This window comes from Anolis sagrei, chromosome 1 (assembly GCF_037176765.1).
Source record: "Anolis sagrei isolate rAnoSag1 chromosome 1, rAnoSag1.mat, whole genome shotgun sequence".
Taxonomy (NCBI): Eukaryota; Metazoa; Chordata; class Lepidosauria; order Squamata; family Dactyloidae; genus Anolis; species Anolis sagrei.
Window position 1 is genome coordinate 105,679,817 of NC_090021.1, and position 72,089 is coordinate 105,751,905.

General features: G+C 40.9%; 1 protein-coding gene across 1 annotated transcript; it reads left to right on the forward strand.

Annotated features, from left to right (window-relative positions):
- Positions 1-13,546: 13,546 nt before the first annotated feature.
- CNR1 (cannabinoid receptor 1) lies at positions 13,547-51,059 on the forward strand. The gene is made up of 2 exons (XM_060753012.2): positions 13,547-14,115; positions 42,582-51,059. The coding sequence occupies exon 2, from the start codon at positions 42,633-42,635 to the stop codon at positions 44,052-44,054; it is 1,422 nt and encodes a 473-aa protein (XP_060608995.1). The 5' UTR covers positions 13,547-14,115; positions 42,582-42,632; the 3' UTR covers positions 44,055-51,059.
- Positions 51,060-72,089: the final 21,030 nt, after the last annotated feature.

The following is a 72,089-nucleotide window of genomic DNA, read 5'->3' on the forward strand; positions in this document are numbered from 1 at the left end:
TGAGCTCAGAACTTTATTGGTTCCTCAAAACTCCATGGTTTTGAGGAAACATTCTCGTCCTATATTGCAGTTGGGGATTTGTAACCTATTTACAGATCTATAACTGCTTCATATTCATGTAAGACAACAACCTTACTGTAAGACTACATAAATGACCCCCCAGTCCACTTGGGCAGTTGAATCATGCTAAGGAAGGCTGTTTAGCTGCTGATGGGGTGCAAAGAGAATGACCTCCAGGCCCCTTGTATCATGGAACAAGGCTATGACAATCAGAAGCAGGGTCTTGTTGCAATTGTTGATGCAGTTTCACTCACAAGTTGGCAGTATAATACCCCTTGCACCTTAATTTGCAGCTGAATAGACATCCTTCACCTGATGAGGCTGCTGGATATTAAGGTGGGCTAGGAAACATTACTTACTGCTCATCTACAAAGGCATAATAAGTCATACTTACAATGAGTTCAATCCAGTCCCCATGATAGTCTTTCACTAGCTGTAGCTATACTGAACTCCATGGTTTTGCATTGATGTGGTGGTGGTTAGACTGTGGAGGGGTGGGTGTGTTGTTATTGCGATGTGTGCTGGGGAAATTATTTAATTTTGCTGTACAATGTACATTGACAGTAAAGTTATTCTGTTATATTCTCTTCACTTCTAGTAGGTATTACGAGATAAATTGAACTAATCTGGTTTAGTTCAGTTTAAAGAAAAACTTGGGAATTCTCTGGAGTTTGCATGAAATTCCAGAGCAATCCCACAGCTTTGAGGCAGTGTGAATAGTAGGATGGGGTTTGAATTGGCATAGGGAAAAGGGAATGAATTATGGCCATGTCACCGCTATCGCCACTCCCAGATGGTGGCAGAGCTCCACAACAGCTTCCAGCCATCACAACCCCCCCCCCTTTCCCCCTGGTCATGAAGGCACCTCTGCTGGTGTCAACATGGGTTGCTTGCAATGGCCGGGAGCTCTCATGGAGGTCTGCAGTCATCTGGCAGTGGCAATAGTGACGTGGACGGTAAGATGGTAATCCAGGAGGGCCAAGATGATCTCAGTTGGACTGGACTGGCTGGACTCTGGCCTGCCACAAGCACCAGTTTGGGATGGTGGCTTCAGTTATGCTTATGTAACTAAATGCTCTAGATTCTATTGGTAATACACTGCAAACATTTTGAATAGAGATACAGGATGGTGTGGTGCAAAAAATGCTAAAGGCCACCAAGGATGACTATGCATCAGTGTAATCTATTTTTCAGCGCATAAGTACTGACCCCAGTGCAGCATGATCTGTCTGGCAAATGGTAGTGCCACAGCTCTGCCACCTGAATCATGTCAAAAGTGAATTACATTCAGACACATTGAATTACATAGTCCCCTTAAGTACAAGTAACCTTGCTGCCACTCCACCTCTACTCTTTCAACAAACCACACAGGACGGAAAAGACAGCACTAACCTCTCCCATACCACACAATTACAGGATATAGTCTTCTTTCATAAGCCTTCCTCCCATGTTGCATCCAGCTAATAGGTAGAAGATGTCCTCATCCTCTCAATATATTTGCAACCACATCCAGTAATATTTTACATCCCTTACACTGATCTCCTACAGCTGCACACTAAACAAAATCCCTCATTACAAGACAGAAAGAGTATTTCTGTAGTAAAGAGCCTTTTATTGTTAGGTTGCTGTTTAGATCTGGGGGAGGGGGAATAATTATCCTGCTGTTGAAATCTGTCCTGCGAGTTCAGGTTGCGGTGCTTTAACAAGCTGTGAACACGGAGGAGGGATGAGCCACTGAAAGGAAGCATGCCCTTGAGCTCTCTCTGTGGGCTGGTTCTGGTCTGTTGATATTCACCAAACATGTTTTACTTTAGGAAGGGAAAAGGTGGACCTTGGTGAGACAAGCAAAGCCTTACCCTTTTAAATTAAATTAAAAAGAACAACAAACCTTGCAGGCAATTTCCTCTTAGAACAAGAATCAAATAAAAACTACTAGTTCCTTTAGGAGACAAAGAAACATAAAGCCATGGAAATAGTTATAATGCAGTGTTATGTGAAATAAGGAACCGTGTTGGTACCACTAGCATTTAAAAACCTGTAGCCATGTAAACACTCTTCTTGGGCACAGATGAGGTGGCTTTTACCCCACGCACAAGTAGCAAAACCACTTCTAAAATAAACATGCTTCTCTCTTCATTGCACTTTAAATAATTAGATTACCACCAGCAAAAAGCTTTTGGAAAAGAAATGCACCGAGAATCTAGGATCTCATAGACTTTGTAAGTGCCTTGGAGCCAGTTCTAGGACGTTTTCAATTCAGCAGTGTTTTCCGATCCTGAATTGCTGCATCAGTCTCAAAGACGTTATTCCTGAAAGTGAAAAAAGCAATAGGGGTGCTTTCCTTCTAATAAACATAGTTTTTTCCAGATGGCAACCATTTAATACACAGTTCTGACTCTGCCTTGATAAGTGCCAAATTCCTCAACGTCAGTGCTACAAAGATAAGTAATAACTATAATGTTATCTGTATAATACCAAGAATCATTAATTGGTGTTAAAAGACCATTACTAGACATCTTTTAAACCAGAGGTAGGCAATTGTGAAGGATAAAGGCTATTCCTATTTCCCATATTCTCCCCCCCCCCCCAAAAAAAAACAAACAACCCAACAAATCCATAAGCCAGAGCATCACTTCTGGTGTGATTCAAATAAATGTTACTTTTTGTTTTGGTCTAAGGATGAAAAACACTCATTTTTACTGGGTTTTTGTGGCAATTTAGATTGACTGGAGATATTTGTTTGCAAAAAAGTATTCAAAAGTTTCAGTTGGAGAGTTGAGTGCTTTTGAGGTATTTGCAAATGTGGGTCATTGGCGAAAGATAATGTTGTATAGATTTGTACTTTATTGCGGAGAACAACTTTTAACTTTGCTGCAACCAACTTTTCTAGAAGTTATGGGAGTTCACTGGCAAGAAGCAAAACTACACAGATTTGGGTTGCTGTGAGTTTTCCGGGCTGTATGGCCAAGTTCCAGAAGCATTCTCTCCTGATGTTTCACCCATATCTATGGTAGGCAGTCTCAGAGGTTGTGAGGTTTGCTTTTCTAGCATCTAGCTTAGGAACTGCCTTGCAGATATCCCATTCTTCCCCTTCCATGAAAGAATGACACATATACACTGAGAAATCATCCACCAGAGGTAACCATAAACCAGCATTTCTCAACCTGGGGGGTGGGTCCCCTGGGGTGTTGTGAGGGGGTATCAGACAGGTTGCCAAAGATTATCCGAAAACACAGTATTTTCTGTTGGTCATGAGGGTTCTGTGAGTGGAAGTTTGGCCCAATTCTATCATTGGTGGGGTTCAGAATGCCCTTTGATTGTAGGTGTACTATAAATCGCAGCATCTACACCTCCCAAATGTCAAGATTTATTTTCCCTAAACTCCACCAGTATTCAGATTGGGCATATTGAGTATTTGTGCCAAGTTTGGTCCAGATCCATCATTGTTTGAATCCACAGTGCTCTCTGAAAGTAGGTGAACTACAACTCAAAAACTAACAGAGAGTGCCTACCAAACCCTTCCAGTATTTTCTGTTGATCATGGAAGTTCTGTGTGCCAAGTTTGGTTCAGTTCCATCATTGGGGGAGTTCAGAATGTTCTGAACTCCTGAAGTACTGTATACTGGAGGCTCCTTCTATGGAGGCTTTTAAACAGATGGATGGCCATCTGTTGGGGGTGTTTTGAACGCGATTGTCCTGCTTCTTGGCAGGGGGTTGGGCTGGATGTCCCATGAGGTCTCTTCCAACTCTATGATTCTTTGATTGCAGGTTAACTATAAATCGTAGCAACTACAACTCCCAAACAACAAAATCAATCCCCCCGCCAACCCCACCAGTATTCAAATGTGGGCATATCAGGTATTTGTGCCAAATTTGGTCCAGTGAATGAAAATACATCCTGCATATCAGATATTTACATTATTCATAAGAGTAGCAAAATTACAGTTATGAAATAGCACCGATTTTTTTTTATGGTTGCGGGTCACCACAACATGGGAGATTGTATTAAAGTGTTGTGGCATTAGGAAGGTTGAGAACTACTGCCATAAGCTGTAACACAACAAACCTAATGGACATCTCCATGAGCTACTTGTTCCAGTTTACACAACCAACAACTTGCCATCTCAGGAAGCATCTAGTTGACAATGTATTTAACATTAATTGGTTGTATCCAGTGGCATAATTTTGCAAGCGCAAACATTATATTGCTTGCAGAAACCTACTTCATCCTTCTATAAGTATCAAATTGAGTACTTTTATTTTCCTTGTACGCCATTGCACATCTGCTTAGATAACTTGTCTTTATTTAATTACATTGTTAAGAATGTGTTAATATTTATGAAGCCACTACCTAAAAACACCCAACTATTGTGTTTTTCCCCCACCAAACTGATGCAAACGGGCATTATTATGCATCAAATCACTGTGTAGTACGATCACACTTAGGGAATGAGAGATGTGAGAAAAAAGCAGCACTGCAGTCATCACATTCAATGCAGGTATTTCAATTCTCTTCTTTCCAAAACCACCAGGTGGCTCATATGGGGTTCCCAGTGATCTCATTCCCAGGAACGGCTGCTTCATTTCAACAGTGCCCTCAGCACCAAGAGAATGGCTTGTGGATCTGGAAGTCCTGTGTTCAAACCTTAGGCATAAGAACATGCATTCTTTCTTATGCATGAAAAGGAAAAGACCTCTACAGGATAAAACAGATTCAATGATAGTAACGCAAGCATATGATCAAAATAGATAGGCATGTGAAGAAAAAAAAGATGTAGAAAGCAAGGAAGGACATTAAAGAAAAAGACATTCCAAGGATGAACCAGAGCTGGCCTTGCATAGCTTTCAAGATCAGATTGGATCTGATACCTTCAGGTATTTAAGCCCCTGTGGAGACCAGGGTTTGAATACCTACTCAGCCATGGAAACCCACTGGGTGATCTCGGGAAAGTCACAGTCTCTCAGCCTCAGAAGAAGGCAGGGACAAACCCCTCACCTTGCCCAGAAAGCCACATTATAGGGTTAGCTAATTCAAAGGCAGGCAACAACACCAAAAGTTGTTGTAAGCGCTGCAGTGTAAAGAATTACTGAAACATTGTCTGTGAAGAACTTTGAGTAGAGAGCTGTAAACATGGCAGGTGTAAATAGGGCTTAGTCAAATGCCTGCAGACTGTTTTTTGCATGACAAATTGTGTCATCAGACACAAGACAGGAGAAGTTAAGGTGGGCAATCCGGTGGAAGAAGTGCCTACTGGAACCTGCATGTTCAGTCATGGAGGACCCCTCTGAAAGTGGAAAAAACACAAATAAAGAATGTGTTGTCAAAAGCTTTCATGACCAGAAAAACTGGGTTGCTGTATGGCCATGCTCCTGAAGCATTCTCTCCTGATGCCACATCTATGGCAGGCATCCTCAGAGGTTGAGAGGTCTGTTGGAAACTAGGCAAGAGATGTTTATATATCTGTGGAATATCCGGGGTGGGAGAAAGAACTCTTGTCTGTTGGAAGCAAGTGTAAATGTTGCAATTGGCCACCTTGATTAGCATTGAATGGCCTTGCAGCTTCAAAGCCTGGATGCTTCCTGCCTGGGGAAATACTTTGTTGGGAGGTATTAACTGGCCTTGATTGTTTCATGTCAGGAATTCCCTTGTTATTTGAGTGTTCCTCTTTATTTATTAATTGTAGAGTTTTTTAATATTCCCAGCATAGGATTCCCCCAGACAGGAAGCAGCCAGGCTTTGAAGCAGCAAGACTATTCAATCAAGGTGGCCAATAGCAACATTCACACTTGCCTCAAGCAGACAAGAGTTCTTTCTCTCACCCTGAGCATTCCACAGATATATAAACCTCACTTGCCTAGCTTCCAACTGACCTCACAACCTCTGAGGATGCCTGCCATAGATGTGGGCGAAACATCAGGAGAGAATGCTTCTGGAACAGCCCAAAAAACTCAAAGCAACCCAGCAAATAAATAAATTGTTGGGGTTTTTTTTTACCCTCAGAGAACCTCTGTCTGGGGATTTCTGTGTCTTCTTGAATGACCACAGAATTGCACCAGAAAAACTCTGAGGTGACTAGAGAGGTCTTCTCTCTAAAAATTTCAAAGTCCTCCAACATGACCAGAGGAAATTGACCTGGGGGTCAGAGAGATTTTAATCAAATCCATGACTGTGGCTTGAAGAGTGGGTCCTTGGCATCAGCTGGGCTTTGGCTCCAGGACCCTCATAGAAGGCAAAGTCTGTGGGTACGCAAGTTTCATGACATGCAGTGGTGTCCCTGATACTAGTACAGGTAAGGTTTCCCCTTGACATTAAATCTAGTCGTGTCTGACTCTGGGGGATAGTGCAAATTTCCATTTCTAAGTCAAAGAGCTGGTGTTGTCTGTAGATGCCTCCAAGGTCATGTGGCCAGCATGACTGCATGGAGCATCGTTACCTTCCCGTAGAAGTGTGATTTATTGATTTACTCACATTTGCATGTTTTTGAACTGCTAGGTTGGCAGAAGCTGGGCCTAACAGGTCACCCTGCTCCCTGGATTTGAACTGCCAACACTTTGGTCAGCAAGATCAGAGGCTTTTTGGAAACAGATGGCAAAAGCTGTGATTGGGTGGCCTCTCAGCCAAGGGGAGGGCTGCTTCTGAGACTGAAAATGGTAAGACTGCAGCCATCCAGGACTTGATCCTGGATGAGAGGGCGGATCTGGCATGCATTACCGAGACCTGGTTGGACGAGGTGGGAGGTGTAAACCTTTCCCAGCTGTGTCCTCCAGGTTTCGGAGTGCATCAACAGGCCAGACAAGGGGGGCGGGGAGGAGGGGTCGCAGTGTCATGGTCTGACCATCACCTTCCAGTGTCATGGTCTGACCATCATCTGATCACATTTAGACTTACTGCGACCCTAAACCTCCGCAGGGGTGGAGGACAAATTAAGATGGTCCGCCCTAGGAGACTGATGGATCCGGACGGTTTCCTGAGGAATCTTGGGGTTCTTCCTGCCTTGGAGCCTGGCGATTCTATCGACGCCTTAGTAACTCTCTACAACGGGGAGATGGCCAGGGCGTTAGATACGATCGCACCCGAACGCCCCATCTCGTTGCGTCGTGACAGGCCATCTCCTTGGTTCACCGAGGAGTTGGCTGTGATGAAGCATACGAGAAGGGGGCTAGAGCGCAAATGGAGGAAATCTCGGAACGTGTCTGACCGAACACGGGCTAGAGCCTCCCTTAAGGCATACTCCGTGGCTATACGGGCGGCCAGGAAGTCATTCACGACCACCCGTATAGCATCTGCAGCAAATAGATCATCGGAGCTGTTTCGGGTCGTGGGTGAACTCCTCCACCCACCAGCGGTGGAGGAGCTCCCCGACGACCCCGCAGCTCGGTGTCGCGATTTCGCACACCATTTTGCAGATAAAGTCGCCCAGATACGCTTCGAGCTCGACTCCAATTCCATCGCAGTGCCAGAAGAGGTGACGGAGGCACCTGCTTGTCCAATTTTATGGGATTCTTTCAGGCTTGTTCTTCCTGAAACCGTGGAGGAGATCCTTGGGGCTGTGAGAGCGACCACCTCATCCTTGGACCCATGCCCATCTTGGCTCATTAAATCAGCCAGAGGGGGGTTGCTTGACTGGTTTGTACCGATTATCAATACATCGCTGGAGCAAGGAATTTTTCCATCTAACCTGAAGCAGGCCGTGGTTCGCCCACTTATCAAAAAAGCTTCCCTTGACTCCTCGGTACTGAATAACTACAGGCCGATCTCCAACCTCCCCTTTTTGGGAAAGGTGCTGGAGAGGGTGGTCGCCTCTCAGCTTCAGGGTTTCCTAGACGATACCAACTACCTAGATCAGTCACAGTCTGGTTTCAGGCCTGGCCATGGCACCGAGACAGCCTTGGTCGCCTTGGTGGATGACCTCCGCAGAGAACTGGACAGGGGGAGTGTGACCCTGCTGGTTCTCTTGGACATCTCAGCGGCTTTCGATACCATCGATCATGGTATCCTTCTGGGTCGTCTCTCCGGGATGGGCCTTGGGGGCACGGTTCTGTCGTGGCTCCAGTCCTTCCTGGAGGGACGAACTCAGATGGTGAAGCTGGGAGATGCCTGCTCTGACCCCTGGCCTTTGACCTGTGGGGTCCCGCAAGGCTCTATTTTGTCTCCCATGCTTTTTAACATCTACATGAAACCGCTGGGAGAGGTCATCCGGGGTTTTGGAGTTGGGTGCCATCTCTACGCGGATGACACACAACTCTACTACTCTTTTCCACCTAATTCCAAGGAGGCTCCTCAGGTGCTAGGTGAGTGCCTGGCCGCTGTGTCGATCTGGATGAGGAAGAACAAGCTGAAGATCAATCCCGACAAGACAGAGGTCCTCCTGGTCGATCGTAAACCGAATCGGGGTATAGGGTGGTTACCTGTGTTGGACGGGGTTACACTCCCCCTGAAGCCACAGGTCCGCAGTTTGGGCGTCCTCTTGGATTCCTCGCTTACACTTGAAGCTCAGGTGTCGGCGGTATCCGGGAGGGCCTTTGCGCAACTGAGACTTGTGCGCCAACTGCGACCATACCTCGTGAAGGCTGATCTGGCCGGGGTGGTCCACGCCTTGGTCACCTCTAGAATGGATTACTGCAATGCGCTCTACGTGGGGCTGCCCTTGAAGACGGCTCGGAAACTTCAATTGGTCCAGCGGGCAGCAGCCAGGATGCTAACCGGGGCTCACTATCAAGAGAGGTCTACCCCTCTGTTTAAGGAGCTCCACTGGCTGCCTTTTATTTTCCGAGCCCAATTCAAGGTGCAGGTGCTTACCTACAAAGCCCTAAACGGTTCGGGACCACCCTACCTGCGTGACCGCATCTCCATCTACGAACCCACACGCTCGTTACGGTCATCCGGAGAGGCCCTGCTTGTGATCCCACCCACGTCGCAAGCGCGCTTGGTGGGGACGCGTGACAGGGCCTTTTCCGTGGCGGCCCCCAGACTTTGGAACGCCCTCCCAAAAGATCTCAGACAGGCCCCCACTCTAGCCGTTTTCAGAAGGAAGTTAAAAACTTGGCTGTTCCGTTGTGCCTTCCCAGACTAGGAATCCCCATCCCAAGTCCTAGAAGCACTTTAGCTCAATCAATGTTGCTGCACACCACACTTTTAATCCTACGTTCCCCTGCCAATTTCAGCACTTTTTAACCCTGTACCCCACTGCGCCGGCCGAACCAGTTTTTAATAGTGTCTTGATGTATTGTCATTGTGGTTTATTTTGCTTAATTGTTTTGATTTGCTTTGTTTATTGTTGTGCTATGTTTTCTTTTGTATTGTGTTTGAGGCTTCGGCCTGTGTAAGCCGCATCGAGTCCTTCGGGAGATGCTAGCGGGGTACAAATAAAGTTAATAATAATAATAATAATAATAACTGAAGGCAGGGAGGGGGAGAGAAGGCATGCCTGGCGCATGTGTGGGGTGAGGGAGAGTGTGCAAGGCTGGAGGGAGGCTCCTGTCAGCAAGTCCCTTCAAGGCATGGGGGTTCTGTGTGGGAAGTCTGGCCCAATTCTATCATTGATGGGGTTCAGAATGCTCTTTGATTGTAGGTGAACTATAAATCCCAGCAACTACAACTCCCAAATGACAAAATCAATCCCTCACCAACCCCACCAGTATTCAAATGTGGGCATTTTGGGTACTTGTGCCAAATTTAGTCCAGTGAATGAAAATACATCCTGCATATCAGATATTGACATTATGCTTCATAAGAGTAGCAAAATTACACGTATGAAGTAGCAACTAAAATAATCTTATGGTTGAGGGTCACCACAACATGAGGAACTGCACTAAGGGGTCGTGGCCTTAGGAAGGTTGAGCACCACTGACTTAGGTGCAGAATCCGTGGATAGTTTACGGAGGTCCGACTGTCCTCCTGAGAGAGGAATAGAGGTGATGTTGGCGCCAAAGACAACCCCTTGCAGCCGCCTACCCACGCCTAAGGGCGCATTCTCTGGACACAGGGGAGTGGCTTACTTTACGCGCCAGACGAAGCGGGAAAAGAAATACGGGGACTGAAGCGCTCTGAGCCCGCTTTTGTTGTTCGTGACCTAAAAAGAAAAGCGGGGGGGGGGGGGGAGAGAGCGAAGCGCCTGCAGAATCAGACTAGATTATCTCCCAATTCCGTCGAGGAAGCCGCCCAGACGAGGGAGGGAAGAAGGGAGGGAGGCGACGGTGGCGATGAGGGTGAATTATTGAAAGACCCCGGGCTGACTGAATGGGTGGCTATGGGGAGGAGGCGCCGTTTCGTCATGGAGTTGGAGGGAGGGGGTGTCCACCGAGGGTCTGCCCCCCCCCCCCCGGATGACAGCAGCCCTTTCGCGCGACCCGAGAGGAGAAAAGGTGAAAGAAAGCCGACGGAGCCAGACCTCCTTCAACTTGAACGCGCAAGGCTCCTCCTCACGCCGCCCCGTCATTTATATTGTTTTGTATTTTATTTTTTATCTTCATTATATTTTACTGTATGTATTTATGTTGTATATTTGCATTGCTGTACTGTTGGGCTTGGCCTCATGTAAACCGCCCCGAGTCCCCTTGGGGAGATGGTGGCGGGTTATAAATAAATTATTATTATTATTATTATATAATGAGAGTGTTCAGCACACAATCAGGAGCCCCTGGTGGCGCAATGACCCAAACTCTTGTGCTGGCAGAACTGAAGACTGCAAGGTTGGAGGTTCGAATCTGAGGAGAGCGCGGTTGAGCTCCCTCTGTCAGCTCCAGCTCCCCATGGGGGACGTGAGAGAAGCCTGGTAATAGTATGATTGCTGTGGGTTTCTGGAACATGGCCATACAGCCTGGAAAACTCACAACAAGCTACTCATATAATACAGTTCAAAGCAAATAATCCGGATTGTCTCCTTTGATAAACTGGATTATATGGCAGTGCAGTTCATAGAGTTGGAAGAGACCTTGTGGGCCATACAGTCCAACCCTCTGACAAGAAGCAGAAAAATCTCATTGAAAGCATCCCTGACAGATGGCCATCTAGCCTCTGTTTAAAAGCCTCCCAAGAAGGAGCCTCCACCACACTCCGGGGCAGGGAGTTCCACTGCTAAACAGCTCTCACAGTTAGGAAGTTCTTCCTCATGTTCAGGTGGGATTTCCTTTCCTGTAGTTTGAAGCTATTGTTCTGCGTCCTAGTTTCCAGGGCAGCAGAAAATAAGCCTGCTCCCTCCTCCCTCTGACTTCCCCTCACATATTTTATCCATGGTCCTCGTCATGTCTCCTCTCAGCCTTCTCTTCTGCAGGCTAAGCATGCCCAGCTCATAGGGCTTGTTCTCCAGACCCTTGATTATTTGAGTTGCCCTCCTCTGGACATATTCCAGCTTAGAGTCAACATCTCCCTTCAATTGCAGTACCCAGGATTGGACACAGTGTGATTCCAGGTGTGGTCTGGAATAGAGGGGGCACATGACTACCCTGGATCTAGACACTAGACTCCTGTTTAGGCAGGCCAAAACCCCATTGGCTTTTTTTTTTTTGCTGCTGCATGACATTGCTGGCTCATGTTTAATTTGTTGTCTATGAGGACTCCAATATCTCTTTCACACCTACTGCTGTAAAGCCAGACATTGTCCCCCTTTCTGTATCTTTGCATTTCATTTTATCCAGCCAGAGCACTATGACACCACTTTTTGCTATAGCCTCTATGGAGCTGTGCTTTGGTGAGGCACCTGCCCTCTTCCTTTGGCAGAGAAGGCAAAATACCTTGCCTAACTACAGCTTCCATAGCACTGAGCTAAGGCAGTGAAAAGTGGTGCCAAACACGGATTCTAACAGACATGGGCAAACTTGGGCCCTCCCTCCAGGTGTTTTGAACCTCAACTCCCACCATTCCCAACAGCCTCGGGCGCTTTCCTTTTCACCCTCAGTCACTTAAGCCTGAGGCTGTTAGGAATGGAAGGAGTTGAAGTCCAAAACACCTGGAGAGAGGGCCCAAGTTTGCCCATTTTTTGTGTTTCAGGAGTGACTTGAGAAACTGCAAGTTGCTCCTGGTGTGAGAGAATTGTCTGTCTGCAAGGACATTATCTATGGTGGGAGGCTTCTCTCATGTCTCCACACGAAGAGCTGGAGCTGACAGAGGGAACTCATCCACACTCTCCCCAGATTCAAACCTCCGACCTTCAGTCCAGCCGGCACAAGGATTTAACCCTCAAGCTGCAGCCCTCCAGCTGTTTGGGCCTCCAACTCCCAGAAGCTCTAACGGGCTTGTTCAATTGTCAGGAATTCTGGGGGTTGAAGGCCCAAACGGCTGAAGGGTTGCAGTTTGAGGATGCCTGGTTTAACCCATTGCGCCACTTGGGGCTGATGTAGATGCAGCCTTTCCCCATCAGATCCATTTTCATTGTTGTTGTTCATTCTTTCAGTAGTTTCTGACTCTTTGTGACTTCATGGACCAGCCTATGCCAGAGCTTCCTGTCGGCTTTCACCACCACCAGCCCCTTCAAAGTCAGTCTAGTCACTTCAAGGATACCATCCATCCATCTTGCCCTTGGTTGGCCTCTCTTTCTTTTTCCTTCCATTTTCCCCAGCATCATTGTCTTCTCTAGGCTTTCCTGTCTTCTCATGATGTGGCCAAAGTACTTCATCTTGGTCTCTACTATCCTTCCCTCCAGTGAGCAGTTGGGCTTTATTTCCTGAAGTATGGACTGGTTGGATCTTCTGACGGCCAAGGCACTCTCAGAACTTTCCTCCAACACCACAGTTCAAACACCATTTTCATAGAATCATAGAGTTGGAAGAGACATTATGGGCCATCCTGTCCAAGCCCTGCCAAAAAGCAGGAAAATTGCATTCAAAGCACCCCTGACATATGGCCATCCAGCCTCTGTTTAAAAGCTTCCAAAGAAGGAGCCTCCACCACACTCCGGGGCAGAGAGCTCCACTGTTGAATGGCTCTCACAGTCTGGAAGTTCTTCCTAATGATGGAATCTCCTTTCTTGTAGTCTGAAGCCATTGTTCTGGGTCCTAGTCTCCAGGGCAGCAGAAAAGAAGCTTGCTCCCTCCTCCCAATGACTTCCTCTTACGTATTTATACATGGCTATCATGCCTCCTCTCAGCCTTCACTTCTGCAGGCTAAACATGCCCAGCTCTTTAAGCCGCTCCTCATGGGGCTTATTCTCCAGACCCTTGATTATTTGAGTCGCCCTCCTCTGGACACATTTCAACTTGTCAATATCTCTCTTCAATTGTTTTCTCAGACATTTCCGTCCCCAAAAACAGGTACATAGACGGCACCCATCTAGAGATCCCAAGGGCCATCCAGTCCAACCCCCGCCCGCCTTGCAGGAATATGCAACCCAAGCCTTCTTGAGAGATACTATTCCGACCTGGGGGGTTACCGCACTCCGAGGAAGCCCATTCCGCTTCTAAGGCGCCCCCCTCCCTCCCCAAACCGGGAAGTTCACCCTGCACGCGCGCACACCTTCCTCTCTCTCTCTCTCTCCCTTTACCCACATAGACACACTTGCAATCTGGCCCAGGCGCGAAGTTTGGGCGCGAGGCAGGGACAATAAAGGCTCCTTTTGGGCACGTGACGATGGCGAGGACTGGGACCGCGAGGGAGGGGGGAAAGGCGAGGAGGAGGAGGAGGAGGAATACGACGAGGCGGCGGCGGCGGGCGCTTAAGAAGGGAGACGTCGGGCAAGGCGCCCCAGTCCTCGCCTGAGTGGCAGCGGAGGAGGAAAGAAGGGAAAGGAAAGGAAAGGAAAAGAGAGGAGGAGACTGGGTCTGCAAGGTGGGCGCTTGGCGGCGGAGAAGCCTGGATGGCGAGGGGCGGAGGAGGCTGCTCGGAGGGGGAAGAAGCGAGAGAGAGACCCTCTGCCTTCCTGGCGCCCCTCCTCTCCCCGCCCCGCCTCCTCCTCCTCCTCCTCCTCCTCCACCCTTGAAGGTGGTCAGGGAGGGAAGGAAGGAAGACCACGAGGCGCCCAGCAAAGGCAGGAGAGAGGCGCGCGCTTCCCTCTTTTTCCTCTTCCTCCTCTTCCTCCTCTTCGTGTTCCTCCTCAGCCTTGGCCATGTGAAGGGACAAAGGTAAGGAAAAGAGGCGCCTTACCGGGGGCGGGCTGGGTCACCACACCTGCCTCCCGCGGGTCAAAAAAAGGACGCGGGAAAGCACGCGCGCCTTCCCTCCTCCTCAAGAACCTCCTTGTGAACCGTTCAAGGTCCCCGCGACACCGATAATCCCGGCCTCCCGACGGTCCCTTTGCCGAGTTGGTCATCTCCTCGGAGTGGCCATCCACGCGGGTCTCTTCCCCGAGTGAATGATGTTGTTTTCAAACATTTCTATTTTCCTTGAAGGGAGCTCTAATCATGGCTTGTGTTGTATCTGCTCCCTCTGTGTGCTGTGCGCTTGTGTTCCTTGTCGGTGGCCGCCCCCTCAAAATGTTTACTGTGCACTGAATGCACATACACGGGTGCTTTGGGGGTCCTATTTGATACTATTCAGGTAGAGGAGCAAAGGTAGGAAGAGTCACGTCGGTCTGTGCTCTGAGATCCGTAGGGAATGAATGGACTTCTCGGTTTTTGATCATAAGCCGCTGTTAAGATTCAGGATCAAGCGGCACCCTTGAAGCACATCGAAGGTTGTTTGTTCCTGGAGTTGGGTGTATTGCCACGCTCTCCCAAGTTAAGAAGGGGAATAATGCTCCTTGAGTGATACAAGAGGTTGATCCCAATGAACAATTAATTGGTGGTTAAATGGGGATACTGACTGGATACATCAGTCTAGATTCGTTTTTTAATTATTGTTACTGGGTTTTTCCCCATGTCAGGAGCAAGTTGAGAAACTGCAAGTCGCTTCTGGTGTGAGAGAATTGCCATCTGCAAGGACATTGTCCAGGGGACGCCCGATTGTTTTGATGTTTTCCCATCCTTGTGGGAGGCTTTTCTCATGTCCCTGCATGGAGAGCTGGAGCTGACAGAGGGAGCTCAACCTGCTCTCTTCAGATTTAAAACACTGACCTCTTGGCCAGCAGTCCTGCCAGAAAAGGATTTAACCTATTGTGCCACCAGAAAGAGAATAATGCTCCTTGAGTGATGGAAGAGGTGATCCCAATGAACAGTAATTAATTGGTGATTAAATAGGGATACTGGATACTGACCTAAGACTTCAGTCTAGATTAGTTTTTAAGTCATTGTTATCTGGGGGGGGGGGTGTTCATGTCAGGAGCTACTTGAGAAACCACAAGTCGCTTCTGCTGTGAGAGAATTCACCGTCTGCAAGGACATTGCCCAGGGGACACTTGGATGTTTGATGTTTTACCATCCTTGTGGGAGGCTTCTCTCATGTCCCTGCAGCTGGACCTAACAGAAGGAGCTCACCCCACTCTCCCCGGATTCAAACCTCTGACCTGTCGGTCATCAGTCCTGCCAGTACAAGGGCTTAACCCATTGCACCACTGGGGTCTCTATTGTTATCGGTGATGTCTGCTTAGTGGAAGCTGCCTGCCAAAGCACCACACCCCAAAAGCAACCCCAAATTGGTGGGTGGCATGCACAGAAGTCATCGCTTTTCACCTGTATGATAAATTGTATACCATTCTTTCCTTTGCTTTATGAGTATGGATTGCGTGACCCAGAAGATAACAGGGCAATGTAACTACATAATAAAGCAAGCAAGACTGAGAGGCTGTGCAGTGTGCTTTCTCTCAATTTAATTACCCCTTATAATGCATATGATTTTAACAAAAGGGGACGTGGGGTTTCTCCAAGCGAAAGACTGGTAGTTGTATGGTTAATAGGCGTCCATTCTTCTCCACACAGAAGCTCTCAGAGCGGCCAACCTTCCAGGTTCCCAAAGGACTTTGTCTGACATAGAGGGTTTCATCTTTAATCCTAACCCTTTGGTGATTAATAATGGAAGACATTCTTATTGATTTTCCCTGTATTATCTCTTCTCCACCCCCACCCTGCCCACGCCCCAACAGCCAAGGTTTTGAAGAGTGAGAAAGAAGCAAACCTGGCTTCTTGTTTTCTTTTGTATTTTGCTTTATCTTGGCATGTCCTCGGTGCAGAGTTGTTCTGTCAAGCATCAGAGAAGCAAACCATAAAGCATTGCATGCCTTCTAAAACAGTTCAGGATCCAATCTCATCTCCATCCTTGGCACAGTATGGTGCCTTAAATACAGCCGCCGTGGAGCGATTAAATGATAGTGCTCAGTGTCAGGTATTTTGACAAGCAAACTCTTCTTTGGGAAGGTTTCTTGTCAAAAGATACAAGCTAGTCTACAATAGAAGCATTCCCAGGCGGGGAACGTAACAAGTTTCAGATGGAATAATCCTCTCCGACACCACTTTCCTCATCCTGATTGAATGTGAACTGTACAACAATGTTGCAGTATCAACATTAATACCTTTCTTGTATAATACAATGATTTTTTTTTTACTTTAAGAAAAACAGATGGTCTTATTTGCACGTTTATTTTCATGAATCCAGGGGCACTGATAGACAAAACTCTCTCTTTTAGGGTTATTAAACTTGCAAAGACATATTTGTAAACATTTTAAAAAGCAACAGTAAGCTTAAGTATAAGGGTGTTGTTGCTCTCTCACTCTTTCTGCACGTTCTTTCAGTGTTATTGTTCTTCTTTGCCTCAAAAAACCCCATTCATCTCCATGTGTTGTTTGTGTTATTCCAGTTTGTTGTTTGATCTGAAAAATGTGACCCGAATAGCATGTTTTATCTTTAATAACCTTTAAGTCATAAAGTGGTTAATGCTGTGACAATTAGCTGACTGTAATATATTATTTTTCACATTAAACGTAATAGAAACTGTAGATGGGGGAAAACTCATTAGTGTGGTGACAGCTCATGTTATGTAGCAACTGTAAATTAACCGTATATAGGATGAAAAGGAATAAGTGTCTAATTAGTTTGAAGCCAAATATATACATGTTCAATTGCACTGGCTTGAAATGAGTTAGTTGCAGTGGCACACATAGAGTCATCTTTCAGAATATATTAGAACGGCATGTAGAATGATTTCACTAAAATGATATTAAAGAGAATTCCTAAAACAAATAATTTCATTTCAGAACTCATGAAAAAGAGGGAATGTCCAAACATTGAAGAGCATCAGTTTCTAGTAACAGTTCAGATAAATAGTGAAAAATATTGAGGGATTGGAATTCCAAAATTGAAGTCCTAAAAACATGTTTGGGACTAAATTAATTGGAATCCCTGTGACTTGCTTTCAAGTAAAATTGCATTGGATTGTGTTGCAACTTGCCTTGAAACTTTTTAGTAGCCCTTTACATAATTGTCTTGACTTGGTTGCATAAAGGACTTCCTTAAGTCCTTTATGTTAATACTTGACTAAATAGCTACTGTATCGCAGACAAAGTTTACTTTTTATTTTTGACATTCTCATTTCTAATTATCCAAAATTTTATATCTGATTTCTGAAATGTCCTGATTTTATGTAATGACAGATCTTTGCTTAAGATCAAGCTGAAAATATCAAGTGTTGCTTCCATAATGAGGCTTTGAGGGCTTGTTCGCCTTTGCATTTAAGCAGACGAAACACTTGGATGTAACAGTCGTTTATCTAGTTTTGACTATCATTTTAGAGGGTCTGTTTTGTCCTTCTCTGACTGCACAAGCTTACTTCATCTGCTCACTCCCACGCATCTCACTAATTTCTTATGGGAGATTGGTGTCCTTTTTTTAATCTAAGAGATTCATGTTCTTTTCAGGCAAACTGATTTCATGAATTTTCTCCAGCAAATCAATCAGACTACAGAGCATCTGTGGAATTCAATTTTGCCCTTTAGGTGTGAGCCTTTTTTCTTCCCTTTCATTATTAGTTTTAGAAATTGTTCGTTTTCAGACTGTGGATGTTGTAGTGCAATTCTCACACATTTCATTTTCTTTGCCCTATGTACAAATTGAAAACTTTGATTGCTGTTATTCCCTTTTTTCTCTTTTGTAAAATGGATATAGTACAGCCGACAACTGTTTTAAAATGTGTGTTACTAGCAATCCTCACACCCTACAGGTTATGGACAGGTTCAAAAAACTGCGGATAGATACAGGTGCCAAGGAAAAATAGATCCTTTCAATTATAACAACGCCATTCTTGTTTCTCTGTCTGTCTCTAATGGACTTCATGCCAGGTCCTTTATTCAAGTGCAGCTTTGCAAATGTACCAAGGTAGGCCTAAAACCGCCTTATGCTATCAATATGAAAGTACAGTTGTAGTAAGATGTAACCTTTTTTGTCCCTACATTGTTGATCAGCCTGAGCAGCTTATGTTGCTAGGACTTATGTGGCTTTGAATGTGAACTGTGTTTCTGAGAAAATTCATTCAGTCTCAACAGAACAACAAAATGCGAAGAGATGTTAATGATAATAGGGATCTGAGCCATCTGTTTCTAGGAAATTGTTTTATCAGTTATTTTATCCAAAATATCTACCCATTGGAAGACATGACAAAAATGTATCCCAAATTGAATTTATGGGGAAAAGCTTTTTATACAGCTTACTTGTTTGAATAGACAAAAAAAATTCAGTTAGAAGGCTGAGCTACGTTTCAGCTTCATGCATTCTCAGAGCAGGTTTTTATTATGTGTTATTCCTAGAAGTCAGCATGATCACACTAAATGTTATATTTCAGTTTGTTATTATACTGCTAGGTATAGTGGAGAAGAAGACCTACATGCTTTTATTGGATGTTTTGGAAACTTCAACTGCTGGTGGGGAAAGAAAAGCTACAATCTTCTGATCTGTGGAAGGGTCAGGAACCATGTCCTCTTCTCCACTTGATGTTTTCGCATGTTGGTTGCGAACAAATGAGATCGTTTCTTCCTCAAATGGATCATAAACACTAACTCAGTATTTGAGAGTAAAAGATGTGATGCTTAGGATTTACAGGTTGCCTACAGAAGCAACCTTAGCTCTGTAGCTGTCATGTTTACTGCATTAGTCATCTTCACTAGAAAGATGGGAGTAGAAGGTGCTGATTAAGAAACACTACAAAAATCTATTTTAGTCCAGATGGAGTAGATTTTCACACCTGCATTTTAGGAAAGCTTGCAAAGTTTTTCTCCCCTTGATGACTATGTGAAATTAGTAAGGGATTGGTATTTTTAGCCATGTCTGTCTGTTTTTAACACAGTGTGCTAATAGGTTATATCTGCTTAGTATTATGTGAGATTTTTGAGCAGGGTATTGAGAGTCAATCTACCTGTGATCTCAGTGGAGCTCTTTCACCTTATTTTCAATGGCACATTCTCCCATTTAAAAATGTTTTTGTATGGCTTTCACATAGCAGCAAATATTTTCTCATGAAATATTTCTGTCAATTATCAAACATTTAGAAGGCTGTCCCGTATAAACCTACCCGAGAATACGTTCCAGTGAACTTCACCGAACTTTCTTCTGAGCTGACATGCATAGGGCAGTTTTTCCTGTTATATCTTTTGGCTTAATTTCTTACACTTCGATATGAAGCATTCTGATTTGTGCCGTGAATTGCTTCAACATTTACTCAGGTATCAGTAATAGTGTGTGTGTAGTTATATATTTAGCACATACTCTAGCTCATTGCTTAAGTATACATACTTTTTATATGCCTACAAAAGATATTATGCATTTATTTATCAGACAACAAAGCATTATTTATATGGAAAACTACCATGAAGTGGAGGATTACAGCTGCAGTATAATACATGTTTTGTCATTCTTAGCAGGATATTCTACATTTTTCCTTTTTATATAAAGATTTATTAGTGCTTAAACAATCTGAGGTATTACCATAATATGCCATGTATCTATATCAACAGTTACTAGTTTCCCTTAAGTTGTGTGCCTGAATACTTTTTAACTTGAATTCAGACTTGTGGTGAGACTTAAAATACATGCTGGGAAGGGTTTCTCCGTTAATGAATTGACAACAGTTAGTTTTATCTACTGTTGTTTTAAAATTTTATTGTTCTGATTTTATGCTACATGTGTTGACGGGGATTGTTATAATTTTATGTGACTTGCACTATACTTTTGTACTGTTTTTACCTGTTGTATGTTACATGTGCACCCCGGAGTGCCTCGTAAGCTGCCCTGAGTCCCTTTGGGGAGATTGTGGCAGGGTATAAATAAAGTTTATTATTATTAAGTTTATTAATAATCTGATGATAGAAGATGGTGCATTTAGTACAAAGCTGTTTTTCCTCTTACCTGCAAGCCTTACATTATATCAATCATTTTCTACATGAATGTAGACTTAAGGGCTAATGTAAAAAAAAATACTGGCAGTTTTATTAATTGCCACTTTTAAGCAAAACGGGCCATCTCCTTAGGACTGGGCTAAATCCATCCATCTACCTTTGGTGATATCTAAGCCACACACATCCCACACACACTTGTTGGCTTAGAAACAGAAGAAGCATGGAGAAGATTATATATGTCATTACATTTGTTCATGAAGTGGCAAGGTGATGACATCTTGACATGCTTTTTCCTCCTCTAAAGGGACCAGTTACTAGTTTGTGTCTGTGTGACTTTTAGATAAGAATATGATTTTGTGTGCTAGTTTACTTCCTAAGTATAAATTTGTGTATGTTATACACAGAGACCATTCAGCTACTGGAAATGTTTACCTTCACACGTTCTTCTGGATTATCTCTAAAACCATGTAAATCACCATTTCCCCTCTTCAGTAGTCATACACCTTTTAATCTGTTATTTTTCCCCCTTGATCCTGACCATGTCTGTTTGTCTAAACTACTTATTTGTGTTGTTGCTGATGAGTCCATTTGCACACCTCTAATAACACTAAGCTGCATGTGTTGCTTGATTTAATACTTCCAACATGTTTGTCTTGAAAATACTTTGAGAACGGTATTTATACAGAAAACACTTGTATATCAAATATGACTAGGAAACCAATGATAAATATGGTAGCTTTGTTATCAATTTATATGACATGTGTTGACCATTCTGTAAAAGCACATTTATGGAAAATAAAAATATTTATTTAGCCCTTTTAACCTCAGTGAGATGTTTTTGGGTTTTTTTTTCTCCAGGGAGAAAAATAAGGAAATGTCTAGGCTATTGTTACCCAAATTATCTGAAGAATTATAGATCTAAGAAGAGAATTTCATTTCCTCTCGGTTTCCTTTATGATCTTGGTCTTACATTTCTCTCTATTACCGTATCATCATCCCTCATTCTGACTTTCCTTTTCCTCTCACATCCACAGATTCATAAATCCATTCATCGCTTCATCTGCAACATATCCTTAGGCCTCTAGCATCTCATTTCTACTGTCTGATAAAATTTTTATCCATATTCCAATCATTATTGTCTAGCAGAAGAACATTTTCACAGTTGCATATATGAATAAAAAACACATTAGTTTATTATGGCTTCTCTCAACCTTTAACTGGTAAGCAACATATCTGGGTCAAATGCATCATTTGCATCATTATTTCGAGATTTGAGATAGGTAAAAGGAATGTCTTTTTCACCCAGTGCATGGCTGAATTATGACATTCACTACCACAAGAGGTAGTGATTGATTGGGTCAGATCTTGAGCAGCCTCCATCTAAATCAGTGTTTCTCAGCTTGTGGGTCCCCAGGTGTTTTGGCCTTCAACTCCCAGAAATCCCAGCCAGATTACCAGCTGTTAGGATTTCTGGGAGTTGAAGGCCAAAACATTGGGGACCCACAGGTTGAGAACCACTGACCTACATGAATCCTTTTCAGAGAACAAGCTGGAGCCTCTTCAGTCAGATAGCCAAGAGAAACAGACTGGGTCAAGGGACTTACAAACTGTCCCGGGAAACACTGATATCTCAAGGGAAAGACTTACAGATGCCCCTCCTGCCAGCATCCAGAGGTAGAGGAAGCAATAGAGCCAGCAATAGAATGCTATCTTGTAAAGATATGGGCTAGGCTTGCAGTTGTGCAAAGGAGTGTTCGCTTGAAAAGATGACGTCTCATCAGTCATGGACTCCTCAAGAGCAAGGCACTTTTGTCTGCATGGCATCTCTGTGAATGCCTGCAATAGCTTGCAGCTGAGCCTATAGAATTCAATCTTTTAAAGACCCTCCCTTTCAGGCAGGGAGGATTTCTGAGCAATGCTGTGCACCGTAATCATAATCTCCCTGATTGTCTTTCCGTTGTTATACTGGGCCCATTTTTGCTATATCCTGAGCTGGGTTCATCTCTTGAGATTGCGCTAGCAAAGATATCAACTTTTGGCTTGTGCCCTGCTAGTCTAGACTCATCAATCATCTTGATGTTCTTTCCAGCACTAATCTAGCCTTGGCCTGAAATAGAACATATGAAATAATGAAGTATAGGTCTGTCCATGGCACTAGTCATAAATGCCATCTACCAGGGAACATAACAGGGTTATGTGCATGCCTTGCTCATGTTTTTCATTGGACATGTTATCTGCCTCTGTGGGAATAGAAGACAACTAGATAAACCTTTGTTCTGATCCACTATACCTCTTCTCAGTTTCTTGTATTTGTTATTGTTATGTCCCAATAGTTGATTCTGACTTATGGTGATGCTATTTTTGGGTCTTCTTTGCAAGATGTTGCCATCAGAGTCTGAGAGAATGTGACTTGCCCAAGAACACCCAGTGGATTTCTATAGTTCAGTATGGATTTGATATCATAGTCATAGGATGTTTCAACTGTCCTGATATTTGTTGGAGATCAAACTCTGCCAAGAATTTCAAGTGCAAAATTTCCACACTTGCCTTGCAGGCATTGTCCAGACATTGGAAGAGGCAACAAGGAGGTCATCTATTTTAGATCTGATCCTAATCAAGATCTGATAACCTGGTTAATGGCACATAATTGGTGGGATCTTTACGTGGGAGAGAAAATGTTCTGCAGTTTGTAGTGCAGCGGAAAGGAGGAAATCAAGCATAGATACACATTCTAGACTTTACAAAAGCTAATTTCAGTAAACTTAGGGAAAAACTGTGAGACCCCATGATCAGGGATCCTGAAAGACAAAGTTCATGGCAGATGAGAGAGAGATACTCAAGGCACAATTTCAAACATTTCCAATGATGTGGAAAATGAGAGGTGTCTCAAGAAATCACAATGACTGTCTAAAGAACTTTCAGTGGAGTTAAGGTATAAAATGGACATGTAACATGGAAAAGGGAGAAAAATGCCAAAGAGGAATTCAGTGAATAACCAACATGTGCAGGGAGAAAGAAAAGCTTAAGCTCCTAATGAACTCAGGTTTTCTATATAGGTTTTCCATTTGTTGTTGTTTATTTGTTCAGTTGCATCAGACTCTTTGTGACCTCATGGACCATCTCATGCCAGAGCTCCCTGTCTGCTGTGGCCACTCCCAGCTCCTTCAGAGTCAAGCCAGCCACTTCAAGAATACCATCCATCCATCCATCCATCTTGCCCTTAGTTGACCCCTCTTCCTTTTTCCTTCAGTTTTCCCTAGCATCATTGTCTTCTCCAAGCTTTCCTGGCCAAAGTACTCCAGCTTTGCCTCTAATATCTTTCCCTCCATTGAGCAGCCCGGCTTTATTTCCTGGAGTATGGACTGGTTGGATCTTCTCGCGGTCCAAGGCACTCTCAGAATTTTCCTCCAAGGTTTTCCATAGCAAAAGGAAAAACATGGAAATGGTAGGACTACTACGAGGAGAGGATGTCAAAATGCTGATAGTGGACAGGAAGAACTTCCTGGTGGCAACCCTGTTCAGCAGTGGAATACATTGCCTGTAGTGAAGTCTCCTATGTAGATTTTAAAATAGAGACTGGGTGGATCTAGAGTGCTTTCCTGTCTGGCAGGGGTTGGACTGGATGACTCTCGTGACCTTTTGGTTCTATGATTCTTAGTCTAATACTCAAACTTTTGTACACCCTCCTTGTTTGACTGTAAGATCTGTACTTTAGCATTTTAATATTTGTAGGATACAACATCACATTTCAGCAGTTGAGATAGAATATAGTTTAAACCTAAATAAATAAATGTGAAATGTCTTCCCAAAGCTTCAAATACTCTGTATATTTTTACAGGGTACAAACACTCTGTGTTTTTTCCAGTTGCCCTTTAGAAATTCTTCCGTGAGCTTTCTTTAAGCCATCTCAAGCATCTTTCTTTCTTTTTTCTCATCTCAGTACCTTGGTTATGACTTTACAGCTGTTGGATTAAATTCCATCTAGCCAGTCTCATTAGCCATTATTTTCATTTTAGTAGGAGATTATTTTTCTTTTTACATTTTGTTGTATTTCCCCCCTCTCTTCCACACTACCATATCAATCATACACAGGGATACTCCCACTTCACAAGAGGAAATATAAAGTGTTGAGATTTCTCTTAAGATATACTCATATCACTAGTTGCATATTAGACTTGCGTGGCACTGAGTATTCCTTTGAAACTATTTCAGCAGTTCTTACCAAGTAGTAATTCTGTATCAAAACATATCTATTGAAGTTAAAATGGGAAACGCCATCACTGGAATTCTGAAACTGAGTAACTTTAATTCTTCGGTAGAAATGTACTGTATTGGGCTGCAATCACTCAGCTGGACTTGACAAAATTTATACACATAATAAAAGTGAAAAATGTGTCTGTGTGTATGTGGCGGAGGTGTCCACTTACTCAGACAGCCTCCAGCCTCCAAAAACAGGCTATAATTCCAAGTGCTGAGAAGCCTCCAAAGGCACTTGCTTAACTGACATTGCAGGTTATAGCAAGTGCCATGAACATGTAGCCCAAACACTGCCAATGTCCTCCACAAACATGATACTGCCCACCACCCAAGGAATACTTTCATTCAGGGACAATTTCATCCTAGATTTGATGTGTTTCCTCCACTACAGACAGGCATCCCAGGGTTCCTTGTATGGAATTTGCATGATCCCGTTCACTGCCTGTCCTTAACTCTTTCCTACCCTGACCTATGGCACATAGCAAACAGAGGAATTGATTGTGGCAGGGTTTGGGGGTGGATACCCTGGGAATCTGGGAGTTATACTTCACCCTTATCCAGAAAGCACTGAACCCAGCTAACAATGGATCTGGACCAAACTTGGCACACAAACCTACCATGGACAACTGTGCATACTTGTAGAGTTTGGGGGTGATTGCCCTGGGAATCTGGAAGTTGTAGTTCACCCTTATGCAGAGAACACTGAATCTAGCCAATGACAGATCTGGGCCAAACTTGGCACTTGGAACCAACATGCCCACCTGTGAATATTGGCTGGGTTTGGGGATGATTGCCCTGGGAATCTGGGAGCTGTAGCTTACTCTTATCCAGAGAACACTGAACCCAGCCAACAACAGATCTGGACCAAACTTGACACACAGAACCAACATGAGTAACTGTGAATACTGGCTGGGTTTGTGGGTGATTGGCCTATAAATCTGAGAGTTGTAGTTTGCCCTTATCCAGAGAGCACTGAACCCAGTTGATATGAGATCTTGACCAAATTTGCCACACAAACCCAATATGGCCAACTTTGAAAAATGACAGGGTTTGGGAAGGATTGGCCCAAGATTCTGGGAATTGTAGATCACCCACATCCTTATACATTTTCTAATGGAGGCATTCATAAAAAACAAAAGCAAAGACTGGCTTTTTTCTAATAAATAGCATTTTACATTACCAAACTTCAAAAAACAAACAATGCCTTTCTCAAATAACCTAGGCTTGGGTCTCCAAGCTAGTGTGTGTGTGTGTGTGTGTGTGTGTGTGTGTGTGTGTGTACACATACACACTATTAACCAGTGTGATAGTTGAGTCAAAATTGACATTTTTTGTCACCATTAAAGCCAATGATGTCCCCTCATTTGTTCTTTTAGAATGTCTGTATCCAAAATGGACATGAATTAGAACAAGGGAATATTTATGCTGAACATAGAGCATCTAATTGCTTATAGGAACATCTATTTTGGGAGTCTACTGAAAGTGAAATTACTTGATAGTTTGTTTGCACCTACAGAGTACTTCTGGAAATAAGTTTTACAATTTTGATTTTAATACACTCGCAGGAAATGTCATCATTTATATCCCTCCTTTTTACCAGAACTATATATATTATAGATATATTAAAGAAACTTTGAAATTGTTAGTCATAGCTTTTAAGTCAGAGGCAAAGCAAAAAATAGCCAAAGGTTAACACTTCACTGGAAGGCTGAAGTTAACACTTCACTGAGAGGTTGATACTGAATTTTTGAAACTGCCTTTTAGTAACCATAAAGAGAAGATCTTTTCTAATAAAGATGAAGACATTGCTTAGCAATGTTTCTATCATTCATTTTGTGTTTACATTTGTGTTTATGATCACACTAGCATCTTCAAACTAGATTCTGTGTGGGCTTCAATGTATCCTTTATGAAAAGTACACCTGCAAAAGTATCATTTTATGGTTATCATTCTTTTGCAATTTTTGTCCAGTGTGCCAGTGTGGTGTAGTGGTTTGAGCTTTGGGCTATGACTCTGGAGATCAGGGTAGGAATCCCCGCTTGGCCTTAGAAACCCACTGTGCAAGTCATACTGTTTCATAGTCTCAGAGGAAGGCTAAGGCAAACCTCTGAACAAAATTGCCAGGAAAACCGCATGATAGCTTTGCCTTAGGGTCCTCATAAGTCAGAAATGACTTGAAAGCAGAGAACCATGGGCACAATTAAATCCATTAATTGCACTGAGAGTTGAAAGAGAGAGTTACAAATTCACTTGTTGAGCGAGGAGAGGTATAAGCAACATGCTTGGTACTGCTTGAAACAAGCATTGTTACCAAGGCACATACCAAATCATTCTGTCCTTCAGTTAGATTTACTGGCATGGATTTTTAATAATTATCTATGCTGTTACTGCCTCCATTTTAAATTGCTTTAGTGGATTTGCTGTGCTACATTGGAAAAATGCCTTAAATTGTTGAGGTTTTTTAAAAAATGTTTTTGCAGTATTAAACCAGTTTATTGCTAATGTTATTTAAAGTCTCAGTTTTCTGTGAAAGGCAACCAGGAAAGTTTTGGTTATTTTGGAAGGAGAGGTATTGCTTTGTTGTTGTTGTTTTTTTGGTGGGGGGGGGGTTGCCCCTAAAGGTTGCTTTTGAAGACACTTCAGTTAAACAATCCATGATGGTTGGATCATGGCTTCAGAGTGTAGATGTCTAATATTTAGGAGTCAGCCTAATATAAGACACTTATGTGGACCCCTAGAAGAATGGAAACTTAAGATTGGAGAGAATGGTTGTACTACCTGTTCATCTGGCCTTTAGTTTGTTTTTCATGGAATGTATCTGCTTCTACATAGACAATATTACACCAATAACAGTCATTTCATCTAGGGTTGGATAGCTCTTATTAAAATTTGGACTAAAAACCGAAGCTAACCAAAAGACCATCTACACTGCAGATTTATAGCAGTCTGACACCACTTTAATGGTCATGGGCTCCATCCTATGGAGTCATGGAGTTTGAAGTGTAAATAGCTTACAAAACTACAAATCCAAGAATTCTATATCATTGAGTCATGGTAGTGAATGAGATGTCAGATTGCTATAGCTCTGCAGTATTGGTACAGCCCAACAGATTCACTGACATGGAAGCCACTCATTGCAACTTGTGATGTGTTTGGAGCTACTACTTTGGGAACCAGCATCTTAAAATGACAATTCCATTTCAATTAGCCATGAAGTTAGCCCAAGTTGAAGTGGGTTAGTCATTGAAATGTTATCACCACCATCTGGAACTGCTTTTTAAAAAAATCTAGGCTAGTAAATAGATGGACTGGAAAGTCTCACAGAAGTAGTATCCTATTAAGTCAGGTTGAGACAGAAAAACAAAATGGAAGATGCATGGATATATTATTAAAAGTGGATCCTAAAGCAGACCTACATTATATGCGGCCCAGGAGATTTGTTTTGGCCTTCAGAGGCTCTGAGCCTAAGTCTTAGAGAGGGAAGTCACATACAGCACTACAGAAGAGTAGCCGTTGGAACCCACAGTTTTTCTTCCAAGTATTTTACATCTACTATGCACCAAAGTAACCAAAGTAACCTGTGGTAAGGGGGCATCACCGGTCAGGTTGCTGGAAGTGCTGGTTTCAATTGGAAACACAGCCTGGGGAGATTGTTGGACTAGGATAAAGTAATGGGGAGTAGGGATGAAATTTTAAGGTGTGTTGGACCTTTTTTCAGAGGGTATGAAATCTTGGGTTCTAGGTTATGTAAAAATGTAACTTTAGATTGGCTATTTTAGAGGCAGAGGTAGGTGGTAAACAAGAAGTGCATCGGTTATTGCCTTTGCTGCTCTTCCTTTTTCTGTGCTTCTGAGTTGCCTCTGTCATGTCCTTCTCAACTGGTGGCAAAACCACTAACTCCGCACCGTTCGTTTCCCTCACTTGTGGAGGAGAAACAGTTTCATCATAAAGTTGTTGCAGGGTTTCATGGTGAAGCTATGTTTTTCCCTCACAAATGAAGGAAATTAGTGGTGTGGAGTTGACCATTTTTCCCTCCGGAGGAGGAGACAGTGGAGGCAACTCAGAGGCAACGAGAAAAGAAGAGCGGTGGAGGCAAGCACGGAGGCACTTCTTCATTCCCTCAGAAAAGGATTGCAACTTGTCACCACACTGAAGGAAGGCAGGGAAATCAAGACTAATCAACTTTGCTGCTTGCTCTGAGGGAAAGGCACCCTCTCATAAACCCTGAATGAGTTGCTAAAAACCTGTCTGCTGTCCAAAATGTTTTAGTCTGTTTAATTTTGGCCCCTTTCTACTGCCAAGCTGTGCAGGCCTGCCCTAGAGTAAAGCAAGGCAACATTCAGCCTGTGAAGTGAACTGGATGGATCCCTATGAATTGCTCATAGATCTATAGCAGATAATGGCTTATCAGGTCGTATCATGCTCAGCACTGCATGTGCCTCTCATAATGGCAACAGGAGAAACGAGTAGGAGTTAAAGGACTCAATTGAGTCCCGGGGAGATTTGCTCTGGTGCAGTGGATTGTGCCCTAGATTTCTGAAAGAGAGATTTCCTGTTGCAGAACAGCTGTTATAGTAGAGCTCGTTTCAGCTGATTTCCAGGGCAAAGCAGACAGGAAGCAAAAGAACATACAGTTCTAGACTATTTATCCTATAGAGAAAATATCTTCTCTTAATAGTTAAAATAAAGTAGAAATTGCAAGCAAGAGAAGTATCATTTTGGAGAGGGAGTATACATAAAATACATTTAAACGTAAGGTGATCTGGAATGATAAAAGACAAGTATCATTTTGAGGAGGGGGATATTTATATAAGACATTTAAATTTAAGGTGAGCTAGAATGTTTAATATTAAATGCATGGGCGATTTACTGAGTATATTGGAAACACTACAGGATATGGTAGCCATGACCTTCAGAAATGAGAGAGGAGCTGAGCCTTCCATCAACTCGGGACCCTCTTGATGTGTGGTACAACAAGTCCCATTATCCCCAGCCAGTATAGCAACTAAAGCTGATCATGGAAATGGCATTAATGTATATTTTAGGAAGGCAGAAAGGTAAATAAATTGGAGATTTCAAAAGAATAATCATTATAGATAGAATCATTATAGACTGAAATTCCAGGCCAAAAAGTTAACATAGTACCAGTAATAATTTTTTGCCTGTCTCACACTAGCTCAAATGCTGATTCTGAGTTTACAGAGTAATTAGAATGGTAGCCATAATGGGAATTGTATGCTTTGTGATTGAACTTGGTTGCTCAGAGCTCCTAAGAAAAAGTATATTTTTGAAAGTGAAGTATGCATGGACAACTCATTAAAGCAAAGGAGAATAATAAATGTATACTTTTAACAAAAGAGATAACTTAATAGAAGAATTCTTAAAAAGCTTTAGTCATAGATGAATTTGCTTTTAGGGTGAACAGTAAAGGAACCAACAGTTTGTGGAGGAAAACATATAAGTGAAAATGGAGAGAAATACCAAGCAAACACGTAAAAACTCCAGAAATCTCCCTCTAATTTTTTTCTTTCTGTTATAAATTACTTATATTCAAAAACTCATTATGAAGTTGTTTAGCAGATTCAAGACAGAAAAATGACATGTTCATTGCCTTACTGCAATATTAGTTTATGGTATTTGGTATCAGAAGATGTGAATATGACATTAATTAACTTTAGATGGATTTTTATTGAAAGAAATAGATAAATTTGGTTGGGTTGGATCTAGACTAATCATTAGGGTTTCTTTATCTTCACTTATTTGGTGTCCTCTACAAACTGTTGGGTCTCTCATTGTTCATTCCATTCCAAAGTTCATTTAGGTCTTAATTCTTTTAAAAACACAGCTGTTTATGTATTTTCTTCTTTAGTCCTGGGTAATGCAAGTCACATTGATTTCACAGTGCCTAAAATGTTCCTAACCTACAGCTAAATCCAATTGTTATGCCCAATAAGAATACACTCATTACATAAAATGAGAACTTAAATATTTTGTTACTTCTGAATGAGTAAATCGATCAAACCAATGGGATTTACCTACATGTTGACTTGCATTCAGTAATTGATTGAAAAAGTTTACTATAGAGTACATTCATTCAATAAATTGGGAACTGTAGTCATCAGTTATGTGAGTTCCATTGATTCAATGTGTATCCTCTATTTGGAAGCAGCAATAGGATTCATCTCTTAGTGTAGATCCTGCCAACTGAAAACAGATCTTTAAGTGGCTGTTAGCCTAAATGCAGCCTTCTTGTTCAGGAACATTAAAATTCCAATGCAGAGCTTGGGAAAGTTGTCATGAGTTTGGCCATCTGTTTGGGAAAGTCTCAGAACTGTATTCCAGAAGCAAAAGGAGAAACCTTTTCCAAGCTATTCGTCATTCTTGAAGTTGGAACTAACCAACTGAGTGTCAGCCTCTGAAACAGACAACGGGCTTGGATCCAGAAACTGTCTTCTACGTGTGAAAGAGTTCTACTTGCAGAAGTTTCCTCTGCCTGTTTTGGGAGAATCCTCCCCTTTTCATCTGGGGATACTATGCACTGCATTCCCCAATATCCCAAAATGCTCTGTGGAGTATGAAGGAGCTAGGATAGCTGTGATGGGAAGCATGGTAAGGGAAAGACCACCTCTGCCAACCCACCTCAGTTTGGATCCAACCCTCAATGTTTAGCATTGCAAGTTCAAATTGAAATCACGTTGTTCTTAATTGTGATGGAATAAATGGCAATACTATGAATGAAAGACACACACCCCATCCCAATGGAGATTCCTGGTCATCAACAGCCCTACATACATCTTGCAAAATCAGGGCTGTGGCTTCCTTGATTGAGTCTGTCCACCTGTGATATGATCTTCTTCTTCTTTTACTACTGCCTTCCACCTTATCAAGAATAATTGTCTTGTCTAATGAGTTGTGTCTTTCATGATGTGTCCTAAATCTCAGTTTAATTGTTTTACCTTTTCGAAGCCCTTCTATGGTCCCTTCCACACAGCTGAATAAAATCCTACATCTGCTTTGAACTGGCAGTGTGGACTCAGATAACCTAGTTCAAAGCAGATATTGTGGGATTTTCTGCCTCAATATTCTGGTTTATATGGCTGTGTGGAAGGGCCCTACACTGCCCTATATCCCAGGATCTGATCACAGATTATCTGCTTTGAACTGGATTATATAAATCTACACTACAGGATAATCTGGGATAAACATATAATCTGGGATCAGATCTTGGGATATAGGGTAGTGTAGATCCAGCTTGATTTGTTCAAGGACCCATTTATTGGTTGTTTTTGGCTGTCCATTGTATCCACAGAACTGTGGAGTTGATTTCTCCTCCATCAGCTTTTTTCATTGTCGAGTTTTTACATCCATGCATAGAAATCAGAAATATGATGGCATGGCTAATCTTTACCCTTGTATTGAATGATACAGCAAGTCGTGACTTGGAAACAAATACAGACCAGTATTCACCATAGTTTCCCACTTTAGACATCACTGGAAACAATGTTTTTTTAAACTGAGGGAGATGAGGAAGGGAGGAGATAAGAAGAAGAATGAGCCTGCAACATGTTTCAGACCTCTAAGCTTGGTTGCTTTAGTTTTGTTTTTTAAGGCTATGCATGCTCTCCTTCCCTTGTTTATTTGTTTCCAGAAGAAAACAGGTGTTGAGTGTTCCCCTTCTGGTTGTCAGTCATTTTAAAAAGTAATAATCTAATATCTCTGGTACTGGGTCATGCCAGCTGAAGCATAGCATCTATCAAAAATAATTGTTTGGAGAGGGGGCAAATCATATTAAAGGGGGCTAAGACAAGTGGGGCCTATTCCAGTCAATCATCAATCTAGAAGTACCTTCATCGGTTATCATAATCTCAAGGTGTACATGCCTAATTTGTATAAATAAACCTCCAATGAAATGCCTTTCACTATAATTTGAATGATTTGTTTTGATTCAGCTTTAATAAATTTCCACTGCTGTTTTAATAGGTGCCTTTTTCAACATTGTCAGTGATTTGCAATCATGATATTCCCAGCAGCAAACAAAATTAATGTCGGCAGCATCCCCAAAGTCTAAACTAATGAACTCCTAGTACTTTCAAAGAAAATTTTCTCTGCAATACAGTACCCTGAAAATTACTTTAATAAGTTAAATGCAAAAATATGGTGTTGGGGAAGGATCATTGAAATGCAATATGGGATTTGCCTGTCATGATCCCATTAACCATGGAACTGGCACAGCATATGCATACAAAGTAGTATTTTGCTAAACTCTGGACAGGAATGTTAAAAATAAAGTAGTGAATCCGGAATCTTTATTTGTTTTAAACATGGACATGATTTTAGCAAATGTTTATCCTTTAAAGTTAGGGAAGTTGTATTTAACCCATGTTCACTGGCAAACTATTTATTGCAGCTTTGTTGCCATGCCTGATCTGTACTGTAGAATTAATGTAGTGGATACATCTACACTCCAGAATTAATGCAGTTTGGCACTACTTTAACTGCCATGGTACGGAATGATTTAAATAGTAATCTCTTCCATTATAGAAATAAGCCTAGGCAACAATTAAGTAAGCAGTAACTTATATAAAATTTAAAATGTTTAATTTAAAACATCTTGTAAAACACTCCCCTGCATTTTAAATGAGGAAGATTGTGCACGTGAGGTGGTTACCCAGTGACCTAAATTGTTTAGTAGCATTTTTGTACACTGTTAAAAAAATGAGCACATTTCAGTTTAGGTCTGGCTCTATTTTAAATGTTAGGGAACAAATTTTAATTGTCTATGTACTTTATAAGAGCAATTAAAATGGTCCCTCTGGCTCTGTACAATTTCCAGCAATCATGGGTCATTGTTCCCCATATTAGTAAAAGACGGTGATGTGAACGAGGATGTGCTGAAACCACAATATGGGGCATAATTGTCTGCCTTTTTTTTTTTTTTTTTGAATCCACAGTTAGGCCCAGAATCTTGCAAATACATTAGGCCCATAGTATGAACATTTGTGCATGCTACATTAATTACAAATTTCATAGAATCATAGAGTTAGAAGAGACTTCTTGGGCCATCCAGTCCAACACCCTGCCAAGAAACAGGAAAATTGCATTCAAAGCACCCCCCACAGATGGCCATCCAGCCTCTGTTTAAAAGCCTCCCAAGAAGGAGCCTCCACCACATTCCGGGGCAGAGAGTTCCACTGCTGAATAGCTCTCACAGCCAGGAAGTTTATTTAGTTAGTTATTTATTTATTTACGGCATTTATATGCCGCCCTTCTCACCCTGAAGGGGACTCAGAGCTGCTTACAATATATATTTTCATACAATATATTATATTATTAGCATAGTACATTATCAATATATATTACTATATTGCACTATACCATTATATTGTAATATTATTAGTAATACTACATGTAATGTAAATATATAATTATAATTATAATATTGAATTATTATTACTAGTATTATATTGTATTACATTATAATATTATAAATATTATATGTATATACAATATACTACATTATATTATTTGTAAAGACAAGTTGTTCAGGTAGAATCCCCTTTCCTGTAGTTTGAAGCCATTGTTCTACATCCTAGTCTCCAAGGCAGCAGAAAACTCCCTCCTGCTCCCTCCTTCCTGTGACTTCTGCTGACATATTTATACATAGCTATCTTGTCTCCTCTCAGCCTTCTCTTCTTCAGGCTAAACATGCCCAACTCTTTAAGCCACTCCTCATAGGGCTTGTTCATTTTAGTCACCCATCTCTGGACACATTTCAGCTTGTCAACATCCCCCTTATATCGCAGAATTGGACACAGTATTCCAGGTGTGGCCTGACCACAACTGATAATCACATATTTTCAGAAATGCTTCAGAAATGTTCTTAGGCTGCTTACTCTCATTGAAGGCAGTAAACTTCTCAGTGTGGGAAGGGATTGTGCTGTCCGTTTTAGAAACATTGCATTCCTTTTTACACAATCTGGAACTTATGAAATGGATTGGCTAGTTGGTGTCGTGCCATTGAATGTTCATAAATAAGCCAACTTCTGGGGATTCCAAGCTGCTAATTTTAATTGTATCAAATGCAAAACAACTGTAATAATATTAAACAATGTTCACAGTATAATGAATATGCAAATTTTCTAGAAATTAATCATTTTAATGGTGTAAACCGAGCCAATCGTTCTCATTATAAAGTATTTGAAAAGCATATATTGCCTATACTTGATATAATAAGGCTAATCCTTTACTGACTTTCAAAGGAATGAGCCTCATTGAACTGAATATAATTTCCTTCTAAGTAGACATTTATAGGATCACATTGTTAACTTTATTTTAAAAGACAAAGTGTCAGTCTTGTTTTGTTGAGCCAGTGCTGAAACAAAGGTTGGTACTTCATGTTCTGCGTTGCCAGCACTGCTGCTTCTACCCTAATTTTTAAAGAATTCTCCATGAAGTCAGCTGTCATCTTGCGCAGATATAAAAATACTTTTTTTTCTGTCAAAATGCCACATGGTGATATTTCATTCCAACCATTCTCCAGATGTAGTCTCATTATTTTTGGTAATTGGCACAAAGGATATTTCTTCCATCCCTTCTATATACAAAAATGGTTTTAAAGTTTGCACTGGGATCACACTAAGAAAGTTGGCATGAAGGTTCTATGACGGGAAGCAGTTGCCAAAATAGCTGGAATTAAAATTTTAAGAGTCTAGAGAGAGATGCAGATCCATGATGCGTGACTCTTTAGGACAAAGTGATCCAGGGTCCAATCAAACGTAACTTTTCAATACACTTTTATGTGCTTTTAAATGGCTGGTGTAGATGTTGGTATGGTTTGAACATTGGATTTCAGCTCTAGAAAACAGGGTTGAATCCCTGCTTGGTCTTGAAAACCCAATGGTGACCTCGGGCAATTCACACAGGGTGAATTCTACACTATAGGATCTGTCCACTTAAACTGCCTTGGCTCAATGCTGTGGAATCATAGGAGTTGTAGTTTTACAACATTAATTTAACCTTCTTTGACAAAAAGTGCTTGGTGCCTCTCCAAACGACATCTTCCAGGATTCCATAGCATTAAGCCATGGCAGTTAAAGTAGTGCCAAACTGCATTAATTCTGGAGTGTAGATGTGCCCACTACATTAATTCTATAGTATAGATACATTAATTCCACAGTATTAGCCTTTCAGGTGTTTTGGACTTCCACTCCCACAATTCCTAACAGCCAGTATGCCCATTCCTGGTATAGATGTGCCCACTCTCTCAGCCTCAGAGGAAGGCAAAGGACCCCATCCCCTTCAACAAACCTTGCCAAGAAAATATCATGATAAGGATTTGGCATAGGGTCGTCATAAACTGGAAACAACTTGGAAGGCACACAACAAAACATTCTATAAAAAATTATATTGTTTTGATCTTAAATTTTGTATGTTTTAGTAACGTGATTTTTACTTGGGTTTTTAAATCCTGTAAAATGCATTGGTTCTTTGGAGAAGTGCAAGTCATAAATAAAGTGATGGACTGACCTTTAAAAAGTTGCATAGAATTACTATTTTCATTTTGAGAGGAAAGAAGCTGCGGATAAGTATTTGTATAGTAAACAGATCTGCTTCTTGTAGCTGTGATCACAGTCCAAAGGCAAAAACATTTCACAATAACAAGGGGTTAAAACACAATAAAATTGGGAAATTTGAAAATATAGTAGCATTTACAACAGCACTTTGAAAACCCCAAATTTTAAACAGCAGAACCACAACACAATAAGCTATAACTATGGAAAGAAAGAAGCATTACTTGCCTTTCCAAAAAATAGCTAAGGAATCACTCCCAACATCAGCTAGGTGTCTGTTTCAAAATAACAGCTAAAGAGAATGTGTTTCTCCTCCCTGTAGCTCAAAGGAAATTTGTAGTTGGGTATGTTATTTACATATGATGCTTTAATGTGTAATTGCCCAGCATTCTTCATCAAATTTTGTTGTTAATGGCAATGAGACAATTTACTTCCAGGTCCTTAACCTCCCTTCCTTTAGTGTCCACCACCACCAGCCTCTTTTACTTGCAGTTAGACAAGAGTTGGGTTCTTGTTGATTCAAGCTCCATTCTGCAAATCCAGTTTGAAAAGTTTTTCCCTGTAAGCTTGGGAATTGTCATCTCAGTATTCTAGGAGGTTGCTATGCCTCTTTGTTCTCACACATGGCCTGGCTCTTTGATCGACCATAATCCTTTCACAGATCTCTTAAAATAACAAAAGCTTGGGCCCATAACCTGATAGCTAGTACGTGCAGTGCTTAGAGATCCTGATTATGGAAAAAAGACACCAGTGCCTTAGGGAAACAAAATGTATAAAAGTGCTAAAGCATGGGAGAAGATTGGTTTTCATTCCTGTGCTGCAAATGTTCATAGGTATGTCTGGTACATACATTTGTCTCTAGTATGTAGGATTAGCCTGAACATTGTAAAACACTGCTTTTAGCCTTTTGTTTTCTCCAGACCAATGACTGGGCTTTTGAGGCAATGGAAGCCCAAAATATCTCGACCAAGGTTTCTTAACCAGGTTCCCTGGAATCCTAGGGTTCTGTAAGAGGTTGGAGAGAGCTCCCACAAGGTCAAGCCAGGCACTTCAAGGATACCATCCATCCATCTTGCCCTTGGTCGGCCCCTCTTCCTTTTTCCTTCCATTTTCCCCAACATCATTGTCTTCTCTAAGCTTTCCTGTCTTCTCATGATGTGGCCAAAGTATTTCATCTTGGCCTGTAATATCCTTCCCTCCAATGAGCAGTCAGGCTTTATTTCCTGATGGAGAGAGATAGAGCAGCAAATTTGGAAAATTGCATGTAAGGGTTACCTGAAACCTGGAAATTATTTCAAGAACTCCTCCAGGATAAAAATGTTGAGAAAAAATGGCCTGTTCTGGAAAGTGCCAAGCATGTGAACTGGACTTGGATACACAGATCTCAAAACTGTTTAGGACATGCATGAAAATCTTATTGTACTGTTATTGTTTGGTTACCTTTCCCAGTAGTCTAAGCCAGTTTAACAAATGGAGATAGCAACTATTACCTTGAATTGGGCCTCAGGTTAGCACAAGGGGAGAAAAGATTATATTTAATTGGTGGTATAAAACTACCATACCACTGAAGGGAACAGCTTTTGTAGTAAGTGCAGCTTCCAAATTGTTTTAGGAGCAATCCTACTTCATGGCTATTACAGGAATGAGACCATGAGGTTACAAACATATCTAGCATATCAGAGGTACTCACTTAAATGTGATTGTAGATACAGGAAAGCAGAAACCCCAGTTGTTACACACTGACTTGCTGCATATGTGTATCAAATGTATAATAGCATTAATATTCTAACATTTCATCATGCACATTTGTAGAAACAAAACATTCAGGGTGCTCAAGGAATTCTTGTTATTCAGATATAAAATCTATCTATAACAGGCTTTATTGACAGCATCCTTTGAACATTTTTCTACTTTTTAATTTTTAAAGAAAAAACTTACATATGTATAAATAGAAAATAGGTTTTCTTATATGCAAGTACCATACTAACACATATGTATACAAAACCAAACATTTGCAACTCAAGTCAAAGCAATGAAATATAATTTCAGATTACTCACAAACTATAATCCTTTCCATATTACTGCTAATATTTTTTACTGGTTTAGCCAGGTGTCCCAGTGCATGCGAAACCAGAGGCCATTGTCAAGACACTGTGGGAGTGCATCTGCTGCACTGGACAGCATCCAGCCCACCTCTCTGTGCTACTACCACTACAGTTCCTAGCCAGCCACTGTGCTCTTGGCCATTGTAGGTGCACGGCTGGTATCAGAACAGATCACAGAAATGATCGTCAGGAAGGAGGGGGTTTATCTCTTCTTTCTTTGTGATCATATGGCTTCTGCAGCTGAGCTTCATGCCTGGCTAATAACAGCTGTGGCAAAATACATCCCCTTTCTTGATGAGTGACAGAAAAAGGTGATGCTGCCAGTATTCAGTCTTGACAGTGATTGGAACAAATCAGACTTGATCCTGCTATCCAGCTGTCATGACGTCATGGAAGACAAGTTTAGTTTTAGCTATGGTCATTTAGATACAAAAACAAGAAGAAAGAGGTAGATAACCATACTCATGGTGGAAAAAGGTATTGGGTTGGACTTTGAGACTGGCTGGGAACCAAGAAGGAGATGTGGTAAACTGACCAAGAGCCCTATCAGACTGAGTATTAACTAGTGTTATACAGATCTATATTAACACAGCTGTGTCTTCTAGTCCTTACAGTAATCATTCTTGGGCTCTGATCTGATCTTGGGTAACCAGCTTTTTATCTTAAGTCTATGATGAAAAATATTTGAAGAAAAAGCTTGTGATTTCTCTCTCACACACACTTTTTAAACAGTGGAATCAAGTTGTCTCTAAATATTGATGCAGCTGCACTAAATGTTTTGGTTAAATCGGAAAGTGGAACTTTGGACTTGAATAGCCAGGATCTCAAGAGGTATGTGTATGCTATGCTGTAGTGCTTTAAGATAGGAAGATATGGTGATGCAGTGAACGAGGAAATGGGTTGTTTGCTTCATTGAGTGAAGAACACTTGATCCCTGTAGTAACATTAGGCACCTAGTCCAAGTACTGAAATGTACTTGGAAAACACATTCTGTTAGTGGAATGGTTTATATATTACATAAATAAAGTGAATTAATGGCAAAAGAATTGCAGGTGAATATGAGTTTCTACACTTCTGTTGTCGCTTTATGCTTATTTTGGGGCTTGTGTCCATTTAAGTAATTTCTCACTTATGGCAATCCTATTTCTCACTTATGGCAATCTCACTTATGGCAATCCATCACAGGGATTTCTTGGCAGAATTCGTTCAAGGGGTCAGGGGTCACCTTTTGTTGAGACTTAGCCTCAACACCTTTGCCTCTGAAGCTGAGATAGTGGATCTTTGCCCAAGGTTACCGATTGACTTTCATTGGCTTTGTGGCAATTCAAATCCTGGTCTCCTAGTGTCCTAATCAAACACTCAACCTGCCTCTTTATAATTGTACTATTTACAAATTCAATAGGGGTTTTTAAATACTTCATTACTTTTATCAAGGAGAATTGGTTGGGTTTTCTTTTCATAGAGGACTTGAGATGATGATGCAAGTTGTTTGGATAGCATGTCTCTTCCCATTCTACACCCATATAAATAACAGAAGGGTGATGCATGGGCTGTATGATTGTCAAGAGGCACAAACTGCTATTTTTTATTTTGATCATATCTTTCTCTCAAAATGGGATTTAAGGTGGGAAAAGCAGATATAAAGAGGTGGCTGGTAAATACGTCGCTACCCCGGGGGGGGGGGGGGGAGGGTGGCAAATTCACTCCTAACCATGCAGCTGCTCTACATACTTTGTGCCAAATCTCTGCTGGGAGTGGTCCCCAGCATTTGGATGGGTCCTGTACAACCTGGAGCAGCTGCAAGACAAGTGGCTGTAAAAATGAGACTGAATCCTCTCCCTGCCCATCATGGCAGTGGATGCACCAGCCAATCTGGATGCAAATACAAATTAATTATGAATTAAGTCATAATATAAATATTATAAATTGTATAATGTATAAACAGACTATAACATTCAAACATAACTAAATTGAAAGCATTAAAACATGTTTGTAAAAAGTACAGTGTACATCTTCAAAAGTCCTTCCTCAGTAGCCAAAAACCTCAGTTATTTCCTTCCTCAGTTATTTCCATTTTCAGTTAAGTTCACATTTAAATTAGGGTGCAAAAACTATGGATGCTTTCTGAAAGCAGGTTTCTGCTTCCAGAAATCGGTTTTAAAAGAAAGGATATGTGTCTTACATATAACATCATAGAATCAGAGTTGGGAGAAACCTTGTGGGCCATCCAGTCCAGCCCCGCTGCCAAGAAGCAGGAAAATGACATTCAAAGCAGCCCCGACAGATGGCCACCCAGCCTCTGTTTAAAAACTTCCAAAGAAGGAGCCTCCATCACACTCCAGGGCACAACCGTTCTCACAGTTAGGAAGTTCATCCTCATGCTCAGGTGGAATCTCCTTTCCTGTAGTTTGAAACCATTGTTCCATGTCCTAGTCTCCAGGGCAGCAGAAAATAATCCTTATCCCTTCTCCCTATGACTTCCCCTCACATATTTTATCCATGGTCCTCATCATGTCTCCTCTCAGCCTTCTCTTCTGCAGGCTAAACATGCCCAGCTTTTTCAACCGCTCTTCATTGCGGCTTGCCTTGATTTATATTGGAAATGCACTATAAAGTGGCCCTTGTTGCTGCTATATTGCTAAAACTCAGGTTTGTCTAAACTAGCAAAAACCTCAGATTAAAGGATAGCTATCTTCATGGTGTGCAGCTACTTCCAGTGAATCCAATGATTTTTTTTGTCTAAACCAACCTTGCCCTGCTTAAGGGAAAGACAAAGGATGTACCACATTTTCCAGCAAATTCTGGAGTATTGCATGGCTATGGGGCAGTCTGGACAGTTAGATCAGTGCAGGGAGAAAGGATATCAGAACAGGGCACCCACACAATCTCCATTCATTCTTCCTGATCATGCAGAGGTGCCTGCATAACAAAGTGATCTCCCTTCCTTCCTGGTCGTATGAGCATCTGCCGAAGTCATTCGTGTGACTAGGAAGGAGAAGGGAGGAATTGCCCCCTTTTAGATACTGGTCATGCTGCTGTCCTGTCCTGATGTCAGCCAAGGTGCCCATGATGACCAAGAACTTGCATGGAGAATGTACACCTCCTCCTAGCAACAGAGTGGCTATGTTCCTCAAATGTGTAAACAACAGCCTCCAACTCAGCACAGACATGCCAGATTTGGGGCATTTTCATACTGATGCAATCTGCCCAGTGTAGATGAGCCTCCAGTGATGGATCAGTGTTTCCAACAATCCTGTTCTGGGATATGAGTTCTTAGTTTAGGAAGAAGAAGTTCCTTACCCAAGATATAAACCTAGGATGATTGGATGTAGAACCAGAGATGATGTACTGTTTCATACTCACAACTTTTTCATATGATTGAGTGCAGATGTTGAGAAATTGTAAAATACTTGGTCAGCTGATATTTCTGGAAGCCTTCCATGATCTATATCCTAGAGTTTTAGCAGGCTGTGCTGACTGAAAAGTTGTCACATTGCTTTTCAACATTTTTACACATTTGGGAATCATTACATGATCACCAAATATTAAGTAAATATTTATGTGAGACTAATTTTCACAATTTATAATGTTCATGTGAGTAATTCTGCTAACAAAATGAGCATATTGACACAATTTAGTTGCAGAACAAACTTTTGTTGCTTAGTGTTGTTAAAATGTTGATTGTTGCAACTCAGTGAAGAAGCAGGCATCACACATTTCACCTACAAGCATTGTTTAAATTGTAGTGCTTGATAACTATGATAATGTCAGAGTACAATCCAGAGGCACATGCTCATTAGTAGCAAAGCCCATGAGTTATACAATGAAATGACCTTTCAGTAAGTTTCCCAGCTGAACCACGTATAACCTTTTAAGCTCTCTAAAAAGAGCTCCCTATACAACACTGAGGAGATGGACAATTAATGCAACTGTACAGCTTCAGCACAGCCATTGTCAGGAGCTCTAAACTTTTCAAGGTGGTGGAATCATGCAATTAAAAATCTTCAGTTGTTTTAATCTTCTGTAGCAGCCATTGGTCTGATTAAATTTTAAAATGGAGGAGATGAGATAGAATCGTGGGCGGGAGGGGAACGTTTTTTTTACAAAATGCATCTAGCAGAACTAGTTAGAGGAAGTTAATTACTGTTAATGTATTTTCCTACACTTTCCCCCTGATTATTCAGTCTTTTTATTGCATAGCCATGCATTATGTTCTTGCCATTCTGAAGCTGAATGAATGTTTATCTCTCATAAACGTGGGAGTCTGATTCAACACTGAGAAAGACAGAGGCATTATTGGGCATCACTGAGCTATAAATAAATAGCCTATTTAGATAGCTAGATAACCTTCTCTAACTTTGCAAAGATTTAATTAAATTTGATCTTTTCCCCTCTCTGCCAGGATTGCCTCACATACTTTCCCCGAAAGCCTACATAACTGACATCTGGGGTTATGAAGTCAGTCCTAGATGGCCTCGCAGATACGACCTTCAGAACAATTACGACAGATCTTCTTTACATGGGTTCTAACGATATCCAGTACGAAGATTTTAAAAGCGACATGGCTTCCAAGTTAGGATATTACCCACAGAAATTTCCTCTGTCTTCTTTTCGAGGTGATTTCCGACCTAAAATGACTGCAGGAGAAGATGCTGTTTTGGGCGTGCACCCGGCAGATCAGGTCAATCTTACAGATTTTTACAACAAGACTTTGTCAACCTTCAAGGAAAATGAGGATAATATACAGTGTGGAGATAACTTCATGGATATGGAGTGCTTTATGATTCTGAACCCAAGCCAACAGCTGGCCATTGCAGTACTTTCACTTACCCTAGGCACCTTCACTGTTCTGGAAAATCTCCTGGTCTTAGTTGTCATCCTGCATTCCCGAAGCCTTCGCTGTAGGCCTTCCTATCATTTCATCAGCAGCCTGGCAGTAGCTGATCTCCTTGGAAGTGTCATCTTTGTCTACAGTTTTGTTGACTTCCATGTTTTCCATCGAAAAGACAGTCCTAATGTTTTCTTGTTCAAATTAGGTGGAGTTACAGCTTCGTTCACAGCCTCAGTTGGCAGCCTTTTCCTCACTGCGATAGACAGGTACATATCTATACACAGGCCCTTATCCTACAAAAGGATTGTTACCCGATCAAAGGCCGTTGTAGCATTCTGTGTGATGTGGACGATTTCTATTGTAATAGCGGTCCTTCCTCTGCTTGGTTGGAACTGCAAAATGCTCAATTCTGTTTGTTCTGACATATTTCCACTGATTGACGAGAACTATCTGTTGTTCTGGATCGGTGTCACCACTGTACTCTTGCTTTTTATTGTTTATGCCTACATGTACATCCTCTGGAAGGCTCATAGCCATGCTGTCAGGATGATTCAGCGTGGCACTCAAAAGAGCATGATCATTCACACTTCAGAGGATGGTAAAGTGCAGCAGGTCTCCAGGCCTGAACAAACACGTATGGACATCAGGTTAGCCAAAACCTTAGTCCTCATTCTTGTGGTTTTGATCATCTGCTGGGGTCCTCTGCTTGCAATCATGCTCTACGATGTCTTTGGGAAGATGAACAAGCTTGTGAAGACTATCTTTGCCTTCTGCAGCATGCTGTGTCTCATGAATTCCACAGTGAACCCCATTATCTACGCTCTCAGGAGCCAGGACTTGAGACATGCTTTCAGGAGCATGTTTCCACCGTGTGTGGGGACTGCACAGCCTCTTGATAACAGCTTGGAGTCTGACTGCCAGCACAGACATGGTAACAACCCAGGTAATGTCCACAAGGCTGCTGAAAGGTGTATTAAAAACACAGTTAAGATTGCCAAAGTGACCATGTCTGTCTCCTCAGACACAACAGCAGAGGCATTGTAAACCAAAAGTCTCTCGGCATCATGAGAGCACAAAACAAGAGAAAGTAAGAGAAATTCATTACTATAGAAGTGTACGTTTTTCAGATGTTACCCCCCCCCCCTTTTCTTTTAAACAATTGTGTTTTGATGTTAGTTTTTTTTAGTTCAGAGCAGTATCCCCTTCCAGGTTTTAAAAAAATAAACAAGGACTTGGACCTGTATTTTCAAAAATAGGTTTTCTATTGACCAAACATCAATTGAGTGGTGATAACTAATCCTATTGCCATATATAAAAGCATCCAGTTGATCAATGAGGGGAAAAAATCTATAAACATATAGAAACTTACTGCAAATTGAGATGCGTACAACAATGTAATCAAAACCAACTATGTATAATTGTAGTTTTATTTCTGGTGTGAAATGCGTTGTTTGTAAGTAGATTTTCTCACCCCCGCCCCACCCCAAAAGCGGCAGTACTGGATTGTAAAAGTTTTGTACTACGTCTTGTGAGACCTATGATGTTTTATTGTCTGTTAATAATATTGTCTAAAAGTGATTAGGTAGACTTGCGTGAAAGTAATGTAAACTATGTGATGATGTAAAACCCTCCTTCTACCATGAAAGTACTTCCTGTATTTTGAAGAAGTCCTATGAGGTATTTTGGAATTTTTACATTCTTAGTGGTTTTTAGTGAACTTCAAAGGAAAGGCTTTGTATTTCTTCTGCTCACGTTTGAAATCCCTGTTAAGTTTTGAAACTCTTGTAAATACAGAAATAACAGCAACTTGGGGTACTTACACTAACTTTGCAAAAGAAAAAGAAACACCGGTTTAGATGAGGAAAGAACAGCTTTACTCTAATGGATAGTTGGTTTCTTGTTGGAAACCAAAAGGGAAGGCGTTCGGCCACTGGTAACTTTTGTTGGTTTGTTGCTAATGCTGGAACTCCGAAGACAACACGTGTCCTATTAAACACACAAAGTTATCACTGTGATGTATACTTGAAATGTGTTACATTCTTGAGTCCCACGTTTTAATTTATTTGAAACTTGGGATGCCAAATATCAGTCTTCGGAAGCAAGAGGATGAAGTATAAGTATTAGACTTTTTAACATGTGTATATATAATTAAGTGGTATCTGTATATTTGTGTGTGCTGTGTATATATACCAAGTAAGTGTTACATTGATGTTATTAAGATAAGACAATTGTGACCAAATGTTTTCAATCTTTTTCTTGTTGCATTCTTTGCACATAAATTCTGTTTCTAAAAAGTGAGTTCTTCCAATCAATCAATAATAAAAATACATAACATTTTAACATAAATCCATACTAAAACCCCAATCTTATAAACAACAAAAATGACACATTTGTATTAGTAGCAGCCATATTAGTTAAGGAGGTCATTGTGCTATGGCACTTAGTGATTAATTGATTTGTTGTTTTTAGCCCTAGGCTTTCCAAAATGATTGGAAGAATACTATCACTGTGAACAGGTGCATGAAACTTAAAGAAGCATTCATAAGTGTTAGAATTAGACTGGAATTAAGCAACATGGCAGAGAAACTGTTCAAGATGCACCAAATCTCTGTAAAAATTAAGGATGCAGAAGATGAAAACTGAACTACCATTGCATTTGAAGAATCATTATAAATATTTATCCATTATTTATATTATATCAGTCTGAAAACAAGGTCACCCTGATCAAACAAAAACTTCCAATCTGTTATACCTTTTTTAATCAATGAGGGACTGCAGCATAGGAAGTTTCAGCATAGGAAGTTTCCCATTCTGGATCCCTGTTTCTTATATCCTTGGACAATTTATACTGTTCTTGTTTCTAAGTTGGGCATTGAAATCTGTGCCAGAAGCAACCTGAGAAACTGCAAGTCGCTTCTAGTATGAGAGAATTGGCCGTCTGCAAGGACGTTGCCCAAGAGACACCCAGATGTTTTACCATCCTGTGGGAGGCTTCTCTTAAAGCATTAAAAAGTGCAGAAAAACAAATAAAGAACAACAAATGCAAACATGAAGGCAAGAATCCCCAATAGTCCTTCCAAGACAGGCACCTTCCAGGCATTAGTGTGACACCAGAAAGCATGCCAGGGCTCCCCCTCCCTCCCTCCCTCCCTCCCTCTGACAGGTGAACAGAAGGCAGCTGCTCTGAGGTCTAGCTGGCCTCCCGTTTCTTCTGCAGGAGAGTGCAATCTTGCCGCACCACCACGCAAATGAAGAGGCCACACATGTGATTTGGCTAACTAAGGGAAACTTTTATTACTGTTACCTATCAATAATCAATAATTCCACCCCACCCCCAATCTAATCACTGAATACACTCTGGACCTGGCTATGAACTTGGCCGTAAACTTGACCCTGAACTTGGCAATGAACTTGGTGGGGGTAATTCTGTTTCCAGAATTATTCATGTCAAATTTCTAATTCCCCGGTCCACTCTAATTCGCCCTTCCCTCTTTTATTTACATCATAGGGACAAGTTACAGTTGCTGGTCTACCAATATGGGTGCCTTGGTTCTGCATTTAATTCAATGTGTAGCTTTACATATGCAGTTGGAGGCAATTCAGACACTAGAGATGTAGCCAGTCCCAATTCAGTTGAGAAGGAGAAGAGATGAGGGTGCATTCATTTTACTTTGACTAGTTGCTGGATCTTCATGGTCCGAATTCTCTTCTTCCTAGTAAATTGCAGAAGCCACACTCCAGGCATTGACAGCTGTCAGATATGAGGTTGTTTTGGATGGAGTGGAATGACACGAGAATATCCTTCTGCCAAAAATACACAAAGAAATGTGCATACTCATAAATCACTAGCAGGCCACAGCCATTGACTGCTCCTTGTCAGAGATTCTGGGGAATCTTCAGTTTCTGTTGGGAGACAAAAACACAGGGCAGTGGAAGAGATACACAGTAGAAATAATGTGGCCCTTAAGATGCTTTGGATAGTAACTCCTAGCATTCCTCACTCTTGGCTATGCTTGTTAAGGCTGCAGGATTTGTAAACCAGAAGCCTACGTCTTGTAAGCCTCATGGTCCCCATCCCTAGTGTAACTCCGTGTTCAGCTATACAAGGTAGCCAGTCACCTACAGAATGTAAAAAACTCTTTCCTGGTGAAAACATTGCCTAACCTACTAGTTAATCTGTCCTGTGAAATAGAACTAAGTAGAGCAAGATGAAATGGAGAATAGTTTCTGTTTTGGGTAAACATATTGTCAAACAGTACCTGAGAGCAGGATTACTGCTTTTGCTAGAGACATGGTATGACAATTCATGGGAGCAGGGGGAGAAATATTTCAAATCAGACTGTGCCCCACTACTTGTTCAAAACAAAGGGGAGGATATGTCGTTATTTCTGCTATGAGGGCAGCTGTGTATTATGGATGGGGCTTTCCTTCCACTGAAGGCAGTCCAGCAGAAGAGGTCAAGGTGGCCACCCAGCTCTCCAGACCTATTGAAACCTACCCACAATTTATGCTTGAACTAGTTTGTTTGATCTTGGTTGTTCCTTTTAGTAAGAGTGGGAATTCCCACTCTTTTAATGGTAGTACCAGATGATTAGTTAAGTATCTCCTGAGACTGAATGTTCTGGGCTTAATTCAAGATTACCTTAGTTGCAACACCTGTTCAGAAGGATATCTACAAGCAGCGAGGTAGCAGTAATGTGGTGGGAATATATTGCGCAATAAGAATTTTGAATGTGAGAATTTACTCCAATAAGAATTCTGCGGCCTTCCATTAAATGTTCCCTCAGACTCCAAAATTCTAGCAGTGCAGTAATAATTCAGTTTAACATTTAAGAGACACACTCGATGCATCCAAAGCAAAGGGGCAGGCAAGGCAAAGAGTTCTACATGTGAATAATGTTCAGTGTCTGATTCTCTGCAATTCTAGAAATTTGGGGACCAAAAACAAATTAATTGGGATGGAAGAATTCCTCTTGGGATACAATCTCTTCATTTTACCCCCACCAAAAGTTCTCCTCTAACTATGAGGCATAATGGCGCACAAAGACACGACAGAATGGGCTATTACAAGGAATGGAAGGACCTATCCTACCTTCTCAGGTCTGTCCAGCCCCCACCTTTCCCATTAGTCATTCACGTTGTGTTTCAGGTGTGCAAACACTGAGGAAGTAACAACAACAAAGACTCCTGTTATTCCTCTACACCAGTGGCTCTCAACCTGTGGGTTCCCAGATGTTTTGGTGTTCAACTCCCAGAAATCCTAACAGCTGATAAACTGGTTGGGATTTCTGGGACTTGTAGGCCAAAACACCTGGGGACCCACAGGTTGAGAACCACTGCTCTACATGCTGCTGCTATGTCCACTGTGGGCTATATATATTGTAACTCTTCCTTTAACCATCAAACATCAAGCAGATAAGAAAATCCAAAAGACAATGGAAGGGTAAATCCAGAGCCATTTCTTTAAATGTCTTTTTGTGACTTTAGTTGTTACTTGTATGGGTTTCTGTTTGTGTATCTAAGATCTTAACTTTATGTAATTAAAATAAACTATGGGACAATGGGGCTGTCTTGGCACTAAATATGGTGCTTATTGATATAATAAGAAACAACATCCTGTGAAATACTATAATGTAGTGTTCAATATATTTCATTTACATATGTGCAGTTTTTTTGTTTTAATTTTTTTTAAAAAAAAAACTTGTATAACTGTGGATATTGTCCTACCACCATTTCTCAACTCATCTAGCTATGAAGACCCTTCAAAATGAATGCTAAATATAACTGCTGTTAGATACTCCACTGCTTTACTTTAGATACTTTAGCTTTCTCCTCAAGGCTGTAAAAATGCTTAGGAAGGTATATTCAGTACAAACTTCCACTCTCATCCCTTCAAAGCAATGCAATTAGTGCAAGACTACTCTCCTTTCAACAAATAATATTATGTATATTATAGAGCTTAAAATGTACTCACATATTCCAGTTTTCATTTCTGGTCTCTTTCAATTAAGGCTTTTCTGCAAACTATATCACTATTAACTGGGCCATTGAAGCGTCTTGTGGCCCATGTTTCTCTCTTTAAAATATTATTTTCCTTGTATCTGCTTCTTCCTGGGCTGAGAACAAAACAAAACAAAACAGGGCACTGCTGGCCATTCATGGCACCATGCAAGCTTCTTACCTTGGTTGCCCTAGCAGATGCCCAAAGGCATGGTTATGTATATATGTGTGTAGGATGAGATTGCAATCAGTCCTCCAAATTTGCTAAGGTTAGACGCACATGGCCCGTATGAAAGTGAAAAACTATCAATAAAGAAATTGTTATTTTCTATGTGAGAGAACATCCCTCATGGAATTTCTTGGGGCCTTTCCACACACAGCCTTATATCCCAGAATATCAAGGCACATTGATATCAATCGCACATTTTCTGAGTGTGGACTCAGATAACCCAGTTCAAAGCAGATATTGTGGGATTTTCTGCCTTGATATTCTGAGATTCATGACTGTGTGGAAGGGTCCCAGGTCTTCCAGAACAACACTATAGCCAATTTCCACTGGAAGCTGACTATTGAATTGCATTGGAGGATTTAGAAATTCCTAGAGGTGTTCTCTCAAGAAATCTCTAGGTCGCCTGGCATGATGGGGAAGTTGACCATAGAATCAGAGTGGAAGACCTAAAGATTCTTAGAAAAATGTGTTGTCGAAGGCCAGAATCACTGGGATCCATTCCACACAGCCCTATATCCCAGTATCATGGCAGAAAATCCCACAATATTTGCTTTGAACTGGGATATCTAAGTCCACACTCAGATAATGTGGGATTTCCTGCCTTGATATTCTAAGATATAGGGCTGTGTGGAAGGGCCCTTGAGTTTTCTTAGAACAGTTCTAATCCAATCAGTGAATTATCCACAAACATCAGATCGGCAAATGTGGAGGGAGGACTGTACCGACTACTTACTGCACACCTGACTAGACCCCACTGCCCTGACTATTTCTCCCCTTGCGCTGCCCTATCTCCAGTGAATGTCCTGCTCTGACCTTCCATAGTGCATGAGTCATCTCCTGGTCACTGCTGGAGACTGAACACTCATCTCAGTGAGCTTCACACTGACCCAACAAGATAATTCTCATGTCCATTTGCAGCACAGAAAACTGTATTTCTTCATTTTGGAACTCTTTAACTACAGCAAGAAACCTTCCTTTAGATAAAGCTATTTCCAATTGTCCATGTTCCCTTGGTAATAGCCTAGCAGCTTATCCACACACTGCTTTATAGTCAGCCACCCACTCTCATGAAATGAGTAGCTCCATAGCTAAAACAATTCTGTGTATTTATTAACTTGACGTGTTGTGTATATCTGTACCAGAGACCATCTGTATTATGTGCAAGTTAGATTCTCCACCACCTTAATGTATATTTGTATATTACCTCCTCAATGCTGTGCAATCACTATGGATTTCTTTTTATTGCACTGATCAAAATGCCTCTTGTATGATAAATAAAACCTTTTCTGTGGTGAATGTATGTAAATAAAAAAATTAAAAATCATTTCAAATGTCAGCTATACAAGCAGTGGCCTAACTCAAATCCAAGTCTGTAATTGTAAAATAGAACATCAGTTAAGTTGCTGTAACATCAGGAAAAGATTCTAGGGATGCAATGACAGAGAAAGGAAAGTCTTTCTTTATGATAATAAGAAATAGCAAAGTTGGATTTCTGTAGCTTTTTATTTCCATTGTTTCCAAGTGGAAAGCCTATCTCTTTTAATGTCTGTAAATCTAACATTATTACTTTCTCTTTGAAGTATATTGTATTGTTCGATGTTTGTTTGAGCTGGTAACTAACATCCTTGCAACTGCTGCAATATGTTTCTGTTGGCAACTTGTATATTACTTTGTACACAAGTACTGGTAAGACTGTCATTAAAAGTAGCTTCTGCCATTAAACTACCTATAGCGGAATAGTACTTCTGTAATATTACCAATGTAGTACTATCATACCATATTTTCTTTCTCCAGTGTAATTAAATTGTTATTTATTCAAAGTACAAGTGTCCTGTTTGTTTGAATCTGAAACTACTCTACATTTCCGTTGAGATGGTCTCGTAAAACTGCTTGTTTAAAACCTCTGTCCAGGTTGTTGTTATTTTTATTTGTGCCTTTCCATGAAGCATAAGAAGCCTTTTTAAACAAAAACATTGACAACAAGGTAATAAAATCACATCAAACCTTCTGTTGCCATTCAAAACTGATTCTCTTTACCAAATCCTGTCCTACACTTCTAATTTCAAAGATATGTGAAACTATCATTTCTTCTCTAGGTATTTCTCTCTACCTCAAGCTGAGATTGCATGTGCAGGAAACATCTGTATTAAGACATATAATGTCCACAAATCCAGGAATTGTCCCATTAAGGTAAAGATAAAGGTTTCCCTTCAACACTAAGTTTAGTTGAGTCCAACTGGTGGTTGGTGCTCTTCTCCATTTCTATGCTGAAGAGCCAGCATTGTCCGTAGATGCCTCCAAAGTCATGAGGCTGGCATGATTGCATGGAGCACCATTACCTTCCAGCAGAAACAGTACCTATTGATCTACTCATATTTGCATGTTTTTAAACTGCTAGGTTGGCAGAAGCTGGGGCTTAAAATGGGGGCTCACCCTGCTCCGCAGATTTGAACTGCCAACCTTCTGGTCAGCAAGTTCTGCAATTTAGCAGTTTAACTCACTGCACCACAAGGACCCCTGATTGTCCAATTAGTAACTGTTTTGTCTTACGTTCATTTTGATCCTATCAATGTACCTCCTTAATCTGGTTTTAAAAGCAGAGAGATTTGACTTAATTGTGCATGGATCCTAATTGAAAGGCATAGAGAGCAGCTATTTATTGTGCATCCATCTGGTCTAAGTAGTGCTCATCATATTCCCCATCCAAAGCAGAGTTAGGCTAGCTATTGTGTCTCCATGCCGTGCAATTACTGCTCATAATAGCCCACAGGACTCAATTGCTAAGCAGCTTGATACTGGTTCCCTGTTCAGTGCACTTCACTTCATTATGCAACATCTTGCAAGATGCACCATTGTTTTGTTTCATTGCTGTTGTTGATCTAAAATTGCCCCCTTTATATCTGAAGCATCATTAGAAGTCTGAGGGAAACCCCAGTTTTGACTGTCATCTGGCAGATTCATATATTACGCCAAAGGTGGGCAAGAAACGAGTAGCTACTAGCAATGTCTCTTGCAGCAGATCTCTGGGTAATTTGTAGCAGATTAGCACAGATTTCTGATTCACCAATGTTTAACAATATCAGCAACAAAATGATTCCTCCCTCCCACCACGAGACAGCTGAAAGGAGCTTGAGAGAAATGGAAGTGTGTTTTTTGTCTAGGAGGACTGTAAGTTCTATTCATTTCTGGCACTCGATAAATTCCTGGGCTCAGAATTGTTTGATTCTAAGCAAATGTTCTCTGCTCTAACCTTCAATATAAATGGATCTCGGCAAGAAAAGAAAAGTTATGCAAGTCTGATTTCTGCTGACCCATGTTACAGCATTTCTGTCCTTGAAAGGCAGATGGAAACAGGTATGGTTATTTCTGCAAAAATTATAGAGCTTCACACTATGTATCTCTGGGTATTTGATATTGTGGGTAATCAACAATCTCAGCATTCCTCCCAATCTGCAAAAATAGATCAGTGGTTCCCAATCTTTTTTTTGACCAGAGACCACTTTGACCAGGGAACACTTGACCAGGGACTGCTTGACCAAGGATCACTTTAACCAGGTATCACTTGACCAGGGACTACTTAACCAAGGACCACTTTGACCAGGGACTACTATCCAACATTAGTACTGAAAGGCTTATGAATCAGTTTTTGGTCAACTTTAGATTTGGTTTGGGTTGCTGATTCAGAAAATTGCATTAGATAGACCACATCAGCTCTAGTTTCTGATGCAAAACATATGCGATGGTCAGCGACAGAGAAGGAGCAGAAATAAATAAAGAGGAAGGAGGCTTGCAGACCAGATTTTCATCCTCACGGCCCACTGGTAGTCCACGGCCCACAGGTTAAGAACCACTGAACTAGATAAGTCTACATATCCTCCTTTATATGTGTTTGACTCTTGAGTTCGTATGAGCAAAACCAAACATTATATAGGAAAATATTTGTTAAATGAAGAAGATTCTCTTGGCTTAGATGTCAGTGTGCTGATGAATGCTCTAGTTCCTGAAAATTAAAGAACTGGGCCCAAGGTGATGAAGCTCATCTCCCAAATAGGCTGTGCACATCATATAACTCCTTTAAAGTTAGGATTAAAGTGCAGACAGGATGCATCTTCCCTGTAGAATTAATGTAGTTTGAGACCACTATAACTGCTGCATTTCAATGGGAGTTGAAGTTTTACAAGACCTTTAGCCTTCTCTGCCAAAGAGTGCCTGTGCCTCACACAACTACGATCTCACAGGATTCCATGGCATAGACCAGGGGTCCTCAAACTAAAGCCCAGGGGCCTGATGCGGCCCTCCAAGGTCATTTACCCGGCCCTCGCTCAGGGTCAATCTAAGTCTGAAATTACTTGAAAGCACACAACAACAACAACAACAACAACAACATTAGATAGACCACATCAGCTCTATCATCAGCCAGAAGCAGGCCCACATTTCCCACTGAAATACAAATAAGTTTATATTTGTTAACATTGTTCCTCATTTTAATTATTGTATTGTTCATAAGTTTTTTTTTACACTACAAATAAGGTATGTGCAACGTGCATAGGAATTCATTCTTTTTTTTTTCAAATTATAATCCAGCCCTCCAACAGTTTGTGGACCTGTGACCTGGCCCTCTGTTTAAAAAGTTTGTGGACCCCTGGCAAAGAGCAATGGCAGTTCAAGTGATGTCAAATTGTATTCTACAGTGTCAATACACTCTGGTTTACCAGCCCAGATAAACTCCGGGTTACCAGACACTTACCTTCCCTGGTGACTCTGTCATAGAAGGAAGTGTAGCAGAAGGAAGGTGGTGTTTTCCCTTTTCCTGTCTGCTGTTCTTTTTCTTCTGTTTTTTCAGGAACATCAGAAAAGATATTGAGTCCCCATGGGAAGAAAGTAATTGAGTAGGTTTTTTTTTTCTCGTGCCAGGAACTACTTGAGAAACTGCAAGTTGTTTCTGGTGTGAGAGAATTGGCTGCCTGCAAGGACGTTGTCCAGGGGACGCCTGGATGTTTTGATGTTTTACCATCCTTGTGGGAGGCTTCTCTCATGTCCCCGCATGGGGAGCTGGAGCTGACAGAGGGAGCTCATCCATGCTCTCCCCAAATTCAAACCTCTGACCTGTTGATCTTCAGTCCTGCCAGCATGAGGGTTTAAGCCATTGGGCCAATGGGGGCTCCTATTGGGCTTCGATTGGGTGAGGAATGGAGCAATTTGGAACAGGTAAACAGAGAGGAGGAAGGAAAAAGATTTAAACAGCCTCAGTTTTTTCTTTCCTTTGTCCTACAAAAACTGGTTCTTGGCAAATAGCAACAAGTCAGGATAATGTCGACTTTAGCCCATAAAATACTTCTCTGTCATAGAATTTGATCTTTCTTTAATATCTCCAGAAACACATGAAGGCAGTAAATTAGGGAAAGTTATTCATGAAATTGGGTGATCCCATGATCTGGATTCTTCCACAAATCTAGTCTCTGCTCACATGATTATCTTTGGACAAGCTGCCTATTGGTACACTCCCAAGAGCCATCTTCCACGGGGAAAATAAAGTGGAACTGGGCATCAATTAAACCAATGTTCTAAAATACCACATTAAAGCAAAGTTTTTAAATCGTCTGGTCAGTCATATGGGGAAAGCTATTTTACAAGCTTCCAGCACTGAAATCTTCCAAGTGACGACAATGTGTGATGGCAGATGCAGGAAATGTCACAAGTAAAATATTATGCAAGAAGACAGCGAGCCAAATAATTTCTCTAACATATGTACTACACACGTAACTCTGTACTGAGAGCGCTTTGTAACTTATATATGGCAAATGTGCAGTGTAGTTATTGTAAAAAGTAAAAATAAAAATCCATCCTGCCCCCTTTGATATTGCAGGTGAAATTGTAACATTGTTACAGATGGTTTCTAGAGCAACCCATGTTGCAATCTGGCACTGCAGCCTCACTTGCTCGAAGCTTAGGACACTCACAGTACTATAAAATAAGGGAACCATATGACAATGCTATTGTGAGAGTGGCATTCCTGTGACACTACTGTCCCACAGCTCAGTGGTACAGAACAAGCTTTGGATTTAAATACTTCTAACTTAACCCTAGAATCTTACATTAATATGATCTATTTTTAAGGTCCTACTGCAACTTTGGGAAGCTGCTAACAGTGGGAACAAATAACACGGCTAGTTGCACCATTTTTTCCATATCACTGGGTTGTTGTGAGTTTTTAGAGCTGTATGACCATGTTCCAGAAGCATTCTCTCCTGACGTTTCGCCTGCATCTATGGCAGGCATCCTCGGAGGTTGTGAGATCGGTTTTCTAGATTATTTAGAAAGGATGCACTGGCTGGGAGGATTATCATATATAGCCACATATAAATTGACTTATGTATGTGAAGGGCAGGATTTGGGCCAAAATTATGGATTAACAGTGGTTCTCAACCTGGGGTCCCCAGATGTTTTTGGCCTACAACTCCCAGAAATCTCAGCCAGTTTATCAGCTGTTGGGATTTCTGGGAGTTGTAGGCCAAAAACATCTGGGGACCATAGGTTGAGAACCACTGGATTATGATATAACTCAGATAAGCCAAGGGTCATTCTGCAGACAGAGAAAAGTGCCAGGGCCACTTCAGGGGGCAGGCCACCCTTGGCATCGGCTGCCATTTCCCCAGTCAAGCATTCAAAAAGGCAAGAAGCATCACCATGGTGGAGAGAGTAGATGTAGTCAGTACTTTTTAAAGGTTCTCCCAGGACTGAATGCTCACCATTCATTATTTGATGCAGAAAGGTGGATGGTTCCTTATTTGGTAAGAGTTTAAGTAGAGTACCCCTTATTGACCCATGGATAAGTCAATTCAAGAGTTTGGGGTTAATGTTTGACTAAAATATCTAGACTTTTACATGACTATATGCTGCAGGTACAGAGTTCATTCAGAAGAAAAACACTACTGTATTGTCTGCCATCAGAGCAAAAGGAAAGATCACATAACACATAAATAAAACAAACAGCAATGCTCACAAAGCTATTGTGTATTATTACTGCCTGGCAAATCAATAAAGAAAAGTAAAAACAGGCTTTGGAAACACCACTAATTTCAAAGCTACAGAAGGAAAATGAAGAGTGCCGATGAATTTCTATTAGCCACGTAATGGAAGTACACATAAATTATTCCTGGTTTAAATCCAGCAAACAAATGTGATTTGCAAATGAAATATTCAGAAGGAAACAAACATTAGAATCCGATCAAATCTGTCACCATCAGCAACAATCGCAAAAGCAATATAACCATCGTTTCTGTGGCACACCCCATGTAATCTTTTTCATAGTGTCTCACATCCAGATTGCTGCAAAACCAAATTTTCTGAGATACATTCATAATTTAAATTTCTAAATCAAATGGCCAAACATGTCATGGAGGTTCCTTAGTTGCCCCAGCCCCATGTAAGGTGCGTTTGTTGAGTGATTAAACCTCAAAAGGGTATTATGGTTGGTTGTGTTGTATCCATGCTAAGCTCTCTTCTACTAGGATGTTTTTTTCTGCCACAGCTCGTCCTCTAGGTCAGAAACATGCCTAGATGGGAGACGCACCACTTGAAGAAGTACAAGAAGATGAAGGGAGGTTTCAGGCCTGCTTTTATTTTCCCTCTTGCATTTGGAATCATGCCTCATCCCTTGTGCACACCACAAACACTTCACACACAATTGGAACTAGCCATATTTTAAAAAAGGACTATATTTTGTTTTAAAGTTGTACACCATGGCCTAAATCCTGTAGTTGCACTATATAATTGTGTGCATATTTTTCAGGATTGCACAGCACTAAAGCAAGAAGGCAGACAAAAATATACCAGCTCAGAGCAGCCTATTTATGCTCCACAGCTACTTTGCTCTTGATCTTTTTGCTTCTGCCCCCAATTTCTAGGCCAGTGTAGTTACATCAGCATAGTATACCAAGAGGACTTAAACAGATACATCATCTTTCAGAACAAGAAGTATCACAGTGTGAGAGTTCATACAATTACCTCTATATTTTGTTTACTGCTAATCAGAGAATGGCTTGTTTATATCGTAGTTGTATCTTTTTCAAGCCCAACCTCTATAATACCATAATTTCATCATAGTGTTTCCCAACCTGGGGGTCGGGACTCCTGGGGGGGGGGGATCACAAGGGGGTCTCAGAGAGGTTACCAAAGAAAACACAGTATTTTCTGTTGGTCATGGGGGTTCTGTGTGGGAAGTGTGGCCCAATTCTATCATTGGTGGGGTTCAGAATGCGCTTTGATTGTAGGTGAACTAGAAATCCCTGTAACTACAACCCCCAAATGTCAAGTCTGTTTGCCCCAAACTCCACCAGTGTTTGGGCATATTGAGTATTAGTGCAAAGTTTGGTCCAGATCCATCGTTGTTTGAGTCCACAGTGCTCTCTGGATGTAAGTGAATTACAACTCAATGACTCAAGGTCAATGCCCACTAAACCCTTCCAGTATTTTCTCTTGGTGATGGGAGTTCTTTGTACCAAGTTTGGTTCAATTCCATCATTGATGGAGTTCAGAATGCTCTTTGATTGCAGTTTAACTATAAATCCCAGCAACTACAACTCCCAAATGAGGAACTGAATTAAGGGTTGTGGCATTAGGAAGGTTGAGAAATACTGGTATAGCATTTCCATCTTGGACACAGTGGAACTATCTTTCTGACAATACCTGTAATACCTGTATGTTTCAGGCATGGAGGTGCCACAGATTCAGAGTATGTATGGCAACAGCCATTCCTACCATGCTGATTTTGACTAGTCCCTCTTTCCTTTGCCTAATCATATAGCCTGTGTGCAAAGGGCACCCTGACACACCATGCCACTCACATGCACTGTAGCACTTTGAAAATGCTAATGCTTGGGAAAGTATTAAGAGAGACTGTGGTATTAAGGAGCTTTCCTTCGTAAAAGCCAGTAGCAAGACATGCAAACAGTACTGGGAAAGATTTGAGATTTAGTGAATCTCTCTAGCAGAACACCTGATGTACCAGACAGAAGATTGAACCAATCCACCATGCTTCCTCTCCTTCATGCATATAATATTATTTAGCATACAGAAATCAAACTTACACTTCTTAATAAATGATATAAAATAGTTATTTCCTCACTAATGCTGAACACAGGCTCATCTTCAGAAAGAATAACGAAAAGAGTGCCACATAGTATCAGGAAACTAAAATTAAATCAGACATGCTCTTATGACCATGTGAGTTCAAAGTTGCAAACTCCAATAAGATGGATATATAAGTGACCCACTTTGATGCCAAGGCTACACTGGATAAGGTAAGGAAAATGATTGCAGGGTTAGGTGGCTCAATTAGGTCCAGAGCCTATTTCTGTTTCCTGGATCCTGCTGTGGGCCATGGGTGCACTCCATCACCACCATCACTGAAATCCAATGGTGCAAATCAACTAGAAATGGGAAAGTGCCAGTTCTTCAAAACCTTATTTCTTGCCCACCAGAAAACAAAGTACAAGGGGAATGTTTGCCTTGTTTTAGAGTAGAATCATGCTACTCATGCTGCAGTGATGCTACTCACAAAGAAAATGTGTATTCTTTGTGCACATAATTTTAGGGGGTGGGGACAGAGTCATTCAGTTACCAAATTCAATGTTCAGGGGGATCGCTGGGGTTGGAAAAATGAACCAGGCTATTTATTTGGCCTATCCTGTATTAGTTCTTAATACAACATTCAAGCCATTGATATTATCAATATTTTTTAAAAAAGGAATACTAATAGGACAACATTATTTTAACATTGGAAAGCTCAGAAAGCGAGAGAAGCCAGCCTCCACAGATTTATCCATATGCTTATGTCAGCAATTATCCCTACTCCAATTCCTAGGGAGAAATAAAGCTACTTCAGCATTAGTTCTATAAAAGAACCTTCATTCTCAAATCTGAGTTCATCTCAGTGGAAAATGAAGGTACTAAGCACCAGTATTTCACAGATGGAAGGACATTATCTATTAACATGTGTTAAAAGATTTCTAGAGATTTTTTTTATAACAAACAAGCAAGCTGGAATCCTTAGTCTTGTCCATGTTTGAGATAGATAGATAGGTAGGTAGGTAGGTAGGTAGGTAGGTAGGTAGGTGGATGGATGGATGGATGGATGGATGGATGGATGGATGGATGGATAGATAGATAGATAGATAGATAGATAGATAGATAGATAGATAGATAGATAGATAGATGATATAGAAATAAGTACATACAAGTTGAAAATCCCTCGTTTAGAAATTCAAAATCCTCCAAATTGAACAATTGTCCACACGAATGACTAGGATAGTGACACCTTTGGTCTCAGATTGTTTGTTTACATAAGCTTTACTTCATGCATACTGTTATTAAAATATTTTAATAAGGTATCTATGAAATATGAATATATTCATTATTTGAGACCTGGTTCCCATCTCTAAGATAACTCAATATGTACGTATATGCAAACACAGATATTCCAAAATCTGGGGGGACGGGGGGACTGAAATCCAATTCAAGTTACAAGCATTTTGGAAAAGAAATAAACCTGTATATAATTATACTGCAGAAGAAAAAGTGAAGTCACTGGGTTGTTGTAGGTTTTTCGGGTTGTATGACCATGTTCTAGAAGCATTCAAAGTCTGTCACTGCCTACACATTTTCTCCCTCTATTTGCCAGTTATCAATCAGTCTGGTTACCATAATACTGGTTTTTTAATGTTTAGCTACAACCCATTTTTTGCACTTTTTTAATTTCACCTTGGTTATAAGGTGAAACCAAGGTCTTAGCTCCGTCTTACTTCAAAGTTATGTCATCTGCACATCTAAGATTGTTAATGTTTCTTCCAGCAATTTAAACTCCAGCCTTAGATCCATAAAGCCCTGTATGTCACATGATGTGTTTTCTGCATGAAATGTTAAAGTTGCCTATTAATTTCGTGTTCTGGGAAAACAGCAATATAGCAAAATATTCATAATATAAGTTAGAACATGAATGGGTTGGAGGTGCCTTTTTGGGTTCAAAAATCTTTGTCCTACTCTTACACTGACCACTAGCTTCTTTCTGCTTTCAGTCTCTCACAGCTCCTCTCTTTCTCTACTTCTCCCATCCCCATCTGCTTCTCTATTTATGATTCTTTCTCTTGGCAAAATGCATCTTTTCAAGAGAGCCTTCTGCTGACACTTGAATCCCAGAGGTCACCTCCAATAGGCTCCCATGCATTAGCGAGATACATTGTCTGTGTTGATTCTACAACCCTGAGGCTTAATGGCCTGCCTTCATATTCTTGATGAAACACATTGATACCTTTTAGAGTAGGAGGAATTAGGAACTTCAGCTGGGAAACAAGAGGAAGTACTCCATCTGCCCAAAAGCTATGGCTGAGCATTCAGCAAAATAATCTCCTTGTAAAGCAATAAAGCACTGAAATTCCAAAAAATGATCAGAATCAAGAGAAACAATATAAATGTTGCAAAGTGTTTTGTGCACTACAAATGCTACAGAAATGATGTACAAAGGAATATAAAATTGAACAAATTGAAAGAACTGTGTAATTTTAGTGCTGCGTCTGGCTGAATAACATATGTTTGTATCCACTGGGGCATGTAAACATAAGAAAGAACTATAGCCTGCCTATGCAATGAGTCCTGTGTGAATTTTCAGCCTGTTTGGTTTGCTGAGTTCTGTTAGCCCCATAGACCTTTAAGGAAGTAACCCTAGTGCACTTACATAGGAGTAAAACCCAAAAGTGTGTGTTGCTCAGTAAACACACTTTCTCTTGGCAAGTGTCCCAAGGAACAAAGACAGAATGCAACTGTCTTGCTACCAATTCCTTCAGTTCACTTCTCCTACTGGACTTTTCTCTCTTGATTCCTTTTGATATTAAACTTCTCATTTTGTTTTGGGGTTCTTTGGCTGATTTTTAACTCTGTTGTACCATTTCAGAATTCATGGGCTGCCCTAAGTGTAGCCAGACCCAAACGATTCAGCATCCTCTGGGATCAGTGATCAAGGACAGACTCCCTCACTTCTAGAATATAGGTAACAGGAAAATGATTGGGGGGGGGGGGGGTCTGCAGGCTTAATAGTCCTAGTAAACCGTTGCCCTCCCTTCCCTTACCAATGAGTATGTCCAGTTGCTTTCCGAGCAGCTTAGTTGTCTGACAGACCTTCAGAGGACTGCTCTGTTACAATGTAATCCTATAAATGTCTGCTCAGAAGGGGATCCCATTGAGTTAATTGGGGCTTAATCTCTAAGTGTGCAAGAGCTTGAGGTTTTAGTTCTTTTCTATCTCTGAAACAAATTGGATGGATTTGTAATCAGAATTGAATGACTAAAGAATGTCTGTCATACTATAATTTCAACTATCCAATTAGCTATTATTGGATAGCTTGGACTTCCCATGTATTCTTATGCAGCTTGTTTCCAAGTGAATTCAGTCATACAAAATGCCTATCTGTCTGTTGCCATAGGCAGTGACTTATAATAATAATATAACAATAAAACTTTATTATTATATACCACTCTATCTCTCCTGGGGGACTCAGGGCAGTTTCCAAATTGTAAAAACACAAAACCATACAGAGTAAGCAAAAAACCCAAAAACAAAACAGAACAATACCTAAGCATAAAATAGTCAAACAACACATGTACAATAAAACCAATTGACCTTATTCTTCATTCCAGGATTAACTATTAGGGCCAGACTTTCAGAAAGGACCTAGGTGAGAGGGTGAGAGGTAGTGCAAAATAAGCCATAGGGGTCCAAGGAAATGGGTAAAGTGCAGTAACCAGACTCACCTGTAGTAGCAATGGGACCTGTAGATGCTCATTTCCTGAGCCAATTGAGGAACTGACCAGGGTAATAGGTAGGGGCAAAGGGCCAGATTCTAATTAGTGGCCAGGGGGCTGGAGCTCGTGCTAATAATTCCCGAAGGCCTGGTGAAACCACCAAGTCTTCAAGCTCTTACTAAAAGAGGAAAGAGATGAGGCCTGTCTTACTTCCCTGGGGAGGGCATTACAGAGATGGGAGGCTACAACCCAGAAGGCCCTCTCCCTCATCCCCACCAACTGCACTGATGGTGGTGGTAGGAGCGAGAGGAGGGCCTCCCCAGTAGATCTTAGAGTTCACACTGGTTCATAGAGGGAGATGCAATCACAAAGATAGGCAGGACCTGAACCGTTTAGGGACTTCTTTCCATGGGATAAGTAAAACGTTTGAGATGGTTGGGTTTCCCTTAAGCATTGCCATGCCCCATTTTGAACTTAAACTGAAGATTTTTCTATGCCATCACACCTAATCCTTTTCTCCACTTTCTTTAAGATATATCCATTTGATTTGCCATCAAATGGGAGACAGGTTAAGATGACATAATAATCCCCTGGAGTATAAGGCATACTTCATTTACTATATAAGCACAGATATCTCTCAATTAAAAAGTGAAATATATTTATTTTATTTTGAAAAGAGATCTGTTACCATTCCTTCTTCCTTGGTTCCAAAATGGTAATGGTGGAAGAAAGGAAACAATACTGCCCATCTTGACTCCTCCCTCCGTGATGACATCATTGTTTTATTTACAAACGAGCAGGGGAGGCTTCCCATCACATGTTACCTTGGGCATTTTTACATGATTCTACATGGGGAACGGAAAAAGAAGCCAACTGCCAATCAACTTAGGAATCATGGGAAAAAACACAGTTTAGAAAGTCACACTTTTGAATACTGAGAACTCATGGTTGACACTTGAGTTATGTGGTGGGCTCCATGCATTGCTAATTCTTAAATGTGTGGAAACACTGATTTTATTGTGCATGTTAAAGTCACAGATCTTTACAATTGGTTTACTACTTTATCACACTAGAGAATGAATCCACTTTAAATCTGGTTTCTGCCTCCTGCAGCATTCTTGGGTTTGTAGATTAGTAAGGCTGTTAAAGGCTCCTCCTTAAACTACAAACCCTAGAATTTTGCATGAGGCAGCAAAGTGGATGCATTTTCTAGTGTGATGAGGACCTAAATCAAATATTAATATCAATAAAAGGAGTCCCACTGAAACAAATGGGACGTATTAATCAACCCTCGCTTGCACTCCATTGATGGTAATGGCTTTAGTCTGGTTCTTCTAATACTGGATTTAGCCATATGCCTTATAAATATTTCTTAGCTGTTAGCCTTATAATGCTTGTCAAAAGAAAGCATTCTTATTAATTGATATGTTTATCTTTAAAGACAATATATTGGATTAGATGGTCCATGCAGTCCCAAGTCTGTGATGCTATGATTCCAGCCTGCTGTACATCTTTCTTATGTAAGATCTCCTTCACAAAAAGGTAAATGGAAAATGATAAATAAAATAAATACCAAGAAGTGTACTGAGTGGCTGAAAGTGGTCAGATGAGGGTGGGCAAGATGGTAAAAAGTTTGGAAACCAGACTTGTGAGGAACAGCTTACAGAATTGGGTCTGTTTAGCTTGCAGCAGAGAAGATTAAATGGTAATATGATGGTTATATTTAATGATCTTACGGGATGTCATGTAGAAGATGGAGCAAGCTTGTTTTCTGAATCTCTGGAGAGAGAACACAAACCAAGGGATTCAACTTACAAGAAAAGAGATTACATCTAAACATTAGGAACAATTTCTCAATTGTAAGAGCTGTTTGAAAGTGGAATAGATGGTCTCAAATCGTGGTAGACTCTCCTTCTTTGGAGATTTTAAAGCACAAATTGGACGACCATCTCTCAGAAGTCATTTATTTGTGTATTCCTGAATGGTAGAGGGTTGAACTAGATAGTTCTTGCAGTTTCTTCCAACTTTATGATTCTTTGAAAAGGCACTGATCCAATTTAGAAGTTAGCTGTTTTCCTTTCATCCAATTGGTCCTTCATTAAGGAATTCTGTCTTCCCATCATGAGAGTTTTTACTATAAACCACTGAGGAAACAGAAGTTTCATAAATTACTACTGTTATTACAGAAAGTGTACAAAATTTTATTTTATTTTATTTTATTTTTGGACTACAGCTCCCAGAATATCCTCAAGCTCCACAATGACACACCAAACCCTAAAAAATTGTTTGAAGGGGGCAAAAATCCCCCCGCAAATCCCAGCAAGTGCAAACCAAACCTAAAACATGGGAATTTTGTTAGTTTTGATCTCATTACCTCTCTAGTCTGCTTAAAATGATAGAGGGAAGGTTGAAAACAAAACCAAATGAGAGATCACAAAACTTCTGAATGTCCAGGCAGTTGTCCACTCTGATATAAAGTTTCAGAACCATATTTGATCCATGTACAGAGAGTTGCTTAGCCATGTTGTTTTCAAAGGTTAGAACTCTTCAGGCCCTTCATGCTATAGAATTGTAATGTTATGACTCCACTTGAATTTTCATGGTTCCATCCAATGGAATCTTGAGATTTGCAGTATAGGGAGAGACATTATTATTATTATTATTATTATTATTATTATTATTATTATTATTTGAAACACAACAAGATTAGTACAGAGCAAACAAGATCACTATGCTGTTTGTTGTATTGGATCACACTGTCCCAAGTGTCTAGGACAGTGTGATGTATCAGTGAATAATTCATGGAGATCCCAGTAAGGTGGCCTTCTGCAGCTGGCAGCTGGTAATTTTGTCAGTGCCAATTGTGTTTAAGTGCGGGCCAAGGTCTTTAGGCACTGCACCCAGTGTGCCAATCACCACTGGGACCACCTTGACTGGCTTGTGCCAGAGTCTTTGCAGTTCGATCTTTAAATCCTCATATTGTGTCAGCTTTTCCAGTTGTTTCTCTTCAATCCTACTGTCGCCTGGGATTGCGACATCAACTATCCATACTATTATCCATATTACCCTTATCCTTATTATTATTTTTATTATTATTATACCTTTTATTTTCAAAATTATTGTGAATAGTGCTACATAAAATTATACATTTAAAACATTTTCCATTAGTAACAGATGCTTACATCATTGCTCCTCTTCCTCCCTCCTCTCCCCAGGAACAGTTTACAAATTTTGCTGTACTTATTATGAATATTCAATCATGAGGATAATCTTGTTTAATTCCTTATATTTATCTTTACTCTTTATTCTGTAAATTAAGCCTTTCCACTTGGCCTCCCATGACTTTCTGATTTGGCCCATCCTGTTGGAACTTTTCCTTTTGCTAATGTAGTCTTGGTGAAGGCGAATCTAAAGAATGGGAGGGATTAATACATTACATGTTAGATGCAATTAATGCCTCAGACACTTTAGGCTGGAAGGACCAAAAGAAATACCTCCTCCAAGACTACCTCCTCCAAGTTTAGGGAGAGAATTTCAGAATTCTGAGCCAAGGATCCCAAACTCTCACCAAACTACAAACCCAGGATTGATAGGATGTTGCCATAGCAATTAAGGTGGAATGTAAACTTTACAGAATGACATTCACAACAAGCTTGGAAGACAAGAGCTCCTTTTCTAACTCCCTTGTTGCCTACATCCACAGGGAAAGTGCCTTTATCAAGGGATGGTTTATCTATGCTTTAGCCCAGGAATTTTGGTCTGGATCAAAAAAATGATTCAATTTTTCTACAAGCCTTAGTGAGGCTTTTATCAAATCCCTCGAGACATAGAAAGACATGTAATCATTTATTGTATTTCTTGGCCACAAGAGCCCTCACCGAGTAGTAAGTCTCCATTTGTTCTGGTGGAATGCATTCCCAAGTTGACTTCTCACCAGATTTCAGCAGCCTTTAGATGCATGCTTAACTGTGCACAGCGCAGTCATCGTGGGGTGACAGGAGGGTGAGCAAAAAAAAGTCACCATATGGCGAGAGAAAAGGATGATTCCATTCTGAGAATAGCTGTCCTGACTTGGTGAGTAGATATGTGGCACACTGCAAGTTCTGAGGTTGCTACAATGAAAGACACATCTTGTACATAAATACAACTTGGAAAGGGGACAGATTCGCTCTTACAAAAGGGGGAAAAGTAAATGGCACGTGTTGACGATTCTTGGCTCTCGACAAGCATGGCAGAATTCTCTCCCCCCACCCCACCCCATTTATTTCAATCATAATTTCTGGTGATCTGTTTGAGAAGTAGGCTGATTTTCCTCAACATGTGTTTGTGGGGGAGGCTGTAGACATTGCCTTCCATATATTTACTTCTGTCAAATCTGTTCAGTGTTTATCCCATTGAATCCCACAGCATGGGAAATGTTGCCTCTGAAGGAAAATTATGCTGGTTGGCAAGTATAAATTACAAACAAGGATGAGCTTACCACTGGGAAAAATGAGGTGACTGGCTCTGGCAGCAGATGCTGGGAGGGTGAGGCGAAATGCTCTCCCTCTCCCTCATTTTCTTCTTTTGGCAGGGGACATTGATGTGGAAGCCATGTACAAACTATCCTGGGCCATCTAACCTAGCCTGCTTCCTCCAAGGTGGGTAGAAGACGTTATCCTTGTCACCTGTACTTATCCAGTTGATTCCAGTACATTAAATGAGGAAGAAGCACCACTTTAGGTTCTTTCATACATAATCTTCAATTTTTCATGAATTAAAACCAGAACACAATTAAGCAAGTAGCATTAGAGTGTGGCCAAGATGACAAAGGTATGAACGAAAAGAAACACAAAAGCTAGCAGCAATTGCAGCAGTTATCCTTTTGTTGAGCCTCCTAGAAAGGACAATTTTTCATGCCTTCCTCTCTTCTCCCTCCCCTGAGTTAATTTCATGCAAAATACTTCCCCACTTGCATCCAGTGGCAGTTCAAGTAAACCAAATATGAATGGAGAAAGTGGGAGGATGATAGAGAAACTAGCCATAATATAAAAACCTGAGAAAAAAATGGAATACTAAAATAAAATATACTAACCCTTATGATCTGCGTGAGAACTGATAAATTGGTGAAATGCTATAAAAATGTCTCAGATAAGTACTGGAAATGGGGTACACAGATAGAGACATTTTTCCATGCATGGTGGGCAAGCAAATTTTGGAAGAGGGCCCATGAATCAATGCAGAAGATTCTGCGATTGAAAATAGAATTGAAACCCAAGTACTTCCTACTGGGAATAATTGACCTATATATGGAGAGAAGCAAGAAAATATTATTCACCTATCTAATCATGGCATCAAAAGTGACATAAGCGAAGAATTGGAAAGGGAAGGAAATACCACCTTTAGAGGATTGGTTACTCAAAGTATTTGATATTATGAACAAGGATAGCCTGACCCAACAGTTCAGATACTGCCAACAGAGTGCTGAAGAGAAAGTAGATTGTACTGAAGTAAAAAAAATTCAAAGAAAGAATCGATGCAAAGAAGAAGCAGAGAGACAAAGAGGAGGATGGCACCTAAGGGAGGAACATAAGACCTGAAGAAATACAATTTTTAAGAGGGAGGAGACCAGAGGTCAAAACATTAATCTATATCTATGTGTTGTATTTTGTTTTTGTTTTTTGTTGTTGTTTTCACTTTAGTAATGTTATCACAGTAATGCATTTCTTTTGATGCAACCTAAATGTACACATTTGGTATAACCCAGTTGGTCCCCCCCCCCTTATATTTGTGCAACTTAGTTCTTTAACTTTAATAAATATCATTTTTTTAAAAAGAGGGAAACCAGCATATTTTAAAACAGAAGATTAATTGGGACTCTTCCTGCCAAATCAAAGCAATTCCAATTTAATTGGCATGGGAACATCCTTTGGAATCCTGGGATTTGTAGCTTAAGGAGAGGTATTTAAAAATCTCAGACAGAAGGCTCTAATGTCTCACCAAACTACGAGTCCCAGGATTCCATAGGATGCAGTTAAGGTGGAATCATATCAATAAAATTATTTTGTGTGGAAGGATTCCTTGTCTTTTACCTCAGACAGCAGAATACATTGGGCCAACTCTGGAACGCACTCACATAACAAAATTATAGCCCCTTTAGTCCATTTCACCATCCATGAATCCATCCTATGGAATCATGGGGTTTGTAATATCATGAGACACTTGGAATTCTCTGCTAGAGAGCTCTATTTTGGGGGCTAAAGTAAACCCGGCATTAAGCAAGCTGAAGTGATGGTCCATACTGCTGGAAGGGGGAGGGGGATAGCAGTAACATCCCAGATGTTCCTATTTCTGGGATATTGTTGCTATCCCCCCCCCGCCGCCGCCCCCCCCCCCTCAGGAGTTTGGGACTGTTGCTCCAGCTTCTTTGTCATGTCCCTCATTTGTAGGACAAAGCTGAGTGTGCAGAAGTTTAATAAACTGCAAAAACATTGTTTTTGCGGGACATCTATGGCATATTTTGCAATCATTTTTCAATGAATATTTAATCAAGCCTCAACCAATTTAACAACTACTTTCAAAAAGTACTGCACAATTAAGCAGGAAATAACACATTCAATCCAGGAACAGAAATATTTTCCAATTTTGTTACATAGTGCAATTAGACTATGCATGAAGATTAACAAATCTCTTTGCTACTAGCTAGTATCTGGAAATGACATAAAAAAAGAAAACATTGAAAAAAAACACAATCACTTCTATGTCAATGAGGTACATTCTGGTTTAGTTAGAGCTTGAAAAGAGCTATCCTAGGTGCTGACACTATTTTATAGTTTCAGTACTGTATGGGTTGAATATCCCTTTCTGAAATACTTGGGACCAGAGTGTTCTGTATTTTGGATTCTTTTCAAATTTTAGAATACTTGCATTTACATAATGAGATACCTTAAAATGAGTCCCAAGTTGAAGGATGATTTTTTTGAAAAGTTTCATAGACACCTTATACATTTAGTTTGAAGGTAATTTTATAAACAATACCTTTTACACATGATATTTTTGTGCATGAGTTAAAGTTTGTGTACATTAAGCTATCAGAAAGCAAAGGTGTTCCTATCTCAACTGCCCATGTGGACTTTGGATTATTTTCTGTTTTACATTACACTGAAGCACGGTTTTGACTATGCTTCTGTCAAAAATTCATATTCAAACTGGCCACAAGCACACAAGGGAACAGCTGGGGTGGACCCAAGCATTGGGAATAGGAATAAAAAGTTTAGATGTCATAACCATAACAATTATTCTTAATAACCCCAGTGGGGCTGCTGACATACTTAAAGTTAAGCATGTGGACAATTATCCAATTAAATGAAGTGTTATTATAAGACAATTAAACTGTAATGAACTCCATAGCACATATGCCTCAAGTGGTTAAAGCGCAACAAGTGACTGGGGAGAGACAGGCCGAGTGTAAGAATTTAATGCATACTGTCGAGAAATCCTAGGGGTATCTCCATTCACCGAAAGCCCAGTGCTTCCCTTGCCATGTAGAGCTCCATTTTGATAGCAGACAGCTCACAAACCGCCCCATACCATGAGTACAAAAATCATGGTGCTTCAACAACCTTAATGGATCATTTACAGAATGATCCTGAAACATTTCTTTTTAAAACAAGTGTTATTTGTTTTAAATTTGACAATTTAGGAAGACTGGTCTATGGGCCTGGGCTATTTTGGGAGGGGGGAGGGTGCCTTCACCTTGCACTTATTTTTGTATACTACCAATCTATGGATTCCAGAGACCTTTATTCTTCAGATATTGGAGGGGAAGGTCACAGACCAAGAGCATTTTTACTGCCATTCAAACTGGCACTTCAATGCTTATATATTAATATAAGGCTTATATATTAATATAAAATATTATAGTATTAATATATTACTAATGTGCTGTTCTAATAATATAATATATTGCATACACATATAATATTGATTATAATATTATAATGTAAGACATATAATACTAATAATAAAAGGAAAAGGTAAAGGTTTTCCCCTAACATTGAGTCCAGTCGGGTCCGAGTCTAGGGTGTGGTGCTCATCTCCATTTCTAAGCCGAAGAGCCGGCATTGTCTGTAGACACCTCCAAGGTCATGTGGCTGGCATGACTGCATGGAGCACCATTACCTTCCCGCCGGAGCGGTACCTATTGATCTACTCACATTTACATGTTTTCAAACTGCTAGGTTGGCAGAAGCTGGGGCTGACAGTGGAAGCTCATGCCGCTCCCTGGATTTGAACCTGCAACCTTTTGGTCGACAAGCTCAGCAGCTCAGCACTCTAACCCACTGCACCACTGGGCACTCCCTATTAATAATAATACAATATAAGAATTATATATTTTATATTACATGTAATATTGCTAATAATATTACAGTATGGTGGTGTAGAACAATATATTGGATAAGTGGAACTCTACTGTACAACAAAATCTACAAAAACAGTGACCTCCTAAAGATATCTCTTTTGCAGATTTTGGACATGTGTTGTATTTTCCAGTAACAACAATCTCTTTGCATTTAGGTGGAATGGAGATGCTCGATATCATCCAAACCATTATGATGAAAATCCAGTTGTTTGATATTGCCAGTATACACCACACTGTGATAAAAGTAATATAGTCAGATCTCCCTCCCTCCTGCTCCATTCAGTTTAATGGATCTCATGCTTACGTATCTTTATACACAATTTGCCCTGTGTGTGGCTCATTTTTGCCTTAATCCAAGCTGGAGAACAAGTGCTTAAAATATTCATAGGAGAATTGGTTCAAACGTACAGCCAGGAGCCATTCCAAATTTTGAAGCACAATCCTTAAATTTGTGCCCTTCAATTATTTGCCGTGGAGTATATTGGCATTCTGAATTCCCACAGAAACTTGGATGATGAAACCATAATTTAGACTGAAGCTTTTCAAAAAGAACTGAATACATGTTTGGCAACTCTGTGATTGCAGTGATAAAACTGCATTAGCAATTAATAACCTCACAGAAATAGAGAGCCATCACCGGCTGCCGTGAGTCTATTACCAAATATATCTAAAATGAAGTAGATCCCCAGCGGGACCTCTTGATGGATACATTTAATAGTAATGGAAGATATATGATAATTGTAAGAGACTGAAAGGGAGGAAAGGATGAAAAGCTTTAAAAAAGGAGAAATGGGTGATTGCCAAATGGTTTGCATGCAGGTAAGTGAAGACTTTGTGTCTTTTACAGTAAGGCATGCAACTGCATGTGCAGATTTACACATGGACAAATATTCAATGCCCCCTATACTGAACTCTCTTGTCTGTCCCCATCCTCAGACTCTCTTCAACAATTCCCTTCTCTCTTTCTATTCCCTTCAGTAACATTCAAGTCTTACTGCCACAGGCTTCCTTTCTCTTACACACAGACCAAGAGCCATGTTGCGTTAAGAGACCCATGCTACACAGCAAAATTTTGATGCATGTTGTTGTTTATGTTGGTTGTTATTGCTTTTGTGGAATTGTCTTTGCACTTTTGTATCTTGTGTGTTTGCACCTTTGAGTGCTTTGTGAGCCGCCCCGAGTCTCTCTGGGAGATGGTGATGGGATATAAATAAAGTTTATTATTTATTATTGCTGTCATGTTTATTTATAACTCACTTTTTCTCTCCACAAGGAGGGATTCTGCCAATCTATTGTGTAGGTCTGTGTTATACTTCAAATGGCACTATTTTCCTTTTACAGCTTTAACATGCATTTAGTTTTAAAGCTCACTGCAAGCTCAGAAGTAATTATTACTGCCTTCCTACCACACCTGATTCCGGCCACGGTTCTTTGGGCAACAGGAAGGATCTCTGCTCTCATTTGATCTGTCCAAGGCTTGACCTGTCTTGCTACAGGATTGGCAGCAATTCTTATTACTGGTGACAAAAGGTGCTCTGCTAGTAGTTGGTACTCCGGGTGGCGTATCAGATAAGCCACCCGGAGTATGTGCTTGACTAGCAGAAATTCAGGAATAGTCAATATGTGGACCAAACAGTGTGCTCTGTGTGAGTTTT

Excerpts from the sequence above, each read along its gene's own strand:
- CNR1 (XM_060753012.2), top strand. The coding sequence starts at position 42,633 with ATGAAGTCAGTCCTAGATGGCCTCGCAGATACGACCTTCAGAACAATT.